A 72,089-nucleotide genomic window follows, 5' to 3' on the forward strand; every position below is an offset into this window, starting at 1 on the left:
AGTGAACTGGAATTACAGCCCTAGGACAAGTAAACTGGAATGCAGCCCTAGGACAAGTGAACTGGAATTACAGCCCTAGGACAAGTGAACTGGAATACAGCCCTAGGACAAGTGAACTGGAATTACAGCCCTAGGACAAGTGGAATGGAATACAGCCCTAGGACAAGTGAACTGGAATTACAGCCCTAGGACAAGTAAACTGGAATTACAGCCCTAGGACAAGTGAACTGGAATGCAGCCCTAGGACAAGTGAACTGGAATACAGCCCTAGGACAAGTGAACTGGAATTACAGCCCTAGGACAAGTGAACTGGAATTACAGCCCTAGGACAAGTAAACTGGAATACAGCCCTAGGACAAGTGAACTGGAATTACAGCCCTAGGACAAGTGGAATGGAATACAGCCCTAGGACAAGTGAACTGGAATGCAGCCCTAGGACAAGTGAACTGGAATGCAGCCCTAGGACAAGTGAACTGGAATGCAGCCCTAGGACAAGTGAACTGGAATACATCCCTAGGACAAGTGACCTGGAATTACAGCCCTAGGACAAGTGAACTGGAATTACAGCCCTAGGACAAGTGAACTGGAATTACAGCCCTAGGACAAGTGAACTGGAATTACAGCCCTAGGACAAGTGACCTGGAATGCAGCCCTAGGACAAGTGAACTGGAATGCAGCCCTAGGACAAGTGAACTGGAATTACAGCCCTAGGACAAGTGAACTGGAATTACAGCCCTAGGACAAGTGACCTGGAATAAAGCCCTAGGACAAGTGAACTGGAATGCAGCCCTAGAACAAGTGAACTGGAATTACAGCCCTAGGACAAGTGAACTGGAATTACAGCCCTAGGACAAGTGAAATGGAATGCAGCCCTAGGACAAGTGAACTGGAATTACAGCCCTAGGACAAGTGAACTGGAATTACAGCCCTAGGACAAGTGAACTGGAATACAGCCCTAGGACAAGTGAACTGGAATGCAGCCCTAGGACAAGTGAACTGGAATGCAGCCCTAGGACAAGTGAACTGGAATACATCCCTAGGACAAGTGACCTGGAATTACAGCCCTAGGACAAGTGAACTGGAATGCAGCCCTAGGACAAGTGAACTGGAATGCAGCCCTAGGACAAGTGAACTGGAATTACAGCCCTAGGACAAGTGAACTGGAATGCAGCCCTAGGACAAGTGAACTGGAATACATCCCTAGGACAAGTGACCTGGAATTACAGCCCTAGGACAAGTGAACTGGAATGCAGCCCTAGGACAAGTGAACTGGAATTACAGCCCTAGGACAAGTGAACTGGAATGCAGCCCTAGGACAAGTGAACTGGAATTACAGCCCTAGGACAAGTGAACTGGAATTACAGCCCTAGGACAAGTGAACTGGAATGCAGCCCTAGGACAAGTGAACTGGAATTACAGCCCTAGGACAAGTGAACTGGAATTACAGCCCTAGGACAAGTAAACTGGATTACAGCCCTAGGATAAGTGAACTGGAATACAGCCCTAGGACAAGTGAGCTGGAATACAGCCCTAGGACAAGTAAACTGGAATTACAGCCCTAGGACAAGTGAACTGGAATAACAGCCCTAGGACAAGTTAACTGGAATAAAGCCCTAGGACAAGTAAACTGGAATTACAGCCCTAGGACAAGTGAACTGGAATTACAGCCCTAGGACAAGTCAACTGGAATACAGCCCTAGGACAAGTGAGCTGGAATACAGCCCTAGGACAAGTGAACTGGAATACAGCCCTAGGACAAGTGAACTGGAATGCAGCCCTAGGACAAGTGAACTGGAATTACAGCCCTAGGACAAGTGAACTGGAATACAGCCCTAGGACAAGTGAACTGGAATTACAGCCCTAGGACAAGTGGAATGGAATACAGCCCTAGGACAAGTGAACTGGAATGCAGCCCTAGGACAAGTGAACTGGAATACAGCCCTAGGACAAGTGAACTGGAATTACAGCCCTAGGACAAGTAAACTGGAATGCAGCCCTAGGACAAGTGAACTGGAATTACAGCCCTAGGACAAGTGAACTGGAATACAGCCCTAGGACAAGTGAACTGGAATTACAGCCCTAGGACAAGTGGAATGGAATACAGCCCTAGGACAAGTGAACTGGAATTACAGCCCTAGGACAAGTAAACTGGAATTACAGCCCTAGGACAAGTGAACTGGAATGCAGCCCTAGGACAAGTGAACTGGAATACAGCCCTAGGACAAGTGAACTGGAATTACAGCCCTAGGACAAGTGAACTGGAATTACAGCCCTAGGACAAGTAAACTGGAATACAGCCCTAGGACAAGTGAACTGGAATTACAGCCCTAGGACAAGTGGAATGGAATACAGCCCTAGGACAAGTGAACTGGAATGCAGCCCTAGGACAAGTGAACTGGAATACAGCCCTAGGACAAGTGAACTGGAATTACAAGCCCTAGGACAAGTAAACTGGAATGCAGCCCTAGGACAAGTGAACTGGAATTACAGCCCTAAGACAAGTGAACTGGAATACAGCCCTAGGACAAGTGAACTGGAATTACAGCCCTAGGACAAGTGGAATGGAATACAGCCCTAGGACAAGTGAACTGGAATTACAGCCCTAGGACAAGTAAACTGGAATTACAGCCCTAGGACAAGTGAACTGGAATGCAGCCCTAGGACAAGTGAACTGGAATACAGCCCTAGGACAAGTGAACTGGAATGCAGCCCTAGGACAAGTGAACTGGAATTACAGCCCTAGGACAAGTGAACTGGAATACAGCCCTAGGACAAGTGAACTGGAATTACAGCCCTAGGACAAGTGGAATGGAATACAGCCCTAGGACAAGTGAACTGGAATGCAGCCCTAGGACAAGTGAACTGGAATACAGCCCTAGGACAAGTGAACTGGAATTACAGCCCTAGGACAAGTAAACTGGAATGCAGCCCTAGGACAAGTGAACTGGAATTACAGCCCTAGGACAAGTGAACTGGAATACAGCCCTAGGACAAGTGAACTGGAATTACAGCCCTAGGACAAGTGGAATGGAATACAGCCCTAGGACAAGTGAACTGGAATTACAGCCCTAGGACAAGTAAACTGGAATTACAGCCCTAGGACAAGTGAACTGGAATGCAGCCCTAGGACAAGTGAACTGGAATACAGCCCTAGGACAAGTGAACTGGAATTACAGCCCTAGGACAAGTGAACTGGAATTACAGCCCTAGGACAAGTAAACTGGAATACAGCCCTAGGACAAGTGAACTGGAATTACAGCCCTAGGACAAGTGGAATGGAATACAGCCCTAGGACAAGTGAACTGGAATTACAGCCCTAGGACAAGTAAACTGGAATTACAGCCCTAGGACAAGTGAACTGGAATGCAGCCCTAGGACAAGTGAACTGGAATACAGCCCTAGGACAAGTGAACTGGAATTACAGCCCTAGGACAAGTGAACTGGAATGCAGCCCTAGGACAAGTGACCTGGAACAAAGTCTCGTTGTTGTCCGGTAAATATTGTAAATCTAATAAGGTGAAAGAAGTGTCATACAAACTCATTCATAGAATCTACCCTGTAAAGACCTTTATTATCCACAGATTTAAAATATCTATTGAAAATAAATGTTTATTTTGTGGTTGTGACACAGAAACTCTTGATCATTTATTTTGGGACTGTTCTTATATCAGAAGATGTTGGAGTGAGTTAGAAGATGTTGGAGGGAGTCAGAAGATGTTGGAGTGAGTCAGAAGATGTTGGAGTGAGTTAGAAGATGTTGGAGTGAGTTAGAAGATGTTGGAGTGAGTCAGAAGATGTTGGAATGAGTTAGAAGATGTTGGAGTGAGTCAGAAGATGTTGGAGTGAGTCAGAAGATGTTGGAGTGAGTTAGAAGATGTTGGAGTGAGTCAGAAGTTGTTGGAGTGAGTTAGAAGATGTTGGAGTGAGTTAGAAGATGTTGGAGTGAGTTAGAAGATGTTGGAGTGAGATAGAAGATGTTGGAGTGAGTCAGAAGATGTTGGAGTGAGTTAGAAGATGTTGGAGTGAGTCAGAAGATGTTGGAGTGAGGAGTGAGTTAGAAGATGTTGGAGTGAGTTAGAAGATGTTGGAGTAAGTCAGAAGATATTGGAGTGAGTCAGAAGATGTTGGAGTGAGTCAGAAGATGTTGGAGTGAGTTAGAAGATTTTATTTTAAAAGAAAATACTATTAATGTTAATCTGAGAGACTGTTATTATGTGTTATTGTGATCCAAATGATATGGACCCTGATTTAACTTTCATTGTTAATGTGTTTATCTTTCATGGAAGATTCTTTATCCATAAAATGAAGTGGACAAACCCCTCTTCACATTATTTAAGATAGAATTTAAATATGATTTAGAAATGATCAGTTAATGTAAAAACATAAAAGCAATACGCACCATAAAACTTCTTGACCAATTGAAAATGTATCTCGATATGTAATACCCCTGTCTGTTAGGTTTATGTACTATTGTTTGTATATTTCTGTTTTTGTATTTGTTGTGTTCATATGTATTTTTTTATAAAATAAAAAGGCCTACAAGGCAGATTAAATGTCCACTTCACAGTCATTCCAGCAGAGGGCGCTCTATCATTGTCATTGTTAATCCTAATTACTTGGGAACGGATCTAACATTAACAGTTTTAATTGGCGGGTGTTAATTAACAAATGAGCAAAAATATTAGCATACCTAATTAGACTATCAATAATCGATTCCTCGGTTAATATTAGGCTTCGCACACCATTTTTTTCTTCTCCCAAGTGTTTAGTAAATTGATGTTTTCCGCCGAAATAGCAGTTTGAATCGTGTCAGTTTAACTACTGTGCCGGATGTAGCTCAGTCTATTTCCATCTCATGAGTCACTCATTTTCAACTTCCAGCAGCAATTCCAACACCGCTTCCTGATACCTGACGTCACACGGCCACCGCGAGGGGTTGTCCGCTGTTGTGTTTTGTACAGCAACAGTTTCCCTTTAACCCAGAGAGCGCGCGTCAAGCGGCGAAGAAGAAGTTGACACTTTTTTCTCCTTTATTTTAAATGGAAGTTTAGGACAAGGGGAATATATCCGCAGGGCCACAGCTCTACACCGCGACTGACAGTAGAGAAACGTTATCCCAGTCGGCAGAGGCAAAACCATGGCCATTATAACCTGCCGAGTGCAGTACTTGGAGGACTCGGACCCTTTCGTCTGCACCAACTTCCCGGAGCCACGGAGACCGCCGCCCTATGATCTGGACGAAAACACCGCTTTGATTGAGCAGATCGCCGGGGTTCACAAACTCCTGGAGGCGCCGCTGAAGGTACGTTTCTTTAAAAATTGGACAGCCTCGTCCTCTTTCTAAAATAACTTGGTGCGTTCGGGGAAAATATGCTGAAGCCACGAGCAGTCTACCTGCACAGGTGTGATCCCCCATGGTGATTGACAGGCTGACGTCCATGGTCATGTCATCCACAAGACGGGGGGGTATCCTTGTCAAAAGGAGCCTACCAGTACTTTATTGACAGTCCAGTTATTGCATATTTCAAAAAGAAGGTAGCCTTGATAAATGAATATAAAGTAATAAAGTTACCTTGGGAAAGTTATCTAAACTTGAACATGCAGGTGAATGATTATAGGTAGTTGATCAAGGACAGTTTCATCCTCTAGTTTGCTGAACGTTGTTGATTTAAACAGAAACACGTATTTGGCTCAAATGCAAATGTTGATTTAACCCCCTTCCAAACCCTCTGTGTTAACCTTAGGGTTAACACTATTAACCTTAGGGTCAACACAGAGGGGTTAGGGTTAACACAGAGGGGTTAGACAGGGTTAGGGTTAACACAGAGGGGTTAGACAGGGTTAGGGTTAACACAGAGGGGTTAGGGTTAACACAGAGGGGTTAGGGTTAACACAGAGGGGTTAACACAGAGGGGTTAACACAGAGGGGTTAGGGTTAACACAGAGGGGTTAGGGTTAACACAGAGGGGTTAACACAGAGGGGTTAACACAGAGGGGTTAACACAGAGGGGTTAACACAGAGGGGTTAACACAGAGGGGTTAACACAGAGGGGTTAACACAGAGGGGTTAACACAGAGGGGTTAACACAGAGGGGTTGGGGTTAACACAGAGGGGTTAGGGTTAACACAGAGGGGTTGGGGTTAACACAGAGGGGTTGGGGTTAACACAGAGGGGTTAGGGTTAACACAGAGGGGTTAGGGTTAACACAGAGGGGTTAGGGTTAACACAGAGGGGTTAGGGTTAACACAGAGGGGTTGGGGTTAACACAGAGGGGTTAACACAGAGGGGTTGGGGTTAACACAGAGGGGTTGGGGTTAACACAGAGGGGTTAACACAGAGGGGTTGGGGTTAACACAGAGGGGTTAGGGTTAACACAGAGGGGTTAACACAGAGGGGTTGGGGTTAACACAGAGGGGTTGGGGTTAACACAGAGGGGTTGGGGTTAACACAGAGGGGTTAGGGTTAACACAGAGGGGTTGGGGTTAACACAGAGGGGTTAACACAGAGGGGTTGGGGTTAACACAGAGGGGTTAACACAGAGGGGTTAACACAGAGGGGTTAACACAGAGGGGTTAACACAGAGGGGTTAACACAGAGGGGTTAGGGTTAACACAGAGGGGTTGGGGTTAACACAGAGGGGTTAGGGTTAACACAGAGGGGTTAGGGTTAACACAGAGGGGTTGGGGTTAACACAGAGGGGTTGGGGTTAACACAGAGGGGTTGGGGTTAACACAGAGGGGTTGGGGTTAACACAGAGGGGTTAACACAGAGGGGTTGGGGTTAACACAGAGGGGTTGGGGTTAACACAGAAGGGTTAGAAGGTGTTTCTCCTCCGTGATTAAGAACTAGAGACTGCTTGTCTCCTTCAAAAACATTCCTTAAACAAATCAACCTAATCACTCCCTTGCCCCGGGGTGAGAGCTAATCATCCCAAATGGCACCCTATTCCCTGTACAGTGCCCTACTCTAAGGGCTCTGGTCAACAGTAGTGCACTACGTAGGGAATAGGGTGCCATAGGGCTCTGGTCAACAGTAGTGCACTATGTAGGGAATAGGGTGCCATAGGGCTCTGGTCAACAGTAGTGCACTATGTGGGGAATAGGGAGCCATAGGGCTCTGGTCAACAGTAGTGCACTACATAGGGAATAGGGAGCCATAGGGCTCTGGTCAACAGTAGTGCACTATGTAGGGAATAGGGTGCCATAGGGCTCTGGTCAACAGTAGAGCACTATGTAGGGAATAGGGTCCCATCTGAGGATGTAAACAGATACTTCCCGGGCTGTTAGAGAGCGTGGAAATGTCCGTATTGTCAGAACTTGTCTTGTATCAGATAAATGAGTCTAACAGTTATTTCAACGTTGAAGGATGAAACAACGAGAAGGGTTTTTTATTCTCTGTTCATTATAGTTTCTTTTTTTGTGGGAATTTGTGTTTATTATTTCAACATAATAATAAACTTAATAACTTTTAAAGTTTTTTTTCTCTGTTCTTCGTTTTAGTTTGTTTAGTTTATTATGGGAAAGTGTTTCCTGTTACAGAAGGTGTTTTGATACCCTCTGACCCCCCACTTCCTCCCTGGATGTCAGTTTAGTCTAAGTGGAGTTAATACCCAAGGAAAGGAAAGGGTGGGATCTGTAAACACAAGATATGCTGCAGATCCCAGCCCTGTATGGACCAGTCTGGTACCAGCCCTGTATGTACCAGCCCTATATGTACCAGCCCTGTATGTACCAGTCTGGTACCAGCCCTATATGGACCAGTCTGGTACCAGCTCTATATGTACCAGTCTGGTACCAGCCCTATATGTACCAGCCCTGTATGTACCAGCCCTATATGTACCAGCCCTATATGGACCAGCCCTATATGTACCAGCCCTATATGTACCAGCCCTATATGTACCAGCCCTATATGTACCAGCCCTATATGTACCAGTCTGGTACCAGCCCTATATGTACCAGTCTGGTACCAGCCCTATATGTACCAGCCCTATATGCACCAGTCTGGTACCAGCCCTATATGTACCAGTCTGGTACCAGCCCTATATGTACCAGCCCTATATGTACCAGTCTGGTACCAGCCCTATATGTACCAGCCCTATATGTACCAGTCTGGTACCAGCCCTATATGTACCGGTCTGGTACCAGCTCTGTATGGACCAGTCTGGTACCAGCCCTATATGTACCAGTCTGGTACCAGCCCTATATGTACCAGTCTGGTAGCAGCCCTATATGTACCAGTCTGGTAGCAGCCCTGTATGGACCAGCCCTATATGTACCAGTCTGGTAGCAGCCCTATATGTACCAGCCCTATATGTATCAGTCTGGTCCCAGCCCTATATGTACCAGTCTGGTACCAGCCCTATATGTACCAGCCCTATATGCACCAGTCTGGTAGCAGCCCTATATGTACCAGCCCTATATGTACCGGTCTGATACCAGCCCTATATGTACCAGTCTGGTAGCAGCCCTGTATGGACCAGCCCTATATGTACCAGTCTGGTAGCAGCCCTATATGTACCAGCCCTATATGTACCAGTCTGGTCCCAGCCCTATATGTACCAGTCTGGTACCAGCCCTATATGTACCAGCCCTATATGCACCAGTCTGGTACCAGCCCTATATGTACCAGTCTGGTACCAGCCCTATATGTACCAGCCCTGTATGTACCAGTCTGGTCCCAGTCCTATATGTACCGGTCTGGTACCAGCCCTATATGTACCAGTCTGGTACCAGCCCTATATGTACCAGTCTGGTACCAGCCCTATATGTACCAGTCTGGTACCAGCCCTATATGTACCAGTCTGGTAGCAGCCCTATATGTACCAGCCCTATATGTACCAGTCTGGTACCAGCCCTATATGTACCAGTCTGGTACCAGCCCTATATGTACCAGTCTGGTACCAGCCCTATATGTACCAGTCTGGTACCAGCCCTATATGGACCAGTCTGGTACCAGCCCTATATGTACCAGTCTGGTACCAGCCCTATATGGACCAGTCTGGTACCAGCCCTATATGTACCAATCTGGTAGCAGCCCTATATGTACCAGTCTGGTACCAGCCCTATATGGACCAGTCTGGTACCAGCCCTATATGTACCAGTCTGGTAGCAGCCCTATATGTACCAGTCTGGTAGCAGCCCTATATGTACCAGTCTGGTACCAGCCCTATATGTACCAGCCCTATATGTACCAGTCTGGTAGCAGCCCTATATGTACCAGCCCTATATGTACCAGTCTGGTAGCAGCCCTATATGTACCAGTCTGGTACCAGCCCTGTATGTACCAGTCTGGTACCAGCCCTGTATGTACCAGTCTGGTACCAGCTCTATATGGACCAGTCTGGTACCAGCCCTATATGGACCAGTCTGGTACCAGCCCTATATGGACCAGTCTGGTACCAGCCCTATATGTACCGGTCTGGTACCAGCCCTATATGTACCAGTCTGGTACCAGCCCTATATGTACCAGTCTGGTAGCAGCCCTATATGTACCAGTCTGGTACCAGCCCTATATGTACCAGTCTGGTACCAGCCCTATATGTACCAGTCTGGTAGCAGCCCTATATGTACCAGTCTGGTACCAGCCCTATATGTACCAGTCTGGTACCAGCCCTATATGTACCAGTCTGGTACCAGCCCTATATGTACCAGTCTGGTAGCAGCCCTATATGTACCAGCCCTATATGTACCAGTCTGGTACCAGCCCTATATGTACCAGTCTGGTACCAGCCCTATATGTACCAGTCTGGTAGCAGCCCTATATGTACCAGCCCTATATGTACCAGTCTGGTACCAGCCCTATATGGACCAGTCTGGTACCAGCCCTATATGGACCAGTCTGGTACCAGCCCTATATGGACCAGTCTGGTACCAGCCCTATATGGACCAGTCTGGTACCAGCCCTATATGGACCAGTCTGGTACCAGCCCTATATGTACCAGTCTGGTAGCAGCCCTATATGTACCAGTCTGGTACCAGCCCTATATGTACCAGTCTGGTACCAGCCCTATATGTACCAGTCTGGTACCAGCCCTATATGTACCGGTCTGATACCAGCCCTATATGTACCAGCCCTATATGTACCAGTCTGGTAGCAGCCCTATATGTACCAGCCCTATATGTACCAGTCTGGTAGCAGCCCTATATGTACCAGTCTGGTACCAGCCCTGTATGTACCAGTCTGGTACCAGCCCTATATGGACCAGTCTGGTACCAGCCCTATATGGACCAGTCTGGTACCAGCCCTATATGGACCAGTCTGGTACCAGCCCTATATGGACCAGTCTGGTACCAGCCCTATATGTACCAGTCTGGTACCAGCCCTATATGTACCAGTCTGGTACCAGCCCTATATGTACCAGTCTGGTACCAGCCCTATATGTACCAGTCTGGTAGCAGCCCTATATGTACCAGTCTGGTAGCAGCCCTATATGTACCAGTCTGGTACCAGCCCTATATGTACCGGTCTGATACCAGCCCTATATGTACCAGCCCTATATGTACCAGTCTGGTAGCAGCCCTATATGTACCAGCCCTATATGTACCAGTCTGGTAGCAGCCCTATATGTACCAGTCTGGTACCAGCCCCGTATGTACCAGTCTGGTACCAGCCCTATATGGACCAGTCTGGTACCAGCCCTATATGGACCAGTCTGGTACCAGCCCTATATGTACCGGTCTGGTACCAGCCCTATATGTACCAGTCTGGTACCAGCCCTATATGTACCAGTCTGGTACCAGCCCTATATGTACCAGTCTGGTACCAGCCCTATATGTACCAGTCTGGTACCAGCCCTATATGCACCGGTCTGGTACCAGCCCTATATGTACCAGCCCTATATGTACCAGTCTGGTACCAGCCCTATATGTACCAGTCTGGTAGCAGCCCTATATGCACCAGTCTGGTAGCAGCCCTATATGTACCAGTCTGGTAGCAGCCCTATATGTACCAGTCTGGTAGCAGCCCTGTATGTACCAGCCCTATATGTACCAGTCTGGTAGCAGCCCTATATGCACCAGTCTGGTACCAGCCCTATATGTACCAGCCCTATATGTACCAGTCTGGTAGCAGCCCTGTATGTACCAGCCCTATATGTACCAGTCTGGTAGCAGCCCTATATGTACCAGTCTGGTACCAGCCCTATAGGTACCGGTCTGGTACCAGCCCTATATGTACCAGTCTGGTACCAGCCCTATATGTACCAGTCTGGTACCAGCCCTATATGGACCGGTCTGGTACCAGCCCTATATGCACCAGTCTGGTACCAGCCCTATATGCACCAGTCTGGTACCAGCCCTATATGTACCGGTCTGGTACCAGCCCTATATGTACCAGCCCTATATGTACCAGTCTGGTACCAGCACTATATGTACCGGTCTGGTAGCAGCCCTATATGTACCAGTCTGGTACCAGCCCTATATGTACCAGTCTGGTACCAGCCCTATATGCACCAGCCCTATATGTACCAGTCTGGTACCAGCCCTATATGTACCAGTCTGGTACCAGCCCTATATGTACCAGCCCTGTATGGACCGGTCTGGTAGCAGCCCTATATGTACCAGTCTGGTACCAGCCCTATATGTACCAGTCTGGTACCAGCCCTATATGTACCAGCCCTGTATGGACCGGTCTGGTAGCAGCCCTATATGTACCAGTCTGGTACCAGCCCTATATGCACCAGCCCTATATGTACCAGTCTGGTACCAGCCCTATATGTACCAGCCCTATATGTACCAGCCCTGTATGGACCGGTCTGGTAGCAGCCCTATATGTACCGGTCTGGTAGCAGCCCTATATGTACCAGTCTGGTAGCAGCCCTATATGCACCAGTCTGGTACCAGCCCTATATGTACCAGTCTGGTACCAGCCCTATATGTACCGGTCTGGTAGCAGCCCTATATGTACCAGTCTGGTAGCAGCCCTATATGTACCAGTCTGGTAGCAGCCCTATATGTACCAGTCTGGTACCAGCCCTATATGTACCAGTCTGGTACCAGCCCTATATGTACCAGTCTGGTACCAGCCCTATATGTACCGGTCTGGTAGCAGCCCTATATGTACCAGCCCTATATGTACCAGCCCTATATGTACCAGCCCTATATGCACCAGTCTGGTACCAGCCCTATATGTACCAGTCTGGTACCAGCCCTATATGTACCAGTCTGGTAGCAGCCCTATATGTACCAGTCTGGTAGCAGCCCTATATGTACCAGTCTGGTAGCAGCCCTATATGTACAGTTTTGATACCAGCCCTATATGCACCAGTCTGGTAGCAGCCCTATATGCACCAGTCTGGTAGCAGCCCTATATGTACCAGTCTGGTACCAGCCCTATATGTACCAGTCTGGTACCAGCCCTATATGTACCAGTCTGGTACCAGCCCTATATGCACCAGTCTGGTAGCAGCCCTATATGCACCAGTCTGGTAGCAGCCCTATATGTACCAGTCTGGTACCAGCCCTATATGTACCAGTCTGGTACCAGCCCTATATGTACCAGTCTGGTACCAGCCCTATATGCACCAGTCTGGTAGCAGCCCTATATGCACCAGTCTGGTACCAGCCCTATATGTACCAGTCTGGTACCAGCCCTATATGTACCAGTCTGGTACCAGCCCTATATGTACCAGTCTGGTACCAGCCCTATATGCACCAGTCTGGTACCAGCCCTATATGCACCAGTCTGGTAGCAGCCCTATATGCACCAGTCTGGTACCAGCCCTATATGCACCAGTCTGGTAGCAGCCCTATATGTACCAGTCTGGTACCAGCACTATATGCACCAGTCTGGTACCAGCCCTATATGTACCAGTCTGGTACCAGCCTTATATGCACCAGTCTGGTACCAGCCCTATATGTACCGGTCTGGTAGCAGCCCTATATGCACCAGTCTGGTACCAGCCCTATATGTACCAGTCTGGTACCAGCACTATATGCACCAGTCTGGTACCAGCCCTATATGTACCAGTCTGGTACCAGCCTTATATGCACCAGTCTGGTACCAGCCCTATATGCACCAGTCTGGTACCAGCCCTATATGTACCGGTCTGGTACCAGCCCTATATGCACCAGCCCTATATGTACCAGTCTGGTACCAGCCCTATATGTACCAGTTTGGTACCAGCCCTATATGTACCAGCCCTGTATGGACCGGTCTGGTAGCAGCCCTATATGTACCAGTCTGGTACCAGCCCTATATGCACCAGCCCTATATGTACCAGTCTGGTACCAGCCCTATATGTACCAGCCCTATATGTACCAGCCCTGTATGGACCGGTCTGGTAGCAGCCCTATATGTACCGGTCTGGTAGCAGCCCTATATGTACCAGTCTGGTACCAGCCCTATATGTACCAGTCTGGTACCAGCCCTATATGTACCAGTCTGGTACCAGCCCTATATGTACCAGTCTGGTAGCAGCCATATATGTACCAGTCTGGTACCAGCCCTATATGTACCAGTCTGGTAGCAGCCCTGTATGTACCAGTCTGGTAGCAGCCCTATATGTACCAGTCTGGTACCAGCCCTATATGTACCAGTCTGGTAGCAGCCCTGTATGTACCAGTCTGGTAGCAGCCCTATATGTACCAGTCTGGTACCAGCCCTATATGTACCAGTCTGGTACCAGCCCTATATGTACCAGTCTGGTAGCAGCCCTGTATGTACCAGTCTGGTACCAGCCCTATATGTACCAGTCTGGTACCAGCCCTATATGTACCAGTCTGGTAGCAGCCCTGTATGTACCAGTCTGGTAGCAGCCCTATATGTACCAGTCTGGTACCAGCCCTATATGTACCAGTCTGGTACCAGCCCTATATGTACCAGTCTGGTAGCAGCCCTATATGTACCAGTCTGGTACCAGCCCTATATGCACCAGTCTGGTACCAGCCCTATATGTACCAGTCTGGTACCAGCCCTATATGTACCGGTCTGGTAGCAGCCCTATATGTACCAGTCTGGTACCAGCCCTATATGCACCAGTCTGGTACCAGCCCTATATGTACCAGTCTGGTACCAGCCCTATATGTACCGGTCTGGTAGCAGCCCTATATGTACCAGTCTGGTACCAGCCCTATATGTACCAGTCTGGTACCAGCCCTATATGTACCAGTCTGGTACCAGCCCTATATGTACCAGTCTGGTACCAGCCCTATATGTACCAGTCTGGTACCAGCCTTATATGCACCAGTCTGGTACCAGCCCTATATGTACCGGTCTGGTAGCAGCCCTATATGCACCAGTCTGGTACCAGCCCTATATGTACCAGTCTGGTACCAGCACTATATGCACCAGTCTGGTACCAGCCCTATATGTACCAGTCTGGTACCAGCCTTATATGCACCAGTCTGGTACCAGCCCTATATGCACCAGTCTGGTACCAGCCCTATATGTACCGGTCTGGTACCAGCCCTATATGCACCAGCCCTATATGTACCAGTCTGGTACCAGCCCTATATGTACCAGTTTGGTACCAGCCCTATATGTACCAGCCCTGTATGGACCGGTCTGGTAGCAGCCCTATATGTACCAGTCTGGTACCAGCCCTATATGCACCAGCCCTATATGTACCAGTCTGGTACCAGCCCTATATGCACCAGTCTGGTACCAGCCCTATATGTACCAGTCTGGTACCAGCCCTATATGCACCAGTCTGGTACCAGCCCTATATGTACCGGTCTGGTAGCAGCCCTATATGTACCAGTCTGGTACCAGCCCTATATGTACCAGTCTGGTACCAGCCCTATATGTACCAGTCTGGTACCAGCCCTATATGCACCAGTCTGGTACCAGCCCTATATGTACCGGTCTGGTACCAGCCCTATATGTACCAGCCCTATATGCACCAGTCTGGTACCAGCCCTATATGTACCAGTCTGGTACCAGCCCTATATGTACCAGTCTGGTAGCAGCCCTATATGTACCAGTCTGGTACCAGCCCTATATGCACCGGTCTGGTAGCAGCCCTATATGCACCAGTCTGGTAGCAGCCCTATATGTACCAGTCTGGTACCAGCCCTATATGTACCAGTCTGGTACCAGCCCTATATGCACCAGTCTGGTACCAGCCCTATATGTACCAGTCTGGTAGCAGCCCTATATGCACCAGTCTGGTAGCAGCCCTATATGCACCAGTCTGGTAGCAGCCCTATATGCACCAGTCTGGTAGCAGCCCTATATGCACCAGTCTGGTACCAGCCCTATATGTACCAGTCTGGTAGCAGCCCTATATGCACCAGTCTGGTAGCAGCCCTATATGCACCAGTCTGGTAGCAGCCCTATATGCACCAGTCTGGTAGCAGCCCTATATGCACCAGTCTGGTACCAGCCCTATATGCACCAGTCTGGTACCAGCCCTATATGTACCAGTCTGGTAGCAGCCCTATATGGACCAGTCTGGTACCAGCCCTATATGCACCAGTCTGGTACCAGCCCTATATGCACCAGTCTGGTACCAGCCCTATATGCACCAGTCTGGTACCAGCCCTATATGTACCAGTCTGGTAGCAGCCCTATATGCACCGGTCTGGTAGCAGCCCTATATGTACCAGTCTGGTAGCAGCCCTATATGCACCAGTCTGGTAGCAGCCCTATATGCACCAGTCTGGTAGCAGCCCTATATGCACCAGTCTGGTAGCAGCCCTATATGCACCAGTCTGGTACCAGCCCTATATGTACCAGTCTGGTAGCAGCCCTATATGCACCAGTCTGGTAGCAGCCCTATATGCACCAGTCTGGTAGCAGCCCTATATGCACCAGTCTGGTAGCAGCCCTATATGCACCAGTCTGGTACCAGCCCTATATGTACCAGTCTGGTAGCAGCCCTATATGCACCGGTCTGGTAGCAGCCCTATATGTACCAGTCTGGTACCAGCCCTATATGTACCAGTCTGGTACCAGCCCTATATGTACCGGTCTGGTACCAGCCCAATATGTACCAGTCTGGTACCAGCCCTATATGTACCAGTCTGGTACCAGCCCTATATGTACCAGTCTGGTACCAGCCCTATATGTACCAGTCTGGTACCAGCCCTATATGTACCAGTCTGGTAGCAGCCCTATATGCACCAGTCTGGTAGCAGCCCTATATGTACCAGTCTGGTAGCAGCCCTATATGTACCAGCCCTATATGTACCAGTCTGGTACCAGCCCTATATGTACCAGCCCTGTATGGACCAGCCCTATATGTACCAGTCTGGTAGCAGCCCTATATGTACCAGCCCTATATGTACCAGTCTGGTAGCAGCCCTATATGTACCAGCCCTATATGTACCAGTCTGGTAGCAGCCCTATATGTACCGGTCTGGTAGCAGCCCTATATGTACCGGTCTGGTAGCAGCCCTGTATGTACCAGCCCTATATGCACCAGTCTGGTACCAGCCCTATATGCACCAGTCTGGTAGCAGCCCTATATGTACCAGCCCTATATGCACCAGTCTGGTACCAGCCCTATATGCACCAGTCTGGTACCAGCCCTATATGCACCAGTCTGGTACCAGCCCTATATGCACCAGTCTGGTACCAGCCCTATATGCACCAGTCTGGTACCAGCCCTATATGCACCAGTCTGGTACCAGCCCTATATGCACCAGTCTGGTACCAGCCCTATATGCACCAGTCTGGTAGCAGCCCTATATGTACCAGTCTGGTACCAGCCCTATATGCACCGGTCCGGTAGCAGCCCTATATGTACCAGTCTGGTAGCAGCCCTATATGCACCAGTCTGGTAGCAGCCCTATATGCACCGGTCTGGTACCAGCCCTATATGTACCAGCCCTATATGCACCGGTCTGGTACCAGCCCTATATGCACCAGTCTGGTAGCAGCCCTATATGCACCAGTCTGGTAGCAGCCCTATATGTACCAGCCCTATATGTACCAGCCCTATATGTACCAGTCTGGTACCAGCCCTATATGCACCAGTCTGGTAGCAGCCCTATATGCACCAGTCTGGTAGCAGCCCTATATGTACCAGCCCTATATGTACCAGCCCTATATGTACCAGTCTGGTAGCAGCCCTATATGTACCAGCCCTATATGTACCAGCCCTATATGTACCAGTCTGGTACCAGCCCTATATGTACCAGCCCTATATGTACCAGTCTGGTAGCAGCCCTATATGTACCAGCCCTATATGTACCAGCCCTATATGTACCAGTCTGGTAGCAGCCCTATATGTACCAGTCTGGTACCAGTCTGGTAGCAGCCCTATATGTACCAGCCCTATATGTACCAGTCTGGTAGCAGCCCTATATGTACCAGTCTGGTACCAGCCCTATATGTACCGGTCTGGTAGCAGCCCTATATGCACCAGTCTGGTACCAGCCCTATATGTACCAGTCTGGTACCAGCCCTATATGCACCGGTCTGGTACCAGCCCTATATGCACCAGTCTGGTACCAGCCCTGTATGTACCAGTCTGGTACCAGCCCTGTATGTACCAGTCTGGTAGCAGCCCTATATGTACCAGTCTGGTACCAGCCCTGTATGTACCGGTATTCAGACTCCTTCCCTTCTTCCACATTTTGTTACATTACAGCCTTATTCTAACATGGATTAAATACACATTTTAGCTCATCAATCTACACACAATACCCCATAATGACATCACAATACCCCATAATGACATCACAATACCCCATAATGACATCACAATACCCCATAATGACAAAGCAAAAACGTTTTGTATACATTTTTGCAAATGTTTTTAAAAAACAACAGATGCCTTATTTCAACAAGGAACACAGACTGAGACCAAGGTCTCTTTAACAGCTGGGCCCTGCGTATACATGTTTACACATACAGTTTAGGTACAATGAGTCCGGGATCTGGATGGGCCACTCAAGCACATTCAGAGATTTGTCCCGAAGCCACTCCTGCGTTGTCTTGGCTTTGCGTTTAGGGTCGTTGTCCTGTTGGAAAGTGAACCTTTGACCCCCGTCTGAGGTCCTGAACGTTCTGGAGCAGGTTTTCATCAAGGATCTCTCTGTACTTTGCTCCGTTCATCTTTCCCTCGATCCTGACTAGTCTCCCAGTTCCTGCCGCTGAAAAACATCCCCACAGCATGATGCTGCCACCACCATGCTTCACTGTAGGGATGGTGCCAGGCTTCCCCCAGACTTGACACTTGGCATTCAGGCCAAAGAGTTCAATCTTGGTTTCATCAGACCAGAGAATCTTGTTTCTCATGGTCTGAGAGTCCTTTAGGTGCATTTTGGCAAATTCCAAGTGGGCTGTCATGGGCATTTTACTGAGGAGTGGCTTCCTGCAGAAATGTGTTGGTACCCTTCCCCAGATCTGTGCCTCGACACATTCCTGTCTCGGAGCTCTACGGACAATTCCTTCGACCTCATGGCTTGGTTTTATCTCTGACCTGCACTGTCAACTGTGTCAACCTTATATAGACAGGTGTGTGCCTTTCCAAATCATGTCCAATCAATTGAATTTAGCACAGGTGGACTCCAATCAAGTTGTAGAAACATCTCAAGGATGATCAATGGAAACAGGATGCACCTGACCTCAATTTAGAGTCTCATAACAAAGGTTCTGGAATACTTATGTAAATAAAGGTATAATAATAAGACTTGAACCCAATCGAACATCTCTGGAGAGACCTGAAAATAGCTGTGCAGCGATGCTCCTCATCCAACCTGACAGAGCTTGAGAGGATCAGCTGAGAAGAATGGGAGAAACTCCCCCATTCGCAGGTGTGCCAAGCTTGTAGTGTCATACCCAAGAAGACTCGAGGCTGTAATCGCTGCCAAAGCTGCTTCAACAAAGTACTGACTAAAGGGGGGTATTGTGATGTCATTAGGGGGTGTTGTGATGTCATTAGGGGGTATTGTGATGTCATTAGGGGGTATTGTGATGTCATTAGGGGGTGTTGTGATGTCATTAGGGGGTGTTATGATGTCATTAGAGGGTATTGTGATGTCATTAGGGGGGTGTTGTGATGTCATTAGGGGGTGTTGTGATGTCATTAGGGGGTGTTGTGATGTCATTAGGGGGTATTGTGATGTCATTAGGGGGTATTGTGTATAGATTGAGGGGGGGAAACGATTTAATCATTTTTAGAATAAGGCTGTAACGTAACAATGTGGAAAAAGTGAAGGGGTCTGAATAGTTAACAAACCCAGGCTAGCTTCCTCCCTCCTCAAGCTGAAGGAGTTGAGAGAGCAGAAACAGACCCAGGCTAGCTTCCTCCCTCCTCAAGCTGAAGGAGTTGAGAGAGCAGAAACAGACCCAGGCTAGCTTCCTCCCTCCTCAAGCTGAAGGAGTTGAGAGAGCAGAAACAGACCCAGCCTAGCTTCCTCCCTCCTCAAGCTGAAGGAGTTGAGAGAGCAGAAACAGACCCAGCTTAGCTTCCTCCCTCCTCAAGCTGAAGGAGTTGAGAGAGCAGAAACAGACCCAGGCTAGCTTCCTCCCTCCTCAAGCTGAAGGAGTTGAGAGAGCAGAAACAGACCCAGGCTAGCTTCCTCCCTCCTCAAGCTGAAGGAGTTGAGAGAGCAAAAACAGACCCAGCCTAGCTTCCTCCCTCCTCAAGCTGAAGGAGTTGAGAGAGCAGAAACAGACCCAGCTTCCTCCCCCCTCATACATGGTGCTTACTGGAGCTCAGTTCCTTCTGCAGTGTTTGGATACCTGGTTAATTGTGGTATTCTTTTTTTTTTTTTTCCCTTGGTTGGCATTGTTGTCATTCTGTCAAGACGATCTGGATTGGTTGGTATTTAAAGGTTGTGGAGGCTGTTAGGCTGCATACTTTAATGTGATCATGTCTGTGGAAAGTATGTAACCTACTGTACCTGTCAAAAGTTTAGACACACCTACTCATTCCAGGGGTTTTCTTTGTTTTCACTATTTTCTACATTGTAGAATAATAGTGAAGACATCAAAACTATGACATAACACATATGGAATCATGTAGTAACCAACAAAGTGTTAAACAAATCAAAATATATTTTATATTTGAGATTCTTCAAAGTATCTACCGTTTGCCTTTGCACACTCTTGGCATTCTCTTAACCAGCTTCACGTGGAATGTTTTTCCAACAGTCTTGATGGAGTTCCCACATATGCTGAGCACTTGTTGGTGTCAATATAAATTGTCCGGTGGAGTTTTTTATGAATTGTTCAGCAGTCTAATGGCTTGGGGGTAGAAGCTGTTGAGGAGCCTTTTGGTCCTAGACTTGGCGCTCCGGTACCGCTTGCCGTGAGATAGCAGAGAAAACAGTTTATAACTTGGGTGACTGGAGTCTCTGACACATTTTTATGGGCTTTCCTCTGACACCACCTGGTATAGAGGTCCTGGATGGCAGGAAGCTTGGCCCCAGTGATGTACTGGGCCGTACACACTACCCTCTGTAGTGCCTTGCGATCGGAGGCCGAGCTGTTGCCATACCAGGCGGTGATGCAACCGGTCAGGATGCTCTCGATGGTGCAACTGTAGAACCTTTTTGAGGATCTGGGGACCCATGCCAAATCTTTTCAGTCTCCTGAGGGGTCCAATGTCCATTGCTCCTGTTTCTTGACCCAAGCAAGTCTCTTCTTCTTATTGGTGTCCTTTTAGTAGTGGTTTCTATGCAGAAATTTGACCACGAAGGCCTGATTTTTCCCACAGTCTGTAGAAAGCAGGTAGCCTGTATATTCCATAGAAAGTGAAGGGGTGTTGTATCCTGACTCGTTAGAACAACGAGAGGGCTCAGCAACAACGCCGGTGTAATCAAGCTGATGACATCATCCAATGCTAGAAATAGGGAGTATTTATTCTAACCTCTGAATTAGATGGAAGACGGACTCTTTTCTATATTAGAACAATGATACCAATGTTAAGATATTTAAAAAAAAGCCTTCCCGAGTGGCGCAGTGGTCTAAGGTACTGCATCGCAGCGCTAGCTGCGCCACTAGAGATTCTGGGTTCGAGTCCAGGCTCTGTCGCAGCCGGCCGCGACCGGGATACCTACCGGGCGGTGCACAATTGGCCCAGCGTTGTCCGGGTTAGGGGAGGCTGTGACTGACAGGGATGTCTCCCGTTGCTCACTAGCGACTCCTGCGGCGGGTCGGGCGCAGTGCACGCTGACACGGTCGCCAGGTGTACGGTGTTTCCTCCGACACGTTGGTGCTGCTGGCTTCCGGGTTAAAGCAGGCATTGTGTCAAGAAGCAGTGCGGCTTGACTGGGTCGTGTTTCAGAGGACACACGGCTCTCGATCTTCGCCTCTCCCGAGTCCGTAGGGGAGTTGCAGCGATGGGACAAGACTGTAACTACCAATCAGAAGTTAAAAAACAAGTAATAAAAGATGAAAATGAAGTCTCCTTTTTTTATGTTGATGTTGACTGATGTTTACTGTTGTTTACTGTGACTGTTGTTTACTGATGTTTACTGTGTTGACTGTTGTTTACTGATGTTGACTGTTGTATACTGTGTTTATGCCTGTTTGTAAGTATTTCACTACACCCCCCTGACATGGCTGTCCCTGTATTTGTTCCGTCCCAGTTGGAGGAGTGTGCTCTGCAGATGGCCCCCAATGGGAACTACCTGGACCTGGACCTATCTCTGGGGGAACAGAAAGATGATGTGGAACAGCTCTATGACGACGTGGGGTAAGGACACCTCTCCTCCTCTCCCTTCCTCCTTCTGGTTTACCTCTCCTTCACTCCCTTCCTCCTTCTGGTTTACCTCTCCTTCACTCCCTTCCTCCTTCTGGTTTACCTCTCCTCCTCTCCCTTCCTCCTTCTGGTTTACCTTCTCTCCTCTCCTTCACTGAGCTCCTTCTCACCTCTCCTCCTCTCCCTTCCTCCTTCTGGTTTACCTTCTCTCCTCTCCTTCTCTCCTCTCCTCCTCTCCCTTCCTACTTCTGGTTTACCTTTCCTTCACTGAGCTCCTTCACTCCTCTCCTTTTCGTACATAAACACGCCCACACACACTCACACGTAAACGCACACTCACACGTAAACGCCAGCTCAGACAATCATGTAGGGGAACCTGTGTCACTTCTTTCATTCAGGGTGAACCATGAGTTCTACACCAACATGAAGACACAGTCAGGGTGTTTCAGGGTGGACCATAAGTTCTACAGCAACATGAAGACACAGTCAGGGTGTTTCAGGGTGGACCATGAGTTCTATACCAACATGACAGGGTGTTTCAGGGTGAACCATGAGTTCTTCACCAACATGAAGACACAGTCAGGGTGTTTCAGGGTGAACCATGAGTTCTACAGCAACATGAAGACACAGTCAGGGTGTTTCAGGGTGGACCATAAGTTCTACAGCAACATGAAGACACAGTCAGGGTGTTTCAGGGTGAACCATGAGTTCTACACCAACATGAAGACACAGTCAGGGTGTTTCAGGGTGAACCATGAGTTCTACAGCAACATGAAGACACAGTCAGGGTGTTTCAGGGTGAACCATGAGTTCTACATCAACATGAAGACACAGTCAGGGTGTTTCAGGGTGGACCATGAGTTCTACAGCAACACAACATGAAGACACAGTCAGGGTGTTTCAGGGTGGACCATGAGTTCTACAGCAACACAACATGAAGACACAGTCAGGGTGTTTCAGGGTGAACCATGAGTTCTACACCAACATGAAGACACAGTCAGGGTGTTTCAGGGTGAACCATGAGTTCTACAGCAACACAACATGAAGACACAGTCAGGGTGTTTCAGGGTGGACCATGAGTTATACATCAACATGAAGACACAGTCAGGGTGTTTCAGGGTGAACCATGAGTTCTACATCAACATGACAGGGTGTTTCAGGGTGAACCATGAGTTCTACATCAACATGAAGACACAGTCAGGGTGTTTCAGGGTGAACCGTGAGTTCTACAGTAACACAACATGGAGACACAGTCAGGGTGTTTCAGGGTGAACCATGAGTTCTACACCAACATGAAGACACAGTCAGGGTGTTTCAGGGTGGACCATGAGTTCTACATCAACATGAAGACACAGTCAGGGTGTTTCAGGGTGGACCATGAGTTCTACATCAACATGGAGACACAGTCAGGGTGTTTCAGGGTGAACCATGAGTTCTACATCAACATGAAGACACAGTCAGGGTGTTTCAGGGTGGACCATGAGTTCTACATCAACATGGAGACACAGTCAGGGTGTTTCAGGGTGAACCATGAGTTCTACACCAACATGAAGACACAGTCAGGGTGTTTCAGGGTGAACCATGAGTTCTACATCAACATGAAGACACAGTCAGGGTGTTTCAGGGTGGACCATGAGTTCTACATCAACATGAAGACACAGTCAGGGTGTTTCAGGGTGAACCATGAGTTCTACAGCAACACAACATGAAGACACAGTCAGGGTGTTTCAGGGTGAACCATGAGTTCTACACCAACATGGAGACACAGTCAGGGTGTTTCAGGGTGAACCATGAGTTCTACACCAACATGAAGACACAGTCAGGGTGTTTCAGGGTGGACCATGAGTTCTACAGCAACATGAAGACACAGTCAGGGTGTTTCAGGGTGGACCATGAGTTCTACACCAACATGAAGACATAGTCAGGGTGTTTCAGGGTGAACCATGAGTTCTACAGCAACATGACAGGGTCATGGTTCCTAGTTGTTAATGCTACAGTATCTCTGTCTGTCTTCTGTCCAAGCTGAGTTTCCCGCTGAGTTCAACAGGGCTTGTCCATGTGGCAGGATGAAGTGAGTCATTTTACTGAGATAGGAAATGTCACTGACTGGAGGGATGCCATGTATGAGTTGGGTAAAGAGAGGAACTTTACTGATGAAGACATCGTGTTAGTTTTAGGTGTGAAATGCAGAATGATGGGACCAGTTCCAAATTAAGGTGTCTTTCTACTGTGCTTCAGGTGTAATCCAGCTTTCTATCCACCAGTCTCCTTCTCTGTGTAGAACATTCTAGAGCAGTGTAGGACATTCTAGAGCAGTGTAGGACATTCTAGAGCAGTGTAGGACATTCTAGAGCAGTGTAGGACATTCTAGAGCCGTGTAGGACATTCTAGAGCCGTGTAGGACATTCTAGAGCCGTGTAGGACATTCTAGAGCCGTGTAGGACATTCTAGAGCCGTGTAGGACATTCTAGAGCCGTGTAGGACATTCTAGAGCCGTGTAGGACATTCTAGAGCAGGGTAGAACATTTTAGAGCCGTGTAGGACATTCTAGAGCAGGGTAGGACATTCTAGAGCAGGGTAGGACATTCTAAAGCAGGGTAGGACATTCTAGAGCAGTGTAGGACATTCTTGAGCATTCTTCAGAAGTGTAGAATATTCTTGAGAAATGTAGAGCAGTGGTTCCCAACCTTTTTTGGTTACTGTACCACCAACTGCGTTTCGCTCTGCCCTGAAGTACCCCTCGTGTATTTTACCTGTAGGCCTATGGTCTCATGAGTCTTCTCTGTGGATAGGCCAAGTACCCCCAGGGGTCCTAGTATCCCTAGTTGGGAATCATTGGTGTAGAGCATGGAGCTGTGAGGAGAGATGCTGGGTAACACGGGGCTCTGTGTCTCATGGTGCTGTGAGGAGAGATGCTGGGTAACACGGTGCTCTGTGTCTCATGGTGCTGTGAGGAGAGATGCTGGGTAACACGGTGCTCTGTGTCTCATGGTGCTGTGAGGAGAGATGCTGGGTAACACGGTGTTCTGTGTCTCATGGTGCTGTGAGGAGAGATGCTGGGTAACACGGTGTTCTGTGTCTCATGGTGCTGTGAGGAGAGATGCTGGGTAACACGGTGCTCTGTGTCTCATGGTGCTGTGAGGAGAGATGCTGGGGAACACGGTGTTCTGTGCTTCAGTCTCTCTCTCTGTTGCTCATGTCCAGACGGGTGTGTCAGTCATCATGTCCCTGTGAAGTGGCCCTCTAAATCTCTTCCCACTCTCCTCACATCTCAATCAACTAGAGGAGACGCAGAGGGAGAACGAAGGGCAGAAACACACACACACACACGCGGGCAGACAGACGTATGGCCACGTGCAAACACACACACACACACTCTCCACCAGCTAGTTGCTCAAGTGGAAAGGTGTCAAGTTCCAACAGACAGCAGCATTAGTGTTAATGACAACCTAGTCCTCTTTAAACTCACAGGATGAAAATAGAGTCTGGGGGGGAAGTGTGAAAAATACCTTTCTAGAACACAGATGTGATTACCACACAGAACCAGTCTGGAGGACTAAATACCTTTCTAGAAGACAGGAAGGTGTGATTACCACACAGAACCAGTCTGGAGGACTAAAGACCTTTCTAGAACACAGATGTGATTACTACACAGAACCAGTCTGGAGGACTAAAGACCTTTCTAGAACACAGATGTGATTACCACACAGAACCAGTCTGGAGGACTAAAGACCTTTCTAGAACACAGATGTGATTACTACACAGAACCAGTCTGGAGGACTAAAGACCTTTCTAGAACACAGATGTGATTACCACACAGAACCAGTCTGGAGGACTAAAGACCTTTCTAGAACACAGATGTGATTACTACACAGAACCAGTCTGGAGGACTAAAGACCTTTCTAGAACACAGATGTGATTACCACACAGAACCAGTCTGGAGGACTAAAGACCTTTCTAGAACACAGATGTGATTACCACACAGAACCAGTCTGGAGGACTAAAGACCTTTCTAGAACACAGATGTGATTACTACACAGAACCAGTCTGGAGGACTAAAGACCTTTCTAGAACACAGATGTGATTACCACACAGAACCAGTCTGGAGGACTAAAGACCTTTCTAGAACACAGATGTGATTACTACACAGAACCAGTCTGGAGGACTAAAGACCTTTCTAGAACACAATGTGATTACTAAACAGAACCAGTCTGGAGGACTAAAGACCTTTCTAGAACACAGGAAGGTGTGATTACCACACAGAACCAGTCTGGAGGACTAAAGACCTTTCTAGAACACAGGAAGGTGTGATTACCACACAGAACCAGTCTGGAGGACTAAAGACCTTTCTAGAACACAATGTGATTACTAAACAGAACCAGTCTGGAGGACTAAAGACCTTTCTAGAACACAGGAAGGTGTGATTACCACACAGAACCAGTCTGGAGGACTAAATACTATAAACCTAAGGACTCGTTCAATAGGCCAGGCATTATCTCCCTTATAATGCTTTGTTACAGGTCAGATGTTGGTACATGACTCCTTGTCGAACTAGATTTTAGGACGGTTGTATTAGGAGCAGGTCAGATGTTGGTACATGACTCCTTGTAGAACTAGATTTTGGGACGGTTGTAGTAGGAGCAGGTCAGATGTTGGTACATGACTCCTTGTAGAACTAGATTTTAGGACGGTTGTATTAGGAGCAGGTCAGATGTTGGTACATGACTCCTTGTAGATCTAGATTTTGGGATGGTTGGGCCGTACGACTCAGTCAGTGGGTTGAGACTGCGGGACAGAGGAGTCTGTCAGTGGGTTGAGACTGCGGGACAGAGGAGTCTGTCAGTGGGTTGAGACTGCGGGACAGAGGAGTCTGTCAGTGGGTTGAGACTGGGTGACATACGAGTCTGTCAGTGGGTTGAGACTGCGGGACAGAGGAGTCTGTCAGTGGGTTGAGACTGGGTGACATACGAGTCTGTCAGTGGGTTGAGACTGGGTGACATACGAGTCTGTCAGTGGGTTGAGACTGCGGGACATACGAGTCTTTCAGTGGGTTGAGACTGCGGGACATACGAGTCTGTCAGTGGGTTGAGACTGCGGGACAGAGGAGTCTGTCAGTGGGTTGGTACTGGGGACATACGAGTCTGTCAGTGGGTTGACACTGCGGGACATACGAGTCTGTCAGTGGGTTGAGACTGGGGACATACGAGTCTGTCAGTGGGTTGAGACTGCGGGACATACGAGTCTGTCAGTGGGTTGAGACTGCGGGACATACGAGTCTGTCAGTGGGTTGGTACTGGGGACATACGAGTCTGTCAGTGGGTTGACACTGCGGGACATACGAGTCTGTCAGTGGGTTGAGACTGGGGACATACGAGTCTGTCAGTGGGTTGAGACTGCGGGACATACGAGTCTGTCAGTGGGTTGAGACTGCGGGACATACAAGTCTGTCAGTGGGTTGGTACTGGGGACATACGAGTCTGTCAGTGGGTTGAGACTGGGGACATACGAGTCTGTCAGTGGGTTGGTACTGGGACCATACGAGTCTCAGTGGGTTGGTACTGGGACCATACGAGTCTCAGTGGGTTGGTACTGTGGGACATACGAGTCTGTCAGTGGGTTGAGACTGCGGGACATACGAGTCTTTCAGTGGGTTGAGACTGCGGGACATACGAGTCTGTCAGTGGGTTGAGACTGCGGGACAGAGGAGTCTGTCAGTGGGTTGGTACTGGGGACATACGAGTCTGTCAGTGGGTTGAGACTGGGGCCTTATGAGTCTGTCAGTGGGTTGAGACTGGGGCCATACGAGTCTGTCAGTGGGTTGAGACTGGGGACATACGAGTCTGTCAGTGGGTTGAGACTGCGGGACATACGAGTCTGTCAGTGGGTTGAGACTGGGGACATACGAGTCTGTCAGTGGGTTGAGACTGGGGGACATACGAGTCTGTCAGTGGGTTGGTACTGGGGCCATACAAGTCTGTCAGTGGGTTGAGACTGGGGGACATACGAGTCTCTCAGTGGGTTGAGACTGGGAGACATACGAGTCTGTCAGTGGGTTGAGACTGGGGGACATACGAGTCTGTCAGTGGGTTGAGACTGGGGGACATAGGAGTCTGTCAGTGGGCTGGTACTGGGGACATACGAGTTTGTCAGTGAGTTGGTAATGGGGGCATAGGAGTCTGTCAGTGGCTTGAGACTGGGGGACATACGAGTCTGTCAGTGGGCTGGTACTGGGGACATAGGAGTCTGTCAGTGGGTTGAGACTGGGGGACATAGGAGTTTGTCAGTGGGCTGGTACTGGGGACATACGAGTCTGTCAGTGGGCTGGTACTGGGGACATACGAGTCTGTCAGTGGGCTGGTACTGGGGACATACGAGTCTGTCAGTGGGCTGGTACTGGGGACATACGAGTCTGTCAGTGGGCTGGTACTGGGGACATACGAGTCTGTCAGTGGGCTGGTACTGGGGACATACGAGTCTGTCAGTGGGCTGGTACTGGGGACATACGAGTCTGTCAGTGGGCTGGTACTGGGGACATACGAGTCTGTCAGTGGGCTGGTACTGGGGACATACGAGTCTGTCAGTGGGCTGGTACTGGGGACATACGAGTCTGTCAGTGGGCTGGTACTGGGGACATACGAGTCTGTCAGTGGGCTGGTACTGGGGACATACGAGTCTGTCAGTGGGTTGAGACTGGGGGACATACGAGTCTGTCAGTGGGTTGGTACTGGGGCCATACAAGTCTGTCAGTGGGTTGAGACTGGGGGACATACGAGTCTCTCAGTGGGTTGAGACTGGGAGACATACGAGTCTGTCAGTGGGTTGAGACTGGGGACATACGAGTCTGTCAGTGGGTTGAGACTGGGGGACATACGAGTCTGTCAGTGGGTTGGTACTGGGGCCATACAAGTCTGTCAGTGGGTTGAGACTGGGGGACATACGAGTCTCTCAGTGGGTTGAGACTGGGAGACATACGAGTCTGTCAGTGGGTTGAGACTGGGGGACATACGAGTCTGTCAGTGGGTTGAGACTGGGGGACATAGGAGTCTGTCAGTGGGCTGGTACTGGGGACATACGAGTTTGTCAGTGAGTTGGTAATGGGGGCATAGGAGTCTGTCAGTGGCTTGAGACTGGGGGACATACGAGTCTGTCAGTGGGCTGGTACTGGGGACATAGGAGTCTGTCAGTGGGTTGAGACTGGGGGACATAGGAGTTTGTCAGTGGGCTGGTACTGGGGACATACGAGTCTGTCAGTGGGCTGGTACTGGGGACATACGAGTCTGTCAGTGGGCTGGTACTGGGGACATACGAGTCTGTCAGTGGGCTGGTACTGGGGACATACGAGTCTGTCAGTGGGCTGGTACTGGGGACATACGAGTCTGTCAGTGGGCTGGTACTGGGGACATACGAGTCTGTCAGTGGGCTGGTACTGGGGACATACGAGTCTGTCAGTGGGCTGGTACTGGGGACATACGAGTCTGTCAGTGGGCTGGTACTGGGGACATACGAGTCTGTCAGTGGGCTGGTACTGGGGACATACGAGTCTGTCAGTGGGCTGGTACTGGGGACATACGAGTCTGTCAGTGGGCTGGTACTGGGGACATACGAGTCTGTCAGTGGGCTGGTACTGGGGACATACGAGTCTGTCAGTGGGTTGAGACTGGGGACATACGAGTCTGTCAGTGGGCTGGTACTGGGGACATACGAGTCTGTCAGTGGGCTGGTACTGGGGACATACGAGTCTGTCAGTGGGCTGGTACTGGGGACATACGAGTCTGTCAGTGGGCTGGTACTGGGGACATACGAGTCTGTCAGTGGGCTGGTACTGGGGACATAGGAGTCTGTCAGTGGGCTGGTACTGGGGACATACGAGTCTGTCAGTGGGCTGGTACTGGGGACATACGAGTCTGTCAGTGGGCTGGTACTGGGGACATACGAGTCTGTCAGTGGGCTGGTACTGGGGACATACGAGTCTGTCAGTGGGTTGAGACTGGGGACATACGAGTCTGTCAGTGGGTTGAGACTGGGGACATACGAGTCTGTCAGTGGGCTGGTACTGGGGACATACGAGTCTGTCAGTGGGCTGGTACTGGGGACATACGAGTCTGTCAGTGGGCTGGTACTGGGGACATACGAGTCTGTCAGTGGGCTGGTACTGGGGACATAGGAGTCTGTCAGTGGGCTGGTACTGGGGACATACGAGTCTGTCAGTGGGCTGGTACTGGGGACATACGAGTCTGTCAGTGGGCTGGTACTGGGGACATACGAGTCTGTCAGTGGGCTGGTACTGGGGACATACGAGTCTGTCAGTGGGCTGGTACTGGGGACATACGAGTCTGTCAGTGGGCTGGTACTGGGGACATACGAGTCTGTCAGTGGGCTGGTACTGGGGACATACGAGTCTGTCAGTGGGCTGGTACTGGGGACATACGAGTCTGTCAGTGGGCTGGTACTGGGGACATACGAGTCTGTCAGTGGGCTGGTACTGGGGACATACGAGTCTGTCAGTGGGCTGGTACTGGGGACATACGAGTCTGTCAGTGGGCTGGTACTGGGGACATACGAGTCTGTCAGTGGGTTGAGACTGGGGACATACGAGTCTGTCAGTGGGCTGGTACTGGGGACATACGAGTCTGTCAGTGGGCTGGTACTGGGGACATACGAGTCTGTCAGTGGGCTGGTACTGGGGGACATACGAGTCTGTCAGTGGGCTGGTACTGGGGACATACGAGTCTGTCAGTGGGCTGGTACTGGGGGACATACGAGTCTGTCAGTGGGCTGGTACTGGGGACATACGAGTCTGTCAGTGGGCTGGTACTGGGGACATACGAGTCTGTCAGTGGGCTGGTACTGGGGACATACGAGTCTGTCAGTGGGCTGGTACTGGGGACATACGAGTCTGTCAGTGGGCTGGTACTGGGGACATACGAGTCTGTCAGTGGGCTGGTACTGGGGACATACGAGTCTGTCAGTGGGCTGGTACTGGGGACATACGAGTCTGTCAGTGGGCTGGTACTGGGGACATACGAGTCTGTCAGTGGGCTGGTACTCATGCAAAACGTTTCCTCCTCCTCCTCAGTATTCACATAGACATCCAGTACATTTCTCCCCAGAACAGACTGTGATTGTCTTACTGCAACTAGCACTGTTTATAGTCTATGGGCCCCATTCATTAACTTGTGCCTGAATCTGATTTGAATCTGATTTGACCTCACAAAGCATTCTCTTTCCTCTCTGGTTCACGTGACGTTGTCCGCATCCCAAATAGCACCCTCTTCTCTATACAACCTTTAGCTAGAGCCCTATGGGAATAGGGTGCTATTTGGGATGGAGACAAAGAGGTGTTTTGTCCCGCTGTTCCCTGTGACGGTGACATTCTCTCCCCCCTCCGCAAGAGGCGGGGCCCGGATCATTCATATCTACATGACCTCAGTCTAGAAGCAGCAGCTACATCCCCTCAGTCTAGAAGCAGCAGCAGCTGCTACATCCCCTCAGTCTAGAAGCAGCAGCAGCTACATCCCCTCAGTCTAGAAGCAGCAGCTACATCCTCTCAGTCTAGAAGCAGCAGCTACATCCTCTCAGTCTTGAAGCAGCAGCTACATCCCCTCAGTCTAGTAGCAGCAGCTACATCCCCTCAGTCTAGAAGCAGCAGCTACATCCCCTCAGTCTAGAAGCAGCAGCTACATCCCCTCAGTCTAGAAGCAGCAGCTACATCCCCTCAGTCTAGAAGCAGCAGCAGCTACATCCCCTCAGTCTAGAAGCAGCAGCAGCTACATCCCCTCAGTCTAGAAGCAGCAGCAGCTACATCCCCTCAGTCTAGAAGCAGCAGCTACATCCCCTCAGTCTAGAAGCAGCAGCTACATCCCCTCAGTCTAGAAGCAGCAGCAGCTACATCCCCTCAGTCTAGAAGAAGCAGCAGCTACATCCCCTCAGTCTAGAAGCAGCAGCTACATCCCCTCAGTCTAGAAGCAGCAGCTACATCCTCTCAGTCTAGAAGCAGCAGCTACATCCTCTCAGTCTAGAAGCAGCAGCAGCAGCTACATCCTCTCAGTCTAGAAGCAGCAGCAGCAGCTACATCCTCTCAGTCTAGAAGCATCAGCAGCAGCTACATCCCCTCAGTCTAGAAGCATCAGCAGCAGCTACATCCCCTCAGTCTAGAAGCAGCAGCAGCTACATCCCCTCAGTCTAGAAGCAGCAGCTACATCCCCTCAGTCTAGAAGCAGCAGCTACATCCTCTCAGTCTAGAAGCAGCAGCTACATCCCCTCAGTCTAGAAGCAGCAGCTACATCCCCTCAGTCTAGAAGCAGCAGCTACATCCCCTCAGTCTAGAAGCAGCAGCTACATCCCCTCAGTCTAGAAGCAGGGGGAGAGGGGTTGGGAGGGGTTGGCACAGAGGGAATACGTCATTTGAAGGACCTGGAAAACGGCAGGGTGCCAATTGTCATGTGAGTTGGTCAGCTTGTATATGTGATGACGATGTGAAGAGTACTTACAGTACACACACACATACACACACATACACACACACACACACACACACACACACTCCCTGACACAGCATAGTCTCCATATCTCTCTCCAGTCTCTCTTCTGCTCTCCTCCAGAACTTTCCATAGTATATAATCCCTGCTGGACCAGCCGTCAGCCCTGCCATGGTTGTGTTTATTGGGATGGCAGTCAGGGTAGCAGGAGATGTCTAGATATCTACAGTCTAGCCCCATTTTCAGGGTAGCAGGAGATATCTACAGTCTAGCCCCATTTTCAGGGTAGCAGGAGATATCTACAGTCTAGCCCCATCTTCAGGGTAGCAGGAGATATCTACAGTCTAGCCCCATCTTCAGGGTAGCAGGAGATATCTACAGTCTAGCCCCATCTGTCAGGGTAGCAGGAGATATCTACAGTCTGGCCCCATCAGGGTAGCAGGAGATGTCTACAGTCTGGCCCCATCAGGGTAGCATGAGATATCTACAGTCTAGCCCCATCATTCAGGGTAGCAGGAGATATCTACAGTCTAGCCCCATCTGTCAGAGTAGCAGGAGATATCTACAGTCTAGCCCCATCAGTCAGGGTAGCAGGAGATATCTACAGTCTAGCCCCATCAGTCAGGGTAGCAGGAGATATCTACAGTCTAGCCCCATCTGTCAGGGTAGCAGGAGATGTCTACAGTCTGGCCCCATCAGGGTAGCAGGAGATGTCTACAGTCTAGCCCCATCTGTCAGGGTAGCAGGAGATGTCTACAGTCTAGCCCCATCAGTCAGGGTAGCAGGAGATATCTACAGTCTGGCCCCATCAGTCAGGGTAGCAGGAGATGTCTACAGTCTAGCCCCATCTGTCAGGGTAGCAGGAGATATCTACAGTCTAGCCCCATCAGTCAGGGTAGCAGGAGATGTCTACAGTCTAGCCCCATCAGTCAGGGTAGCAGGAGATATCTACAGTCTAGCCCCATCTGTCAGGGTAGCAGGAGATGTCTACAGTCTGGCCCCATCAGGGTAGCAGGAGATGTCTACAGTCTAGCCCCATCAGTCAGGGTAGCAGGAGATATCTACAGTCTAGCCCCATCTGTCAGGGTAGCAGGAGATGTCTACAGTCTGGCCCCATCAGGGTAGCAGAAGATGTCTACAGTCTAGCCCCATCAGTCAGGGTAGCAGGAGATATCTACAGTCTAGCCCCATTAGTCAGGGTAGCAGGAGATATCTACAGTCTAGCCCCATCAGGGTAGCAGGAGATGTCTACAGTCTGGCCCCATCAGGGTAGGAGGAGATGTCTACAGTCTAGCCCCATCAGTCAGGGTAGCAGGAGATATCTACAGTCTAGCCCCATCTGTCAGGGTAGCAGGAGATGTCTACAGTCTGGCCCCATCAGGGTAGCAGAAGATGTCTACAGTCTAGCCCCATCAGTCAGGGTAGCAGGAGATATCTACAGTCTAGCCCCATTAGTCAGGGTAGCAGGAGATATCTACAGTCTAGCCCCATCAGGGTAGCAGGAGATATCTACAGTCTAGCCCCATCAGGGTAGGAGGAGATGTCTACAGTCTAGCCCCATCAGGGTAGCAGGAGATATCTACAGTCTAGCCCCATCAGGGTAGCAGGAGATGTCTACAGTCTAGCCCCATCAGTCAGGGTAGCAGGAGATATCTACAGTCTGGCCCCATCAGTCAGGGTAGCAGGAGATGTCTACAGTCTAGCCCCATCAGGGTAGCAGGAGATATCTACAGTCTAGCCCCATCAGTCAGGGTAGCAGGAGATATCTACAGTCTAGCCCCATCAGGGTAGCAGGAGATATCTACAGTCTAGCCCCATCAGTCAGGGTAGCAGGAGATATCTACAGTCTAGCCCCATCAGTCAGGGTAGCAGGAGATGTCTACAGTCTAGCCCCATCAGGGTAGCAGGAGATGTCTACAGTCTAGCCCCATCAGGGTAGCAGGAGATATCTACAGTCTAGCCCCATTAGTCAGGGTAGCAGGAGATATCTACAGTCTAGCCCCATCAGGGTAGCAGGAGATATCTACAGTCTAGCCCCATCAGGGTAGGAGGAGATGTCTACAGTCTAGCCCCATCAGGGTAGCAGGAGATATCTACAGTCTAGCCCCATCAGGGTAGCAGGAGATGTCTACAGTCTAGCCCCATCAGGGTAGAAGGAGATATCTACAGTCTAGCCCCATCAGTCAGGGTAGCAGGAGATATCTACAGTCTAGCCCCATCAGTCAGGGTAGCAGGAGATATCTACAGTCTAGCCCCATCAGTCAGGGTAGCAGGAGATATCTACAGTCTAGCCCCATCAGTCAGGGTAGCAGGAGATGTCTACAGTCTGGCCCCATCAGTCAGGGTAGCAGGAGATATCTACAGTCTAGCCCCATCTGTCAGGGTAGCAGGAGATATCTACAGTCTAGCCCCATCAGGGTAGCAGGAGATGTCTACAGTCTGGCCCCATCAGTCAGGGTAGCAGGAGATGTCTACAGTCTAGCCCCATCAGGGTAGCAGGAGATGTCTACAGTCTAGCCCCATCTGTCAGGGTAGCAGGAGATGTCTACAGTCTAGCCCCATCTGTCAGGGTAGCAGGAGATGTCTACAGTCTGGCCCCATCAGGGTAGAAGGAGATATCTACAGTCTAGCCCCATCTGTCAGGGTAGCAGGAGATGTCTACAGTCTAGCCCCATCTGTCAGGGTAGCAGGAGATGTCTACAGTCTGGCCCCATCAGGGTAGAAGGAGATATCTACAGTCTAGCCCCATCTGTCAGGGTAGCAGGAGATATCTACAGTCTGGCCCCATCTGTCAGGGTAGCAGGAGATATCTACAGTCTGGCCCCATCAGGGTAGCAGGAGATATCTACAGTCTGGCCCCATCAGGGTAGAAGGAGATATCTACAGTCTAGCCCCATCAGTCAGGGTAGCAGGAGATATCTACAGTCTAACCCCATCTGTCAGGGTAGCAGGAGATGTCTACAGTCTGGCCCCATCAGGGTAGAAGGAGATGTCTACAGTCTAGCCCCATCAGTCAGGGTAGCAGGAGATATCTACAGTCTAGCCCCATCTGTCAGGGTAGCAGGAGATGTCTACAGTCTGGCCCCATCAGGGTAGCAGGAGATGTCTACAGTCTAGCCCCATCTGTCAGAGTAGCAGGAGATATCTACAGTCTAGCCCCATCAGTCAGGGTAGCAGGAGATATCTACAGTCTAGCCCCATCAGTCAGGGTAGCAGGAGATATCTACAGTCTAGCCCCATCAGTCAGGGTAGCAGGAGATATCTACAGTCTAGCCCCATCTGTCAGGGTAGCAGGAGATGTCTACAGTCTGGCCCCATCAGGGTAGCAGGAGATGTCTACAGTCTAGCCCCATCAGGGTAGAAGGAGATATCTACAGTCTAGCCCCATCTGTCAGGGTAGCAGGAGATGTCTACAGTCTAGCCCCATCAGGGTAGAAGGAGATGTCTACAGTCTAGCCCCATCAGGGTAGCAGGAGATATCTACAGTCTAGCCCCATCAGTCAGGGTAGCAGGAGATGTCTACAGTCTAGCCCCATCAGTCAGGGTAGCAGGAGATGTCTACAGTCTAGCCCCATCAGGGTAGAAGGAGATATCTACAGTCTAGCCCCATCTGTCAGGGTAGCAGGAGATGTCTACAGTCTGGCCCCATCTGTCAGGGTAGCAGGAGATGTCTACAGTCTAGCCCCATCTGGGTAGAAGGAGATATCTACAGTCTAGCCCCATCTGTCAGGGTAGCAGGAGATGTCTACAGTCTGGCCCCATCAGGGTAGCAGGAGATATCTACAGTCTGGCCCCATCAGGGTAGCAGGAGATATCTACAGTCTAGCCCCATCAGTCAGGGTAGCAGGAGATGTCTACAGTCTAGCCCCATCAGGGTAGCAGGAGATGTCTACAGTCTAGCCCCATCTGTGTTCGCACTCAGACAGAGGAGAATCTCAACTCGGGGAATCTTTCCAGCCACGTTACTATGTGGAATGTTTTGCTCTTAGAATGGAAAATGAACTGCATAATGCAGTCTGACGTATTGAGCCACGTCCTCTGTGCTCCGGGCACCCACCCCTGGCAGTAGGACGTAATGAGCCACGTCCTCTGTGCTCCGGGCCCCGTTCCCCGGGCAGTAGGACGTAATGAGCCACGTCCTCTGTGCTCCGGGCACCGTTCCCCTGGCAGTAGGATGTATTGAGCCACGTCCTCCGGGCACCGTTCCCCTGGCAGTAGGACGTATTGAGCCACGTCCTCTGTGCTTCGGGCCCCGTTCCCCGGGCAGTAGGATGTATTGAGCCACGTCCTCTGTACTCCGGGCAGTAGGATGTATTGAGCCACGTCCTCTGTACTCCGGGCAGTAGGACGTATTGAGCCACGTCCTCTGTGCTCCGGGCAGTAGGACGTATTGAGCCACGTCCTCTGTGCTCCAGGCACCGTTCCCCTGGCAGTAGGATGTATTGAGCAACGTCCTCTGTGCTCCGGGCCCCGTTCCCATGGCAGTAGGATGTATTGAGCCACGTCCTCTGTGCTCCGGGCACCGTTCCCCTGGCAGTAGGACGTATTGAGCCACGTCCTCTGTGCTCCGGGCACCATTCCCCTGGCAGTAGGACGTATTGAGCCACGTCCTCTCCATGGATATTTCTCCCTGTGACCTGATGTTATTGACTAACTGATACTGTCACTTCTTTATGGTTCGACTAGTCTCCTCTCTCTTCTCTCTGTCTCTCTCCCCTCCTATCTCTCTCCTCTATTCACTAAAGTATTCTCTCTCCCCTCCTCTCTCTCTCCTGTATTCACTAAAGTATTATCTCTCTTCTCTCTATTTCCTAGAGTCTTCTCTCTCTCTCTCTCCCACTCCTATCTCTCTCCTCTATTCACTAAAGTATTCTCTCTCTCCCCTCCTATCTCTCTCCTCTATTCACTAAAGTATTCTCTCTCTCCCCTCCGCTCTCTCTCTCTCTCTCTCTCTCTCCTGTATTCACTAAAGTATTCTCTCTCTCCCCTCCTCTCTCTCTCTCTCTCTCTCTCTCCTGTATTCACTAAAGTATTCTCTCTCTCCCCTCCTCTCTCTCTCTCTCCTGTATTCACTAAAGTATTCTCTCTCTCCCCTCCTCTCTCTCTCTCTCTCTCTCTCTCTCTCCTGTATTCACTAAAGTATTCTCTCTCTCCTCCACAGTAGAGGGAAGAAACCCATCCTGATCCTGCGAACTCAGCTATCTGTCAGAGTCCACTCCATTCTAGGTAAGAAGCCGCTCCTCCTTTTCCATCCCTCCGTCCCACTTGAATCGAAGAACATATCATGAAGGCTTTATAGAGTGTTAATGAAGGCTTTATAGAGTGTTAATGAAGGCTTTATAGAGTGTTAATGAAGGCTTTATAGAGTGTTAATGAAGGCTTTATAGAGTGTTAATGAATGCTTTATAGAGTGTTAATGAAGGCTTTATAGAGTGTTAATGAAGGCTTTATAGAGTGTTAATGAAGGCTTTATAGAGTGGTCATGTAGGCTTTATAGAGTGTTAATGAAGGCTTTATAGAGTGGTCATGTAGGCTTTATAGAGTGGTCATGAAGGCTTTATAGAGTGTTAATGAAGGCTTTATAGAGTGTTCATGAAGGCTTTATAGAGTGTTCATGAAGGCTTTATAGAGTGTTCATGAAGGCTTTATAGAGTGTTAATGAAGGCTTTATAGAGTGTTCATGAAGGCTTTATAGAGTGTTCATGAAGGCTTTATAGAGGGTTCATGAAGGCTTTATAGAGTGTTCATGAAGGCTTTATAGAGGGTTCATGAAGGCTTTATAGAGGGTTCATGAAGGCTTTATAGAGTGTTCATGAAGGCTTTATAGAGGGTTCATGAAGGCTTTATAGAGTGTTAATGAAGGCTTTATAGAGGGTTAATGAAGGCTTTATAGAGTGTTAATGAGACGTTCCTAAATGCTTCGTAGATGTTTAACAGCAAGATGTTTACTTATGACTGATTTCTGAACCATCTATAGACACCTTATAAAGGGTTTATGAAGTCTTCAATACGTCTTTAGTTCTAGTAGCTTCCATTGACCTCAATGAGCTGTAACTCTCCATTTGTCACCGCAACGCTGACATCATCATAATCACACTCCTCTTTCCACTCCAGGCGTAAAACTGTTTTATTTTCCAAGTGCATTGTGGGGGTGAGGGGGAAATGCCTCGCTGTCCAAGGCAGTAGTGTGTTAAGTGGCTCTGCTGATTCTTCTGTCGTTTTCTTTCCTTCTAAAACCCCCAGACTCAGATCTTCCCTTTTTATGTTAATCCATCAGTTTCCAACCAGTGACGTCGGCAACAGCCGTCTAATGTTCTGCCGACTGCTGCAGTTTATTGTAATAGGTGCAGTCGATGGCCGTATAATTACATAGTCATTTTTTTTCTTCACTTTTGTCAGTTTTTTAAATGTTCCACCTCCGTACGAACTGGGATACTGAAGTTGTGCTCGACTATATTTCCTGTGATGCAGAAGAAAAAAAACACATTGCTTGTTTGATGAGAAACCTTTGGTCTGAGACCTAAAGACTTGTATTAGCTCTCTGAGAGAATGCCAAGGCTTTAGCTCAGCAGGCCTTGTATTAGCTCTCTGAGAGAATGCCAAGGCTTTAGCTCAGCAGGCCTTGTATTAGCTCTCTGAGAGAATGCCAAGGCTTCAGCTCAGCAGGCCTTGTATTAGCTCTCTGAGAGAATGCCAAGACTTCAGCTCAGCAGGCCTTGTATTAGCTCTCTGAGAGAATGCCAAGGCTTTCAGCTCAGCAGGCCAACAGTCTTGTGACGCACAGGCGACTCGTTTTCAAACACGTATACCAGTGGTTCTGGACTGATCAGGAACACGTATACCAGTGGTTCTGGACTGGTCCGGAACACGTATACCAGTGGTTCTGGACTGGTCCGGGAGCACGTGAGCACACTGTGACCTGACTCTGACCACCCATAGAGGGAGAAGCAGAGATGGGTAGTGCCAAGTGTAAACAAACATGATGCCAAGTCATTATACCTTGGAGCTGTGGCAGAGTGGGCTGCTGACATGTAATTATTCATTTCCTACTTTTTTAAAGTGGCTTTGTGTGTCCTGTAGTTTATTCTAACTCCTCCTGACTAGTCCAGGCCTGTACCTCCTGTTCCACAGGGTTATAGTATGGAGCTGGTCCCCCTGTTCCCTACTGTTCCACAGGGTTATAGTATGGAGCTGGTCCCCTGTTCCACAGGGTTATAGTATGGAGCTGGTCCCCTGTTCTACAGGGTTATAGTATGGAGCTGGTCCCCTGTTCCACAGGGTTATAGTATGGAGCTGGTCCCCTGTTCTACAGGGTTATAGTATGGAGCTGGTCCCCTGTTCTACAGGGTTATAGTATGGAGCTGGTCCCCTGTTCCCTACTGTTCCACAGGGTTATAGTATGGAGCTGGTCCCCTGTTCCACAGGGTTATAGTATGGAGCTGGTCCCCAGTTCTACAGGGTTATAGTATGGAGCTGGTCCCCTGTTCCCTACTGTTCCACAGGGTTATAGTATGGAGCTGGTCCCCTGTTCCAGAGGGTTATAGTATGGAGCTGGTCCCCTGTTCTACAGGGTTATAGTATGGAGCTGGTCCCCTGTTCTACAGGGTTATAGTATGGAGCTGGTCCCCCTGTTCCACAGGGTTATAGTATGGAGCTGGTCCCCTGTTCTACAGGGTTATAGTATGGAGCTGGTCCCCTGTTCCACAGGGTTATAGTATGGAGCTGGTCCCCTGTTCCACAGGGTTATAGTATGGAGCTGGTCCCCTGTTCCACAGGGTTATAGTATGGAGCTGGTCCCCTGTTCTACAGGGTTATAGTATGGAGCTGGTCCCCTGTTCTACAGGGTTATAGTATGGAGCTGGTCCCCTGTTCTACAGGGTTATAGTATGGAGCTGGTCCCCTGTTCCACAGGGTTATAGTATGGAGCTGGTCCCCTGTTCCACAGGGTTATAGTATGGAGCTGGTCCCCTGTTCCACAGGGTTATAGTATGGAGCTGGTCCCCTGTTCCAGAGGGTTATAGTATGGAGCTGGTCCCCTGTTCTACAGGGTTATAGTATGGAGCTGGTCCCCTGTTCTACAGGGTTATAGTATGGAGCTGGTCCCCTGTTCTACAGGGTTATAGTATGGAGCTGGTCCCCTGTTCTACAGGGTTATAGTATGGAGCTGGTCCCCTGTTCCACAGGGTTATAGTATGGAGCTGGTCCCCTGTTCCACAGGGTTATAGTATGGAGCTGGTCCCCTGTTCTACAGGGTTATAGTATGGAGCTGGTCTCCTGTTCTACAGGGTTATAGTATGGAGCTGGTCCCCTGTTCCACAGGGTTATAGTATAGAGCTGGTCCCCTGTTCTACAGGGTTATAGTATGGAGCTGGTCCCCTGTTCCACAGGGTTATAGTATGGAGCTGGTCCCCTGTTCTACAGGGTTATAGTATGGAGCTGGCCCCCTGTTCTACAGGGTTATAGTATGGAGCTGGTCCCCTGTTCTACAGGGTTATAGTATGGAGCTGGTCCCCTGTTCCCTACTGTTCTACAGGGTTATAGTATGGGGCTGGTCCCCTGTTCTACAGGGTTATAGTATGGAGCTGGTCCCCTGTTCCACAGGGTTATAGTATGGAGCTGGCCCCCTGTTCTACAGGGTTATAGTATGGAGCTGGTCCCCTGTTCTACAGGGTTATAGTATGGAGCTGGTCCCCTGTTCTACAGGGTTATAGTATGGAGCTGGTCCCCCTGTTCCACAGGGTTATAGTATGGAGCTGGCCCCCTGTTCCACAGGGTTATAGTATGGAGCTGGCCCCCTGTTCCACAGGGTTATAGTATGGAGCTGGTCCCCTGTTCCACAGGGTTATAGTATGGAGCTGGTCCCCTGTTCCACAGGGTTATAGTATGGAGCTGGCCCCCTGTTCCACAGGGTTATAGTATGGAGCTGGCCCCCTGTTCTACAGGGTTATAGTATGGAGCTGGCCCCCTGTTCCACAGGGTTATAGTATGGAGCTGGTCCCCTGTTCCCTACTGTTCCACAGGGTTATAGTATGGAGCTGGTCCCCTGTTCCACAGGGTTATAGTATGGAGCTGGTCCCCTGTTCCACAGGGTTATAGTATGGAGCTGGTTCCCTGTTCTACAGGGTTATAGTATGGAGCTGGTCCCCTGTTCCCTACTGTTCCACAGGGTTATAGTATGGAGCTGGTCCCCTGTTCCACAGGCTTATAGTATGGAGCTGGTCCCCTGTTCCACAGGGTTATAGTATGGAGCTGGCCCCCTGCTCCCTACTGTTCCACAGGGTTATAGTATGGAGCTGGTCCCCTGTTCCACAGGGTTATAGTATGGAGCTGGTCCCCTGTTCTACAGGGTTATAGTATGGAGCTGGTCCCCTGTTCCACAGGGTTATAGTATGGAGCTGGCCCCCTGTTCCACAGGGTTATAGTATGGAGCTGGTCCCCTGTTCCCTACTGTTCTACAGGGTTATAGTATGGAGCTGGTCCCCTGTTCCACAGGGTTATAGTATGGAGCTGGCCCCCTGTTCCACAGGGTTATAGTATGGAGCTGGTCCCCTGTTCTACAGGGTTATAGTATGGAGCTGGTCCCCTGTTCCCCCCTGTTCTACAGGGTTATAGTATGGAGCTGGTCCCCTGTTCCACAGGGTTATAGTATGGAGCTGGTCCCCTGTTCCACAGGGTTATAGTATGGAGCTGGTCCCCTGTTCCCCCTGTTCCACAGGGTTATAGTATGGAGCTGGTCCCCTGTTCCCTACTGTTCCACAGGGTTATAGTATGGAGCTTGTCCCCTGTTCCCTACTGTTCTACAGGGTTATAGTATGGAGCTGGTCCCCTGTTCCACAGGGTTATAGTATGGAGCTGGTCCCCTGTTCCACAGGGTTATAGTATGGAGCTGGTCCCCTGTTCCACAGGGTTATAGTATGGAGCTGGTCCCCTGTTCCACAGGGTTATAGTATGGAGCTGGTCCCCTGTTCCACAGGGTTATAGTATGGAGCTGGTCCCCTGTTCCACAGGGTTATAGTATGGAGCTGGTCCCCTGTTCCACATGGTTATAGTATGGAGCTGGTCCCCTGTTCCACAGGGTTATAGTATGGAGCTGGTCCCCTGTTCCACATGGTTATAGTATGGAGCTGGCCCCCTGTTCCACAGGGTTATAGTATGGAGCTGGTCCCCTGTTCCACAGGGTTATAGTATGGAGCTTGCCCCCTGTTCCACAGGGTTATAGTATGGAGCTGGTCCCCTGTTCCCTACTGTTCTACAGGGTTATAGTATGGAGCTGGTCCCCTGTTCCACAGGGTTATAGTATGGAGCTTGTCCCCTGTTCCACAGGGTTATAGTATGGAGCTGGTCCCCTGTTCCACAGGGTTATAGTATGGAGCTTGTCCCCTGTTCCACAGGTTTATAGTATGGAGCTGGTCCCCTGTTCCCCCTGTTCCACAGGGTTATAGTATGGAGCTTGTCCCCTGTTCCCTACTGTTCTACAGGGTTATAGTATGGAGCTGGTCCCCTGTTCCACAGGGTTATAGTATGGAGCTGGTCCCCTGTTCCACAGGGTTATAGTATGGAGCTGGTCCCCTGTTCCACAGGGTTATAGTATGGAGCTGGTCCCCTGTTCCACAGGGTTATAGTATAGAGCTGGCCCCCTGTTCCACAGGGTTATAGTATGGAGCTGGTCCCCTGTTCCCTACTGTTCTACAGGGTTATAGTATGGAGCTGGTCCCCTGTTCCACAGGGTTATAGTATGGAGCTGGTCCCCTGTTCCACAGGGTTATAGTATGGAGCTGGTCCCCTGTTCCACAGGGTTATAGTATGGAGCTGGCCCCCTGTTCCACAGGGTTATAGTATGGAGCTGGTTCCCTGTTCTACAGGGTTATAGTATGGAGCTGGTCCTCTGTTCCCTACTGTTCCACAGGGTTATAGTATGGAGCTGGTCCCCTGTTCCACAGGGTTATAGTATGGAGCTGGTCCCCTGTTCCACAGGGTTATAGTATGGAGCTGGTCCCCTGTTCCACAGGGTTATAGTATGGAGCTGGCCCCCTGTTCCACAGGGTTATAGTATGGAGCTGGTCCCCTGTTCTACAGGGTTATAGTATAGAGCTGGTCCCCTGTTCTACAGGGTTATAGTATGGAGCTGGTCCCCTGTTCTACAGGGTTATAGTATGGAGCTGGTCCCCTGTTCCACAGGGTTATAGTATGGAGCTGGTCCCCTGTTCCACAGGGTTATAGTATGGAGCTGGTCCCCTGTTCTACAGGGTTATAGTATGGAGCTGGTCCCCTGTTCCCTACTGTTCCACAGGGTTATAGTATGGAGCTGGTCCCCTGTTCCACAGGGTTATAGTATGGAGCTGGTCCCCTGTTCCACAGGGTTATAGTATGGAGTTGGTCCCCTGTTCCACAGGGTTATAGTATGGAGCTAGTCCCCTGTTCTACAGGGTTATAGTATGGAGCTGGTCCCCTGTTCCACAGGGTTATAGTATGGAGCTGGTCCCCTGTTCCACAGGGTTATAGTATGGAGTTGGTCCCCTGTTCCACAGGGTTATAGTATGGAGCTGGTCCCCTGTTCTACAGGGTTATAGTATGGAGCTGGTCCCCTGTTCTACAGGGTTATAGTATGGAGCTGGTCCCCTGTTCCACAGGGTTATAGTATGGAGCTGGTCCCCTGTTCCCTACTGTTCCACAGGGTTATAGTATGGAGCTGGCCCCCTGTTCCAGAGGGTTACAGTATGGAGCTGGTCCCCTGTTCCACAGGGTTATAGTATGGAGCTGGTCTCCTGTTCTACAGGGTTATAGTATGGAGCTGGTCCCCTGTTTCACAGGGTTATAGTATGGAGCTGGTCCCCTGTTCTACAGGGTTATAGTATGGAGCTGGTCCCCTGTTCTACAGGGTTATAGTATGGAGCTGGTCCCCTGTTCTACAGGGTTATAGTATGGAGCTGGTCCCCTGTTCTACAGGGTTATAGTATGGAGCTGGTCCCCTGTTCTACAGGGTTATAGTATGGAGCTGGTCCCCTGTTCCAGAGGGTTATAGTATGGAGCTGGTCCCCTGTTCTACAGGGTTATAGTATGGAGCTGGTCCCCTGTTCTACAGGGTTATAGTATGGAGCTGGTCCCCTGTTCTACAGGGTTATAGTATGGAGCTGGTCCCCTGTTCTACAGGGTTATAGTATGGAGCTGGTCCCCTGTTCTACAGGGTTATAGTATGGAGCTGGTCCTCTGTTCCCTACTGTTCCACAGGGTTATAGTATGGAGCTGGTCCCCTGTTCCACAGGGTTATAGTATGGAGCTGGTCCCCTGTTCCACAGGGTTATAGTATGGAGCTGGTCCCCTGTTCTACAGGGTTATAGTATGGAGCTGGTCCCCTGTTCCCTACTGTTCTACAGGGTTATAGTATGGGGCTGGTCCCCTGTTCTACAGGGTTATAGTATGGAGCTGGTCCCCTGTTCCACAGGGTTATAGTTTGGAGCTGGCCCCCTGTTCTACAGGGTTATAGTATGGAGCTGGTCCCCTGTTCTACAGGGTTATAGTATGGAGCTGGTCCCCTGTTCTACAGGGTTATAGTATGGAGCTGGTCCCCCTGTTCCACAGGGTTATAGTATGGAGCTGGCCCCCTGTTCCACAGGGTTATAGTATGGAGCTGGCCCCCTGTTCCACAGGGTTATAGTATGGAGCTGGTCCCCTGTTCCACAGGGTTATAGTATGGAGCTGGTCCCCTGTTCCACAGGGTTATAGTATGGAGCTGGCCCCCTGTTCCACAGGGTTATAGTATGGAGCTGGCCCCCTGTTCTACAGGGTTATAGTATGGAGCTGGCCCCCTGTTCTACAGGGTTATAGTATGGAGCTGGCCCCCTGTTCCACAGGGTTATAGTATGGAGCTGGTCCCCTGTTCCCTACTGTTCCACAGGGTTATAGTATGGAGCTGGTCCCCTGTTCCACAGGGTTATAGTATGGAGCTGGTCCCCTGTTCCACAGGGTTATAGTATGGAGCTGGTCCCCTGTTCCACAGGGTTATAGTATGGAGCTGGTTCCCTGTTCTACAGGGTTATAGTATGGAGCTGGTCCCCTGTTCCCTACTGTTCCACAGGGTTATAGTATGGAGCTGGTCCCCTGTTCCACAGGCTTATAGTATGGAGCTGGTCCCCTGTTCCACAGGGTTATAGTATGGAGCTGGCCCCCTGCTCCCTACTGTTCCACAGGGTTATAGTATGGAGCTGGTCCCCTGTTCCACAGGGTTATAGTATGGAGCTGGTCCCCTGTTCCCTACTGTTCCACAGGGTTATAGTATGGAGCTGGCCCCCTGTTCCAGAGGGTTACAGTATGGAGCTGGTCCCCTGTTCCACAGGGTTATACTATGGAGCTGGTCTCCTGTTCTACAGGGTTATAGTATGGAGCTGGTCCCCTGTTTCACAGGGTTATAGTATGGAGCTGGTCCCCTGTTCTACAGGGTTATAGTATGGAGCTGGTCCCCTGTTCTACAGGGTTATAGTATGGAGCTGGTCCCCTGTTCTACAGGGTTATAGTATGGAGCTGGTCCCCTGTTCTACAGGGTTATAGTATGGAGCTGGTCCCCTGTTCTACAGGGTTATAGTATGGAGCTGGTCCCCTGTTCTACAGGGTTATAGTATGGAGCTGGTCCCCTGTTCCCTACTGTTCTACAGGGTTATAGTATGGGGCTGGTCCCCTGTTCTACAGGGTTATAGTATGGAGCTGGTCCCCTGTTCCACAGGGTTATAGTATGGAGCTGGCCCCCTGTTCTACAGGGTTATAGTATGGAGCTGGTCCCCTGTTCTACAGGGTTATAGTATGGAGCTGGTCCCCTGTTCTACAGGGTTATAGTATGGAGCTGGTCCCCCTGTTCCACAGGGTTATAGTATGGAGCTGGCCCCCTGTTCCACAGGGTTATAGTATGGAGCTGGCCCCCTGTTCCACAGGGTTATAGTATGGAGCTGGTCCCCTGTTCCACAGGGTTATAGTATGGAGCTGGTCCCCTGTTCCACAGGGTTATAGTATGGAGCTGGCCCCCTGTTCCACAGGGTTATAGTATGGAGCTGGCCCCCTGTTCCACAGGGTTATAGTATGGAGCTGGCCCCCTGTTCTACAGGGTTATAGTATGGAGCTGGCCCCCTGTTCCACAGGGTTATAGTATGGAGCTGGTCCCCTGTTCCCTACTGTTCCACAGGGTTATAGTATGGAGCTGGTCCCCTGTTCCACAGGGTTATAGTATGGAGCTGGTCCCCTGTTCCACAGGGTTATAGTATGGAGCTGGTCCCCTGTTCCACAGGGTTATAGTATGGAGCTGGTTCCCTGTTCTACAGGGTTATAGTATGGAGCTGGTCCCCTGTTCCCTACTGTTCCACAGGGTTATAGTATGGAGCTGGTCCCCTGTTCCACAGGCTTATAGTATGGAGCTGGTCCCCTGTTCCACAGGGTTATAGTATGGAGCTGGCCCCCTGCTCCCTACTGTTCCACAGGGTTATAGTATGGAGCTGGTCCCCTGTTCCACAGGGTTATAGTATGGAGCTGGTCCCCTGTTCTACAGGGTTATAGTATGGAGCTGGTCCCCTGTTCCACAGGGTTATAGTATGGAGCTGGCCCCCTGTTCCACAGGGTTATAGTATGGAGCTGGTCCCCTGTTCCCTACTGTTCTACAGGGTTATAGTATGGAGCTGGTCCCCTGTTCCACAGGGTTATAGTATGGAGCTGGCCCCCTGTTCCACAGGGTTATAGTATGGAGCTGGTCCCCTGTTCTACAGGGTTATAGTATGGAGCTGGTCCCCTGTTCCCCCCTGTTCTACAGGGTTATAGTATGGAGCTGGTCCCCTGTTCCACAGGGTTATAGTATGGAGCTGGTCCCCTGTTCCACAGGGTTATAGTATGGAGCTGGTCCCCTGTTCCCCCTGTTCCACAGGGTTATAGTATGGAGCTGGTCCCCTGTTCCCTACTGTTCCACAGGGTTATAGTATGGAGCTTGTCCCCTGTTCCCTACTGTTCTACAGGGTTATAGTATGGAGCTGGTCCCCTGTTCCACAGGGTTATAGTATGGAGCTGGTCCCCTGTTCCACAGGGTTATAGTATGGAGCTGGTCCCCTGTTCCACAGGGTTATAGTATGGAGCTGGTCCCCTGTTCCACAGTGTTATAGTATGGAGCTGGTCCCCTGTTCCACAGGGTTATAGTATGGAGCTGGTCCCCTGTTCCACAGGGTTATAGTATGGAGCTGGTCCCCTGTTCCACATGGTTATAGTATGGAGCTGGCCCCCTGTTCCACAGGGTTATAGTATGGAGCTGGTCCCCTGTTCCACAGGGTTATAGTATGGAGCTGGTCCCCTGTTCCACAGGGTTATAGTATGGAGCTGGTCCCCTGTTCCACATGGTTATAGTATGGAGCTGGCCCCCTGTTCCACAGGGTTATAGTATGGAGCTGGTCCCCTGTTCCACAGGGTTATAGTATGGAGCTTGCCCCCTGTTCCACAGGGTTATAGTATGGAGCTGGTCCCCTGTTCCCTACTGTTCTACAGGGTTATAGTATGGAGCTGGTCCCCTGTTCCACAGGGTTATAGTATGGAGCTTGTCCCCTGTTCCACAGGGTTATAGTATGGAGCTGGTCCCCTGTTCCACAGGGTTATAGTATGGAGCTTGTCCCCTGTTCCACAGGTTTATAGTATGGAGCTGGTCCCCTGTTCCCCCTGTTCCACAGGGTTATAGTATGGAGCTTGTCCCCTGTTCCCTACTGTTCTACAGGGTTATAGTATGGAGCTGGTTCCCTGTTCCACAGGGTTATAGTATGGAGCTGGTCCCCTGTTCCACAGGGTTATAGTATGGAGCTGGTCCCCTGTTCCACAGGGTTATAGTATGGAGCTGGTCCCCTGTTCCACAGGGTTATAGTATAGAGCTGGCCCCCTGTTCCACAGGGTTATAGTATGGAGCTGGTCCCCTGTTCCCTACTGTTCTACAGGGTTATAGTATGGAGCTGGTCCCCTGTTCCACAGGGTTATAGTATGGAGCTGGTCCCCTGTTCCACAGGGTTATAGTATGGAGCTGGTCCCCTGTTCCACAGGGTTATAGTATGGAGCTGGTCCCCCTGTTCCACAGGGTTATAGTATGGAGCTGGTCCCCCTGTTCCACAGGGTTATAGTATGGAGCTGGTCCCCTGTTCCACAGGGTTATAGTATAGAGCTGGCCCCCTGTTCCACAGGGTTATAGTATGGAGCTGGTCCCCTGTTCTACAGGGTTATAGTATGGAGCTGGTCCCCTGTTCCACAGGGTTATAGTATGGAGCTGGTCCCCTGTTCCCTACTGTTCCACAGGGTTATAGTATGGAGCTGGCCCCCTGTTCCAGAGGGTTACAGTATGGAGCTGGTCCCCTGTTCCACAGGGTTATAGTATGGAGCTGGTCTCCTGTTCTACAGGGTTATAGTATGGAGCTGGTCCCCTGTTTCACAGGGTTATAGTATGGAGCTGGTCCCCTGTTTCACAGGGTTATAGTATGGAGCTGGTCCCCTGTTCCACAGGGTTATAGTATGGAGCTGGTCCCCTGTTCCAGAGGGTTATAGTATGGAGCTGGTCCCCTGTTCTACAGGGTTATAGTATGGAGCTGGTCCCCTGTTCTACAGGGTTATAGTATGGAGCTGGTCCCCTGTTCTACAGGGTTATAGTATGGAGCTGGTCCCCTGTTCTACAGGGTTATAGTATGGAGCTGGTCCCCTGTTCCAGAGGGTTATAGTATGGAGCTGGTCCCCTGTTCTACAGGGTTATAGTATGGAGCTGGTCCCCTGTTCTACAGGGTTATAGTATGGAGCTGGTCCCCTGTTCTACAGGGTTATAGTATGGAGCTGGTCCCCTGTTCTACAGGGTTATAGTATGGAGCTGGTCCCCTGTTCCACAGGGTTATAGTATGGAGCTGGTCCCCTGTTCTACAGGGTTATAGTATGGAGCTGGTCCCCTGTTCTACAGGGTTATAGTATGGAGCTGGTCCCCTGTTCTACAGGGTTATAGTATGGAGCTGGTCCCCTGTTCTACAGGGTTATAGTATGGAGCTGGTCCCCTGTTCTACAGGGTTATAGTATGGAGCTGGTCCCCTGTTCTACAGGGTTATAGTATGGAGCTGGTCCCCTGTTCTACAGGGTTATAGTATGGAGCTGGTCCCCTGTTCCACAGGGTTATAGTATGGAGCTTGTCCCCTGTTCCACAGGGTTATAGTATGGAGCTGGTCCCCTGTTCCACAGGGTTATAGTATGGAGCTTGTCCCCTGTTCCACAGGTTTATAGTATGGAGCTGGTCCCCTGTTCCCCCTGTTCCACAGGGTTATAGTATGGAGCTTGTCCCCTGTTCCCTACTGTTCTACAGGGTTATAGTATGGAGCTGGTTCCCTGTTCCACAGGGTTATAGTATGGAGCTGGTCCCCTGTTCCACAGGGTTATAGTATGGAGCTGGTCCCCTGTTCCACAGGGTTATAGTATGGAGCTGGTCCCCTGTTCCACAGGGTTATAGTATAGAGCTGGCCCCCTGTTCCACAGGGTTATAGTATGGAGCTGGTCCCCTGTTCCCTACTGTTCTACAGGGTTATAGTATGGAGCTGGTCCCCTGTTCCACAGGGTTATAGTATGGAGCTGGTCCCCTGTTCCACAGGGTTATAGTATGGAGCTGGTCCCCTGTTCCACAGGGTTATAGTATGGAGCTGGTCCCCCTGTTCCACAGGGTTATAGTATGGAGCTGGTCCCCCTGTTCCACAGGGTTATAGTATGGAGCTGGTCCCCTGTTCCACAGGGTTATAGTATAGAGCTGGCCCCCTGTTCCACAGGGTTATAGTATGGAGCTGGTCCCCTGTTCTACAGGGTTATAGTATGGAGCTGGTCCCCTGTTCCACAGGGTTATAGTATGGAGCTGGTCCCCTGTTCCCTACTGTTCCACAGGGTTATAGTATGGAGCTGGCCCCCTGTTCCAGAGGGTTACAGTATGGAGCTGGTCCCCTGTTCCACAGGGTTATAGTATGGAGCTGGTCTCCTGTTCTACAGGGTTATAGTATGGAGCTGGTCCCCTGTTTCACAGGGTTATAGTATGGAGCTGGTCCCCTGTTTCACAGGGTTATAGTATGGAGCTGGTCCCCTGTTCCACAGGGTTATAGTATGGAGCTGGTCCCCTGTTCCAGAGGGTTATAGTATGGAGCTGGTCCCCTGTTCTACAGGGTTATAGTATGGAGCTGGTCCCCTGTTCTACAGGGTTATAGTATGGAGCTGGTCCCCTGTTCTACAGGGTTATAGTATGGAGCTGGTCCCCTGTTCTACAGGGTTATAGTATGGAGCTGGTCCCCTGTTCCAGAGGGTTATAGTATGGAGCTGGATGTATCCTACTGCATTGTCATTCTGTAGCAGTTGTAGTCTAGCTGACTAAGAATATACCCTTATTATTCACCACAAACCCTATCACCCTTATATATACATACACATACAGTACCTATATAGATATATATACACATACCTATACAGACATAAATACTTATTTAAGAATATACCTTTATTATTCCCCAAACCCTACCACCCTTCCCCCAATAGGAGTAAACTAATAAACAATAACACTTAGGCTTCTACCTTCAGTTTATACATTTTATACACATTTTACAGACACAATCTATTTTACAATAGTTATATTTAGTTTGTTTTTAGTCCTTCCTCTATTTCTGACGTCCATCCAGTTGGATTTCTATTTGTAACTGTGCTATTTCACAACATTTCTGAACCTATATACATTTTAACATTTTTTGTTCTATGGAGAGTTTGTCCAGGTGGTTATTGTAGACTGAGTGAACAGGTGGTTATTGTAGACTGAGTGAACAGGTGAGTATGTTTTGGTAAAGACGTTTGTCCAGGTAGTTATTGTAGACTGAGTGAACAGGTGAGTATGTTTTGGTAAAGACGTTTGTCCAGGTGGTTATTGTAGACTGAGTGAACAGGTGAGTATGTTTTGGTAAAGACGTTTGTCCAGGTGGTTATTGTAGACTGAGTGAACAGGTGAGTATGTTTTGGTAAAGACGTTTGTCCAGGTGGTTATTGTAGACTGAGTGAACAGGTGAGTATGTTTTGGTAAAGACGTTTGTCCAGGTGGTTATTGTAGACTGAGTGAACAGGTGAGTATGTTTTGGTAAAGACGTTTGTCCAGGTGGTTATTGTAGACTGAGTGAACAGGTGAGTATGTTTTGGTAAAGACGTTTGTCCAGGTGGTTATTGTAGACTGAGTGAACAGGTGAGTATGTTTTGGTAAAGACGTTTGTCCAGGTGGTTATTGTAGACTGAGTGAACAGGTGAGTATGTTTTGGTAAAGACGTTTGTCCAGGTGGTTATTGTAGACTGAGTGAACAGGTGAGTATGTTTTGGTAAAGACGTTTGTCCAGGTAGTTATTGTAGACTGAGTGAACAGGTGAGTATGTTTTGGTAAAGACGTTTGTCCAGGTGTTTATTGTAGACTGAGTGAACAGGTGAGTATGTTTTGGTAAAGACGTTTGTCCAGGTAGTTATTGTAGACTGAGTGAACAGGTGAGTATGTTTTGGTAAAGACGTTTGTCCAGGTGGTTATTGTAGACTGAGTGAACAGGTGAGTATGTTTTGGTAAAGACGTTTGTCCAGGTAGTTATTGTAGACTGAGTGAACAGGTGAGTATGTTTTGGTAAAGACGTTTGTCCAGGTGTTTATTGTAGACTGAGTGAACAGGTGAGTATGTTTTGGTAAAGACGTTTGTCCAGGTAGTTATTGTAGACTGAGTGAACAGGTGAGTATGTTTTGGTAAAGACGTTTGTCCAGGTGGTTATTGTAGACTGAGTGAACAGGTGAGTATGTTTTGGTAAAGACGTTTGTCCAGGTGGTTATTGTAGACTGAGTGAACAGGTGAGTATGTTTTGGTAAAGACGTTTGTCCAGGTGGTTATTGTAGACTGAGTGAACAGGGAAGTATGTTTTGGTAAAGACGTTTGTCCAGGTGGTTATTGTAGACTGAGTGAACAGGTGAGTATGTTTTGGTAAAGACGTTTGTCCAGGTAGTTATTGTAGACTGAGTGAACAGGGAAGTATGTTTTAGTAAAGAGAGAAAGTGGTTCACCCTGAATGACTACTTCTTTATGTAGGTCAGCACCACCTGCCCGTACTGGCTCAACAATACAATAGTATTCTGTAGCTCTGACAGCTCTGTCTGACTCGACACACTAGAGGGAAGAATATGGGGAGCTTGAAGACCTGTTACTGCTGCCCCTGTACTGATGCCCAGACAATGGTTGCTTCTCATATGGAGCCATATTCCCTATATAGTGGTACTACTATAGACCAGAACCCTATTCCCTTTATAGTGGTACTACTATAGACCAGGGCCCTATTCCCTATATAGTGTACTACTTTAGACCAGAGCCCTATTCCCTATATAGTGGTACTACTATAGACCAGATCCCTATTCCCTATATAGTGGTACTACTATAGACCAGAGCCCTATTCCCTATATAGTGGTACTACTATAGACCAGAGCCCTATTCCCTATATAGTGCACTACTTAAGACCAGAGCCCTATTCCCTATATAGTGGTACTACTATAGACCAGAGCCCTATTCCCTATATAGTGCACTACTTTAGACCAGAGCCCTATTCCCTATTATACAGGGCTTTGGTCTAAAGTAGTGCACCATATATAGGGTATAATATGGAACTATATACTCCCTGGGAAGTAGAGGGGTTTCCCAAACTCATTTTGTTAGCAGCTGACTGGCTATTCTGAAATGACTTGGTCACGTTTGATACTGTTTAAGGAGGTTTTATCATTATGTTGCCACTTTGTAAAGACACCTTTCTCTTTCTTAGAGGAAGGAGTGTTTAAATGTTTACTGCTTTCACTGTTTCTCCATGTTGTTTTTATTGTTTTATTTTGAGTTCTCTAGGAGTGAGTCACATCCTGGTTTGGTTTCCCTTTCTGTTTTCCCTCTTCGAGTAGACGAGGCTTTCCCCTCCTTTTCCTGTGGATAGAGCTGGCTTCCCTCTTCAAGTAGCAGAGGGTTTTCCTGTGAGTAGAGCTGGCTTCCCTCTCCAAGTAGGAGAGGGTTTTCCTGTGAGTAGAGCTGGCTTCCCTCTCCAAGTAGGAGAGGGTTTTTCTGTGAGTAGAGCTGGCTTCCCTCTTCAAGTAGGAGAGGGGTTTCCTGTGAGTAGAGCTGGCTTCCCTCTTCAAGTAGGAGAGGGTTTTCCTGTGAGTAGAGCTGGCTTCCCTCTTCAAGTAGGAGAGGGTTTCCTGTGGATAGAGCTGGCTTCCCTCCAAGTAGGAGAGGGTTTTCCTGTGAGTAGAGCTGGCTTCCCTCTTCAAGTAGGAGAGGGGTTTCCTGTGAGTAGAGCTGGCTTCCCTCTTCAAGTAGGAGAGTGTTTTCCTGTGAGTAGAGCTGGCTTCCCTCTCCAAGTAGTAGAGGGTTTTCCTGTGAGTTCACCCTTTTCCTGAAGTGTACACTGTACACACACTGTGTGAATGAATGAATGAATTCCATGTTCGTCTCAGATCTTCAGTTGGCAACACATCCCTTATGGGATTTAAAAGGATTGGTGTACGCATTGGGAGGAGGGTGGAGAATCAGGACACGGCCTTTTTAAGGTGTTCTGAAGAAGGGTGGGGCGTTTGGATGTCATCTCTGAGGAGATCTGAAGAAGGGTGGGGAGGGAATCTCTGAGGTGATTTAAGAAAGGCTGGCAGTGGCACTACTGTTGTTAAAGGACAGGTTGACTCGCTGCCTCTCTGTTGTTAAAGGACAGGTTGACTCGCTGCCACTCTGTTGTTAAAGGACAGGTTGACTCGCTGCCACTCTGTTGTTAAAGGACAGGTTGACTCGCTGCCACTCTGTTGTTAAAGGACAGGTTGACTCGCTGCCACTCTGTTGTTAAAGGACAGGTTGACTCGCTGCCACTCTGTTGTTAAAGGACAGGTTGACTCGCTGCCACTCTGTTGTTAAAGGACAGGTTGACTCGCTGCCACTCTGTTGATAAAGGACAGGTTGACTCTCTGTTGATAAAGGACAGGTTGACTCGCTGCCACTCTGTTGATAAAGGACAGGTTGACTCTCTGTTGTTAAAGGACAGGTTGACTCGCTGCCACTCTGTTGTTAAAGGACAGGTTGACTCGCTGCCACTCTGTTGTTAAAGGACAGGTTGACTCGCTGCCACTCTGTTGATAAAGGACAGGTTGACTCTCTGTTGATAAAGGACAGGTTGACTCGCTGCCACTCTGTTGATAAAGGACAGGTTGACTCTCTGTTGATAAAGGACAGGTTGACTCGCTGCCACTCTGTTGTTAAAGGACAGGTTGACTCTCTGTTGTTAAAGGACAGGTTGACTCTCTGTTGTTAAAGGACAGGTTGACTCTCTGTTGATAAAGGACAGGTTGACTCGCTGCCACTCTGTTGTTAAAGGACAGGTTGACTCTCTGTTGATAAAGGACAGGTTGACTCTCTGTTGTTAAAGGACAGGTTGACTCTCTGTTGATAAAGGACAGGTTGACTCTCTGTTGTTAAAGGACAGGTTGACTCTCTGTTGTTAAAGGACAGGTTGACTCTCTGTTGATAAAGGACAGGTTGACTCTCTGTTGTTAAAGGACAGGTTGACTCTCTGTTGTTAAAGGACAGGTTGACTCTCTGTTGTTAAAGGACAGGTTGACTCTCTGTTGTTAAAGGACAGGTTGACTCTCTGTTGTTAAAGGACAGGTTGACTCTCTGTTGTTAAAGGACAGGTTGACTCTCTGTTGTTAAAGGACAGGTTGACTCTCTGTTGTTAAAGGACAGGTTGACTCTCTGTTGTTAAAGGACAGGTTGACTCTCTGTTGTTAAAGGACAGGTTGACTCTCTGTTGTTAAAGGACAGGTTGACTCTCTGTTGTTAAAGGACAGGTTGACTCTCTGTTGTTAAAGGACAGGTTGACTCTCTGTTGTTAAAGGACAGGTTGACTCTCTGTTGTTAAAGGACAGGTTGACTCTCTGTTGTTAAAGGACAGGTTGACTCTCTGTTGTTAAAGGACAGGTTGACTCTCTGTTGTTAAAGGACAGGTTGACTCTCTGTTGTTAAAGGACAGGTTGACTCTCTGTTGTTAAAGGACAGGTTGACTCTCTGTTGTTAAAGGACAGGTGAAACATGTAGGGCCCTATTTCATGATGTTTCTGTTAGTAACTGTGGGCTGGAACAGTTCCCTGTTATAACACCTAATGTGGGCTGGAACAGTTCCCTGTTATAACAAGCATGTGAGAACATATATATAGTTACTGCAGTACTTTTTAGCCAGAGACTCATAAGGGTTCTCCATTCGGAATAGGCACTAGTCTGCTTCCTGCAGTGGCAAGAAAAAGTATGTGAACCCTTTTGGAATTACCTGGATTTCTGCATAAATTTGACATTATCTTCATCTAAGTCACAACAATAGACAAACATGGTGTGTTTAAACTAATAACAACACACAAATTATTGTATTTTTATGTGTCTTTATTGAATAAATAATTTAAACATTCAACAGTGTGGGTTGGAAAAAGGTATGTGAACCCCCGAGGCTAATGACTTCTCCAAAAGCTACTTGGAGTCAGGAGTCAGTTAACCTGGAGTCCAATCAATGAGACGAGACTGGAGATGTTGGTTAGAGCTGCCCAGCCCTATAAAAAACACTCACAAAATGTGACTTTGCTATTCACAAGAACCATTGCCTGATGTGAACCATGCCTCAAACAAAAGAGATATCAGAAAACCTAAGATTAAGAATTGTTGACTTGCATAAAGCTGGAAAGGGTTACAAAAGTATCTCTAAAGGCCTTGATGTTCATCAGTCCACGGTCAGACAAATTGTCTATAAATGGAGAAAGTTCAGCACTGTTGCTACTCTCCCTGGGAGTGGCCGTCCTGCAAAGATGACTGCAAGAGCACAGCGCAGAACGCTCAATGAGGTTGAGAAGAATCCTAGAGTGTCAGCTAAAGACTTACAGAAATCTCTGGAACATGCTAACTTCTCTGTTGACGAGTCTACGATATGTAAAACACTAAACAAGAATGGTGTTCATGGGAGGACGCCACGGAAGAAGCCACTGCTGTCCAAATAAAAACATTGCTGCACGTCTGAAGTTGGCAAAAGTGCACCTGGATGTTACACAGCGCTACTGGCCAACTATTCTGTGGACAGATGAAACTAGAGTTGAGTTGTTTGGAAGGAACACAACACTGTGTGGAGGAAAAAAAGGCACAGCACACCAACATCAAAACCTCATTCCAACTGTAAAGTCTGGTGGAGGGAGCATCATGGTTTGGGGCTGCTTTGCTGCCTCAGGGCCTGGACAGCTTGCTATCATCGACGGAAAAATGAATTCCCAAGTTTATCAAAACATTTTGCAGGAGAATGTTAGTCTATCTGTCCGCCAATTTGAAGCTCAACAGAAGTTGGGTGACGCAACAGGGCAACGACCCAAAACAACAACAGAATGGCTTCAACAGAAGAAAATACTCCTTCTGGAGTGGCCCAGTCAGAGTCCTGACCTCAACCTGATTGAGATGCTGTGGCCTGACCTCAACCCGATTTGACATGCTGTGGCATGACCTCAAGAGAGCGGTTCACACCAGACATCCCAAGAATATTGCTGAACTGAAACAGTTTTGTAAAGAGGAACAGTCCAAAATTCCTCCTGACCGTTGTGCAAATCTGATGTGCAACTACAGAAAACATTTGGTTGAGGTTATTGCTGCCAAAGGAGGGTCAACCAGTTATTAAATCCAAGGGTTCACATACTTTTTACCACCCTGCACTGTGAATGTTTACACAGTGTTTTAAATAAAGACATGAAAACGTATCCTTGTGGGTTATTAGTTTAAGCAGACTGTGTTTGTCTATTGTTGTGACCAAGATGAAGATCAGATCACATTTTATTACCGATTTATGCAGAAATCCAGGTATTTTCAAAGGGTTCACATACTTTTTCTTGCCGCTGTATCTCACACCCTGTTCCCTGTTTAGGGGACTACTTTTAACCAGAGACTCATAGGGGTTCTCCATTAGGAACAGGCATTAGTCTGCTTCTCATAGGGGTTCTCCATTAGGAACATGCATTAGTCTGCTTCTCATAGGGGTTCTCCATTAGGAACAGGCAGTAGTCTGCTTCTCATAGGGGTTCTCCATTAGGAACAGGCATTAGTCTGCTTCCTATCTCACACCCTGTTCCCTGTTTAGGGGACTACTTTTAACCAGAGACTCATAGGGGTTCTCCATTAGGAACAGGCATTAGTCTGCTTCCTATCTCACACCCTGTTCCCTGTTTAGGGGACCTTTTTGGGCTCTCACTTTGATGCCCTGCCCTGGTCTTAAGTACTGCACTATGTAGAGAATAGGGTCCCATTTTCAGAGCGGCCCTAAACAGAAGCTATACGTGTGTTTGAGTTGTTGTTACTGCAGGAAGCTCCTCCCCGACGCGGTACGTTACTGTGCCTGGAACTGACTCTGAGTCAGTCTTATCTTCTGCGTTGCTGTTTTCTTTGTTGTGCTGTGATTGGCTGACGACACACTGCTTCCTGTTGTTGCCTGGCTGTGTGTCATATATGCTGAGTTGGAATTACGGACGATTAAACCCTTTTTCCCCCCCATACTTTTGGGAGGGATGTTCGACCGTTCCTCCGTACAGAATCTTTCCAGGTCCTTGATATCCTCTACCTGCCCTTTTGGACTGCCCTCTTAACATCAAATATCCCTCACCATATTTTACAGGAGGTATGCCCCATAACATCAAGGATCCCTCACCATATTTTACAGGAGGTATGCCCCATAACATCAAATATACCTCACCATGTTATACAGGAGATATGCCCCATAACATCAAATATCCCTCACCATATTTTACAGGAGGTATGCCCCATAACATCAAGGATCCCTCACCATATTTTACAGGAGGTATGCCCCATAACATCAAATATCCCTCACCATATTTTACAGGAGGTATGCCCCAAACCATCAAATATCCCTCACCATATTTTACAGGAGGTATACCCCATAACATCAAATATCCCTCACCATATTTTACAGGAGGTATGCCCCATAACATCAAGGATCCCTCACCATATTTTACAGGAGGTATGCCCCATAACATCAAATATCCCTCACCATATTTTACAGGAGGTATGCCCCAAACCATCAAATATCCCTCACCATATTTTACAGGAGGTATACCCCATAACATCAAATATCCCTCACCATATTTTACAGGAGGTATACCCCATAACATCAAATATCCCTCACCATATTTTACAGGAAGTATACCGCATAAGATCAAATATCCCTCACCATATTTTACAGGAGGTATGCCCCAAACCATCAAATATCCCTCACCATATTTTACAGTAGGTACGCCTCATAACATCAAATATCCCTCACCATATTTTACAGGAGGTATGCCCCATAACATCAAATATCCCTCACCATATTTTACAGGAGGTATACCCCATAACATCAAATATCCCTCACCATATTTTACAGTAGGTACGCCTCATAACATCAAATATCCCTCACCATATTTTACAGGAGGTTTACCCCATAACATCAAATATCCCTCACCATATTTTACAGGAAGTATACCGCATAAGATCAAATATCCCTCACCATATTTTACAGGAGGTATGCCCCAAACCATCAAATATCCCTCACCATATTTTACAGGAGGTTTACCCCATAACATCAAATATCCCTCACCATATTTTACAGGAGGTATACCCCATAACATCAAGGATCCCTCACCATATTTTACAGGAGGTATGCCCCATAACATCAAGGATCCCTCACCATATTTTACAGGAGGTATACCCCATAACATCAAATATCCCTCACCATATTTTACAGGAGGTATACCCCATAACATCAAATATCCCTCACCATATTTTACAGGAGGTTTACCCCATAACATCAAATATCCCTCACCATATTTTACAGGAGGTATGCCCCATAACATCAAATATCCCTCACCATATTTTACAGGAGGTATGCCCCATAACATCAAGGATCCCTCACCATATTTTACAGGAGGTATACCCCATAACATCAAGGATCCCTCACCATATTTTACAGGAGGTATGCCCCATAACATCAAGGATCCCTCACCATATTTTACAGGAGGTATACCCCATAACATCAAATATCCCTCACCATATTTTACAGGAGGTATACCCCATAACATCAAGGATCCCTCACCATATTTTACAGGAGGTATGCCCCATAACATCAAGGATCCCTCACCATATTTTACAGGAGGTATGAGGTTCTTTTCTGCGGAGGATTCCTCTTTTCGACCCGCCACTGGTCTGCCTGGCCAAAGAGCCTTATTTTCATGTCATTTTTACCAAAACACCGGTTCCAATCCAAGTGACAAACGCCGTTTAGCAAACGCCACGCCATTTACATTAGTTGAATAAACATGATAATAGAGCCAAGGGTTCCCAATAATTATGGACCTGATTTTTGTATAGTTACTTAACTGGGTTTGTTTGTACGTGGGGAGTTTTTAGTCTTTTGGAGCACAAGCCCAGACAACAGCCATGTGCAATCATTTCCTTAGATGAGTCACCTTCAAAGAATACACACTGTGATGGGGCAATGAAAGTGTTTGTGTGTGTGTGTGTGTGTGTGTGTGTGAGTGAACACACTTGGCTAGAAAGCTGATGACGATCACATTTACCACTGTGACCATGGGTGTGTCTCAAATGGCACCCTATTCCCTATATAGTGCCCTACTTTCGACCAGGGCCGTAGGGCATGGCACCCTATTCCCTATATAGTGCCCTACTTTAGACCAGGGCCATAGGGCATGGCACCCTATTCCCTGGAGGGGTGTGGAGCCACATTGAGTTAGGGTTAGGGAAGGTTCTAGAGGGAACCACATAGGGTTAGGGAAGGTTCTAGAGGGAACCACGTTGAGTTAGGGTTAGGGAGGGTTCTAGAAGGAACCACATTGGGTTAGGGAAGGTTCTAGAGGGAACCACATTGAGTTAGGGTTAGGGAAGGTTCTAGAAGGAACCACATTGAGTTATGGTTAGGGAAGGTTCTAAAGGGAACCACATTGAGTTAGGGTTAGGGAAGGTTCTAGAGGGAACCACATTGAGTTAGGATTAGGGAAGGTTCTAAAGGGAACCACATTGAGTTAGGGATAGGGAAGGTTATAGAAGGAACCACATTGACTTAGGGTTAGGGAAGGTTCTAGAAGGAGCCACATTGAGGTAGGGTTAGGGAAGGTTCTAGAACGAACCACATTGAGGTTAGGAAAGGTTCTAGAAGGAACCACATTGAGGTAGGGTTAGGGAAGGTTCTAGAAGTAGCCACATTGAGTTGGGGTTAGGGAAGGTTCTAGAAGGAGCCACATTGAGTTAGGGTTAGGGAAGGTTCTAGAAGGAGCCACATTGAGTTAGGGTTAGGGAAGGTTCTAGAAGTAGCCACATTGAGTTGGGGTTAGGGAAGGTTCTAGAAGGAGCCACATTGAGGTAGGGTTAGGGAAGGTTCTAGAAGGAACCACATTGAGGTAGGGTTAGGGAAGGTTCTAGAAGGAACCACATTGAGTTAGGGTTAGGCTACAGTGGGCTCATGGTCTGTAGCTCTGATCTCTGACATGGAGGCATAGATCAGACTCATTCAAATACAGAGACAGGAAATGCCAAACTATCTAATCACATCTGGGTCAACTCCATAGGGCAAAGGCCTCCTGTCTGTCTCTCTCTCTCTCTCTCTCTCTCTCTCTCTCTCTCTCTCTCTCTCTGGCTCTCTCTCTATCTCTCTCTCTCTCTCTCTCTCTCTCTCTCTCTCTCTCTCTCTCTCTCTCTCTCTCTGTCTCTCTGTCTCTCTGTCTCTCTGTCTCTCTGTCTGTCTCTCTCTCTCTGTCTGTCTCTCTCTCTCTGTCTCCATCTCTCTGTCTCCATCTCTCATTCTAGGTTGCGTAATCTTTCTTACCTTAACTCATTTAATTGACTTGTTAGCATACTTGGTTAATGTACATGGCAATTGGGATAGATTCTGGAACGCTTGCTTCATAAACTCTTATCAAAGGACTTTAATCTCCCTCCCACTCAGCCTGCAAGGGCTCCGTTCCACAATGCTGCAACTTCAGAGATCATCAATCACCTGGCCCTCGCTGTCTGTCCTGTCGCCTGTCCTGTCTGTCCTGTCGTCTGTCTGTCTGTCTGTCCTGTCTGTCTGTCCTGTCGTCTGCCTGTCGTCTGTCTGTCCTGTCGCCTGTCGTCTGTCTGTCCTGTCGTCTGTCTGTCCTGTCGTCAGTCTGTCCTGTCGTATGTCTATCCTGTCGTCTGTCTGTCGTATGTCTGTCCTGTCTGTCTGTCTGTCTGTCCTGTCGTCTGTCTGTCCTGTCGTCAGTCTGTCCTGTCGTATGTCTATCCTGTCGTCTGTCTGTCGTCTGTCTGTCCTGTCTGTATGTCCTGTCGTCTGTCTGTCCTGTCGTCTGTCTGTCCTGTCGTCTGTCTGTCCTGTCGTCTGTCTGTCCTGTCGTCTGTCTGTCTTTTGTCTGTCTGTCTTTTGTCTGTCACCTGTCTGTCTATCTAGCTCCTACAGTGCAGTAGTATCTAACAATTCACAACAACACACACAAGAAATATATAAATATTAGGACGCGCAATGTCTGAGTCGTGTGTGTGTGTGTGTGTACAGCTTCTAAGGTGCAGGGTTGAGTAACCAGGTGGCAGCCGGCTAGTGACTAAGTTCAGGGCAAGGTGCTGGGTGGAGGCCGGCTAGTGGTGGCTGTTTAACAGTCTGATGGCCTTGAGATAGAAGCTGTTTTTCAGTCTCTCAGTCCCTGCTTTGATGCACCTGTACTGACCTCGCCTTCTAGATGGTAGCGGGGTGAACAGGCCGTGACTCGGGTGGTTGAGGTCCTTGATGATCTTCTGGATGATAGCGGGGTGAACAGGCCGTGGCTCGGCTGGTTGAGGTCCTTGATGATCTTCTAGATGGTAGCAGGGTGAACAGCCCGTGGCTCGGCTGGTTGAGGTCCTTGATGATCTTCTAGATGGTAGCAGGGTGAACAGGCCGTGGCTCGGGTGGCTGTGGTCCTTGATGATCTTCTGGATGGTAGCAGGGTGAACAGGCCGTGGCTCGGGTGGCTGAGGTCCTTGTTAATCTTCTGGATGGTAGCAGGGTGAACAGGCCGTGGCTCGGGTGGCTGAGGTCCTTGATGATCTTCTCGGCCTCCTGTGACATCGGGTGCTGTAGATGTCCTGGTGATGTGTTGTCTGTCTGTCTGTCTGTCTGTCTGTCTGTCTGTCTGTCTGTCCTGTGTGTGATCATGGCCTTGATGGTCAGAGCGGAGTGAACACCACAGTGATGAATTCTAAACCAGACAGATAGTCATTACCTAACAGAGACAGTATTGAAACTCACGCCTCCACAACACACCTAACACGTTGCAGCTCACAGCACACTGTACCAGGCGGTGCCGGTACCGGTACCGGTACCTGGTGGGTGGTGAGAGAATTCAGTAAGGCGTCTGAGAGGTCTGTTTAGTTGTCCCTCGCTGTATGGATGAGCCCAGCGTCTGCCCTAGCCAACCTTTCAAATCACAGCCAACACCTCCAGCCCTCATCCTGAACACCAGTCTGCCCTAGCCAACCTTTCAAATCACAGCCAACACCTCCAGCCCTCATCCTGAACACCAGTCTGCCCTAGCCAACCTTTCAAATCACAGCCAACACCTCCAGCCCTCATCCTGAACACCAGTCTGCCCTAGCCAACCTTTCAAATCACAGCCAACACCTCCAGCCCTCATCCTGAACACCAGTCTGCCCTAGCCAACCTTTCAAATCACAGCAAACACCTCCAGCCCTCATCCTGAACACCAGTCTGCCCTAGCCAACCTTTCAAATCACAGCCAACACCTCCAGCCCTCATCCTGAACACCAGGCTCTAGCCAACCTTTCAAATCACAGCCAACACCTCCAGCCCTCATACTGAACACCAGGCTCTAGCCAACCTTTCAAATCACAGCCAACACCTCCAGCCCTCATCCTGAACACCAGTCTGCCCTAGCCAACCTTTCAAATCACAACCAACACCTCCAGCCCTCATCCTGAACACCAGTCTGCCCTAGCCAACCTTTCAAATCACAGCCAACACCTCCAGCCCTCATCCTGAACACCAGTCTGCCCTAGCCAACCTTTCAAATCACAGCCAACACCTCCAGCCCTCATCCTGAACACCAGTCTGCCCTAGCCAACCTTTCAAATCACAGCCAACACCTCCAGCCCTCATCCTGAACACCAGTCTGCCCTAGCCAACCTTTCAAATCACAGCAAACACCTCCAGCCCTCATCCTGAACACCAGTCTGCCCTAGCCAACCTTTCAAATCACAGCCAACACCTCCAGCCCTCATCCTGAACACCAGGCTCTAGCCAACCTTTCAAATCACAGCCAACACCTCCAGCCCTCATACTGAACACCAGGCTCTAGCCAACCTTTCAAATCACAGCCAACACCTCCAGCCCTCATCCTGAACACCAGTCTGCCCTAGCCAACCTTTCAAATCACAACCAACACCTCCAGCCCTCATCCTGAACACCAGTCTGCCCTAGCCAACCTTTCAAATCACAGCCAACACCTCCAGCCCTCATCCTGAACACCAGTCTGCCCTAGCCAACCTTTCAAATCACAGCCAACACCTCCAGCCCTCATCCTGAACACCAGTCTGCCCTAGCCAACCTTTCAAATCACAGCCAACACCTCCAGCCCTCATCCTGAACACCAGTCTGCCCTAGCCAACCTTTCAAATCACAGCCAACACCTCCAGCCCTCATCCTGAACACCAGTCTGCCCTAGCCAACCTTTCAAATCACAGCCAACACCTCCAGCCCTCATCCTGAACACCAGTCTGCCCTAGCCAACCTTTCAAATCACAGCCAACACCTCCAGCCCTCATCCTGAACACCAGTCTGCCCTAGCCAACCTTTCAAATCACAGCCAACACCTCCAGCCCTCATCCTGAACACCAGTCTGCCCTAGCCAACCTTTCAAATCACAGCCAACACCTCCAGCCCTCATCCTGAACACCAGTCTGCCCTAGCCAACCTTTCAAATCACAGCCAACACCTCCAGCCCTCATCCTGAACACCAGTCTGCCCTAGCCAACCTTTCAAATCACAGCCAACACCTCCAGCCCTCATCCTGAACACCAGTCTGCCCTAGCCAACCTTTCAAATCACAGCCAACACCTCCAGCCCTCATCCTGAACACCAGTCTGCCCTAGCCAACCTTTCAAATCACAGCCAACACCTCCAGCCCTCATCCTGAACACCAGTCTGCCCTAGCCAACCTTTCAAATCACAGCCAACACCTCCAGCCCTCATCCTGAACACCAGTCTGCCCTAGCCAACCTTTCAAATCACAGCCAACACCTCCAGCCCTCATCCTGAACACCAGTCTGCCCTAGCCAACCTTTCAAATCACAGCCAACACCTCCAGCCCTCATCCTGAACACCAGTCTGCCCTAGCCAACCTTTCAAATCACAGCCAACACCTCCAGCCCTCATCCTGAACACCAGTCTGCCCTAGCCAACCTTTCAAATCACAGCCAACACCTCCAGCCCTCATCCTGAACACCAGTCTGCCCTAGCCAACCTTTCAAATCACAGCCAACACCTCCAGCCCTCATCCTGAACACCAGTCTGCCCTAGCCAACCTTTCAAATCACAGCCAACACCTCCAGCCCTCATCCTGAACACCAGTCTGCCCTAGCCAACCTTTCAAATCACAGCCAACACCTCCAGCCCTCATCCTGAACACCAGTCTGCCCTAGCCAACCTTTCAAATCACAGCCAACACCTCCAGCCCTCATCCTGAACACCAGTCTGCCCTAGCCAACCTTTCAAATCACAGCCAACACCTCCAGCCCTCATCCTGAACACCAGTCTGCCCTAGCCAACCTTTCAAATCACAGCCAACACCTCCAGCCCTCATCCTGAACACCAGTCTGCCCTAGCCAACCTTTCAAATCACAGCCAACACCTCCAGCCCTCATCCTGAACACCAGTCTGCCCTAGCCAACCTTTCAAATCACAGCCAACACCTCCAGCCCTCATCCTGAACACCAGTCTGCCCTAGCCAACCTTTCAAATCACAGCCAACACCTCCAGCCCTCATCCTGAACACCAGTCTGCCCTAGCCAACCTTTCAAATCACAGCCAACACCTCCAGCCCTCATCCTGAACACCAGTCTGCCCTAGCCAACCTTTCAAATCACAGCCAACACCTCCAGCCCTCATCCTGAACACCAGTCTGCCCTAGCCAACCTTTCAAATCACAGCCAACACCTCCAGCCCTCATCCTGAACACCAGTCTGCCCTAGCCAACCTTTCAAATCACAGCCAACACCTCCAGCCCTCATCCTGAACACCAGTCTGCCCTAGCCAACCTTTCAAATCACAGCCAACACCTCCAGCCCTCATCCTGAACACCAGTCTGCCCTAGCCAACCTTTCAAATCACAGCCAACACCTCCAGCCCTCATCCTGAACACCAGTCTGCCCTAGCCAACCTTTCAAATCACAGCCAACACCTCCAGCCCTCATCCTGAACACCAGTCTGCCCTAGCCAACCTTTCAAATCACAGCCAACACCTCCAGCCCTCATCCTGAACACCAGTCTGCCCTAGCCAACCTTTCAAATCACAGCCAACACCTCCAGCCCTCATCCTGAACACCAGTCTGCCCTAGCCAACCTTTCAAATCACAGCCAACACCTCCAGCCCTCATCCTGAACACCAGTCTGCCCTAGCCAACCTTTCAAATCACAGCCAACACCTCCAGCCCTCATCCTGAACACCAGTCTGCTCTAGCCAACCTTTCAAATCACAGCCAACACCTCCAGCCCTCATCCTGAACACCAGTCTGCTCTAGCCAACCTTTCAAATCACAGCCAACACCTCCAGCCCTCATCCTGAACACCAGTCTGCTCTAGCCAACCTTTCAAATCACAGCCAACACCTCCAGCCCTCATCCTGAACACCAGTCTGCCCTAGCCAACCTTTCAAATCACAGCCAACACCTCCAGCCCTCATCCTGAACACCAGTCTGCCCTAGCCAACCTTTCAAATCACAGCCAACACCTCCAGCCCTCATCCTGAACACCAGTCTGCCCTAGCCAACCTTTCAAATCACAGCCAACACCTCCAGCCCTCATCCTGAACACCAGGCTCTAGCCAACCTTTCAAATCACAGCCAACACCTCCAGCCCTCATCCTGAACACCAGGCTCTAGCCAACCTTTCAAATCACAGCCAACACCTCCAGCCCTCATCCTGAACACCAGTCTGCCCTAGCCAACCTTTCAAATCACAGCCAACACCTCCAGCCCTCATCCTGAACACCAGTCTGCCCTAGCCAACCTTTCAAATCACAGCCAACACCTCCAGCCCTCATCCTGAACACCAGTCTGCCCTAGCCAACCTTTCAAATCACAGCCAACACCTCCAGCCCTCATCCTGAACACCAGTCTGCCCTAGCCAACCTTTCAAATCACAGCCAACACCTCCAGCCCTCATCCTGAACACCAGTCTGCTCTAGCCAACCTTTCAAATCACAGCCAACACCTCCAGCCCTCATCCTGAACACCAGTCTGCTCTAGCCAACCTTTCTAATCACAGCCAACACCTCCAGCCCTCATCCTGAACACCAGTCTGCTCTAGCCAACCTTTCAAATCACAGCCAACACCTCCAGCCCTCATCCTGAACACCAGTCTGCTCTAGCCAACCTTTCTAATCACAGCCAACACCTCCAGCCCTCATCCTGAACACCAGTCTCTAGCCACAGCCCTTCACCTCACTCCCTTAGCCCCAGACCAAACCCCTGTCCTAGGCCAGGTCTAGCCTCACTCCACTCCCTTAGCCCCAGACCAAACCCCTGTCCTAGGCCAGGTCTAGCCTCACTCCACTCCCTTAGCCCCAGACCAAACCCCTGTCCTAGGCCAGGTCTAGCCTCACTCCACTCCCTTAGCCCCAGACCAAACCCCTGTCCTAGGCCAGGTCTAGCCTCACTCCACTCCCTTAGCCCCAGACCAAACCCCTGTCCTAGGCCAGGTCTAGCCTCACTCCACTCCCTTAGCCCCAGACCAAACCCCTGTCCTAGGCCAGGTCTAGCCTCACTCCACTCCCTTAGCCCCAGACCAAGCCCTGTCCTAGGCCAGGTCTAGCCTCACTCCACTCCCTTAGCCCCAGACCAAACCCTGTCCTAGGCCAGGTCTAGCCTCACTCCACTCCCTTAGCCCCAGGCCAAAGCCCTGTCCTAGGCCAGGTCTAGCCTCACTCCACTACCTTAGCCCCATGCCAAACCCCTGTCCTAGGCCAGGTCTAGCCTCACTCCACTCCCTTAGCCCCAGACCAAACCCTGTCCTAGGCCAGGTCTAGCCTCACTCCACTCCCTTAGCCCCAGACCAAATCCCTGTCTTAGGCCCAGCCCAAATCCCTGTCTTAGGCCAGGGCCAGCCTCACTCCATGCCCTTAGCCCCAGGCCAAAGCCCTGTCCTAGGCCAGGTCTAGCCTCACTCCACTACCTTAGCCCCATGCCAAACCCCTGTCCTAGGCCAGGTCTAGCCTCACTCCACTCCCTTAGCCCCAGACCAAACCCCTGTCCTAGGCCCAGCCTCACTCCACTCCCTTAGCCCCAGACCAAACCCCTGTCCTAGGCCAGGTCTAGCCTCACTCCACTCCCTTAGCCCCAGACCAAACCCCTGTCCTAGGCCCAGCCTCACTCCATGCCCTTAGCCCCAGACCAAACCCTGTCCTAGGCCCAGCCTCACTCCACACCCCTACCTCCAGTCCTTTAGCTCCAACCCTTAACACCTGCTCTAGTCCTCCTCTTCTCTACCTCAGTCCTCAGTACAAGGCCCCAGACTAAACCCCTACCCTTACTCCCTCAGTCCTCAGTACAAGGCCCCAGACTAAACCCCTACCCTTACTCCCTCAGTACAAGGCCCCAGACTAAACCCCTACCCTTACTCCCTCAGTCCTTAGTGCAAGGCCCCAGACTAAACCCCTACCCTTACTCCCTCAGTACAAGACCCCAGACTAAACCCCTACCCTTACTCCCTCAGTACAAGGCCCCAGACTCAGTCCTTAGGGACTAGGGAGGTTTACACTAGGCTACCTCATTATTTACAAGTTAATGGTGAGCCATACTGTCCCCCCCCAGGCTCCTCCCAGACTGCCCCCAGGTTCCACACCTAGCAGGTAAAGGCTGTCAAAAGGCTATCTATCGAGATCAGGGCCTCCACACCCAGCTGACAGAGGCTATATCTATCCCTGTTGTCCTGGCTGAGGTGTGTTAGTTTGATCTCCAGGGCTGTGGTCAGAGGTGAGGTATTTCTCTGTTCCCTGTGACACACGGCTCCTGGCTCCTGTGGTGGAGTGGCATGGCTTCATGCTACTGGTGCTCGTCGTTGCCGTCTCATCGTCCGTCAGTCGGTCAGTCACCTCTTCCTTAGATCACTTGCCCCCCTATCAGCTGTAGTTGTTCCTTGGGCAGAGTTCCAAATCAATCCCTAGCCAGTAGCCACTCCTGTAAACCTGAAGAGATTAGACATATTAGATTAGAGATTGCTTACTTTACCCAATGCTTTCAGATCTGATAGACTGGTCAGCAAGCAGGGTCTAGGGATATTCAGTGATGAGCTCTTCTTGGATAGCTCTTCCTTTCAGCCCTCTCCCTCTCAGCTGTTGTTGTGGACCCTAGCGTCCCTCTGTAATGATGTGGTTTGGGAGGAGGCCAGGGCCATGCTGTGCTGTGTTTGGGTCAGGGTCACGTGTTGTTGCTGTGTGACTCATCTGCCCTGTATACACACACCGTATCAGTATCAGAGGCATTAGCTAGTTTTACACCCGAGCCCAGTGGCCTTGAGACTCCATCCATAGATCAGCCACTCCTCTGTCTCTACGTATCCTGTCTCTTTCCACGGCCTAACTCTCTGTATCCTGTCTCTTTCCACGGCCTAACTCTCTGTATCCTGTCTCTTTCAAAGGCTTAACTATCTACGTATCCTGTCTCTTTCTGTGGCCTAACTCTCTAGGTATCCTGTCTCTTTCTGTGGCCTAACTCTCTGTATTCTGTCTCTTTCTACGGCCTAACTCTCTAGGTATCCTGTCTCTTTCCACGGCCTAACTCTCTAGGTATCCTGTCTCTTTCTACGGCCTAACTCTCTAGGTATCCTGTCTCTTTCCACGGCCTAACTCTCTAGGTATCCTGTCTCTTTCCACGGCCTAACTCTCTACGTATCCTGTCTCTTTCTACGGCCTAACTCTCTAGGTATCCTGTCTCTTTCTACGGCCTAACTCTCTACGTATCCTGTCTCTTTCTACGGCCTAACTCTCTAGGTATCCTGTCTCTTTCTACGGCCTAACTCTCTAGGTATCCTGTCTCTTTCTACGGCCTAACTCTCTACGTATCCTGTCTCTTTCTACGGCCTAACTCTCTAGGTATCCTGTCTCTTTCCATGGCCTAACTCTCTACGTATCCTGTCTCTTTCTACGGCCTAACTCTCTAGGTATCCTGTCTCTTTCTACGGCCTAACTCTCTATGTATCCTGTCTCTTTCTGCGGCCTAACTCTCTACGTATCCTGTCTCTTTCTACGGCCTAACTCTCTAGGTATCCTGTCTCTTTCTACGGCCTAACTCTCTACGTATCCTGTCTCTTTCTGTGGCCTAACTCTCTACGTATCCTGTCTCTTTCTGTGGCCTAACTCTCTAGGTATCCTTTCTCTTTCTGTGGCCTAACTCTCTAGGTATCCTGTCTCTTTCCACGGCCTAACTCTCTAGGTATCCTGTCTCTTTCTACGGCCTAGCTCTCTAGGTATCCTGTCTCTTTCCACGGCCTAACTCTCTAGGTATCCTGTCTCTTTCCACGGCCTAACTCTCTACGTATCCTGTCTCTTTCTACGGCCTAACTCTCTACGTATCCTGTCTCTTTCTACGGCCTAACTCTCTACGTATCCTGTCTCTTTCTACGGCCTAACTCTCTAGGTATCCTGTCTCTTTCTACGGCCTAACTCTCTAGGTATCCTGTCTCTTTCCGCGGCCTAACTCTCTAGGTATCCTGTCTCTTTCCGCGGCCTAACTCTCTGCGTATCCTGTCTCTTTCCGCGGCCTAACTCTCTGCGTATCCTGTCTCTTTCCGCGGCCTAACTCTCTGCGTATCCTGTCTCTTTCCGCGGCCTAACTCTCTAGGTATCCTGTCTCTTTCTACGGCCTAACTCTCTAGGTATCCTGTCTCTTTCTACGGCCTAACTCTCTACGTATCCTGTCTCTTTCCGCGGCCTAACTCTCTACGTATCCTGTCTCTTTCCACGGCCTAACTCTCTAGGTATCCTGTCTCTTTCCACGGCCTAACTCTCTAGGTATCCTGTCTCTTTCTACGGCCTAACTCTCTAGGTATCCTGTCTCTTTCCACGGCCTAACTCTCTAGGTATCCTGTCTCTTTCCGCGGCCTAACTCTCTAGGTATCCTGTCTCTTTCCGCGGCCTAACTCTCTAGGTATCCTGTCTCTTTACACGGCCTAACTCTCTAGGTATCCTGTCTCTTTCCGCGGCCTAACTCTCTACGTATCCTGTCTCTTTCCGCGGCCTAACTCTCTACGTGTTCTGTCTCTTTCCACGGCCTAACTCTCTAGGTATCCTGTCTCTTTCCACGGCCTAACTCTCTAGGTATCCTGTCTCTTTCTACGGCCTAACTCTCTAGGTATCCTGTCTCTTTCTGCGGCCTAACTCTCTAGGTATCCTGTCTCTTTCCGCGGCCTAACTCTCTAGGTATCCTGTCTCTTTCTGCGGCCTAACTCTCTAGGTATCCTGTCTCTTTCTACGGCCTAACTCTCTAGGTATCCTGTCTCTTTCCGCGGCCTAACTCTCTAGGTATCCTGTCTCTTTCCGCGGCCTAACTCTCTAGGTATCCTGTCTCTTTCTACGGCCTAACTCTCTAGGTATCCTGTCTCTTTCTACGGCCTAACTCTCTAGGTATCCTGTCTCTTTACACGGCCTAACTCTCTACGTATCCTGTCTCTTTCTACAGCCTAACTCTCTAGGTATCCTGTCTCTTTCTACAGCCTAACTCTCTAGGTATCCTGTCTCTTTCCACGGCCTAACTCTCTAGGTATCCTGTCTCTTTCTACGGCCTAACTCTCTAGGTATCCTGTCTCTTTCTACGGCCTAACTCTCTAGGTATCCTGTCTTTTTCTACAGCCTAACTCTCTAGGTATCCTGTCTCTTTCCACGGCCTAACTCTCTAGGTATCCTGTCTCTTTCCACGGCCTAACTCTCTAGGTATCCTGTCTCTTTCTACGGCCTAACTCTCTACGTATCCTGTCTCTTTCCTCTGCCTAACGCTAGTCTCTACACAGTTTCAGACCCCTTCCTTTTTTCCACGTTTTGTTAAATGACAGCCTTATTCTAAAATGGATGAAATAAAAACATTTCCTCATCAATCTACAAACAATACCCCATAATGACAAAAATAAAACAGGTTTTTAGAAATGTTTGCAAAGGAATTAGAAATAAAAAACGCATTTAAAACACCTTATTTACATAAGTATTCAGACGCTTTGCTATGAGACTCGAAATTGAGCTCAGGTGCATCCTGTTTCCATTGATCATCCTTGAGCTGTTTCTACAACTTGATTGGAGTCCACCTGTGGTAAATCAAATTGATTGGACATGATTTGGAAAGGCACACACCTGTCTATATAAGGTCCCACAGTTGACAGTGCATGTCAGAGCAAAAACCAAGCCATGAGGCCGAAGGAATTGTCCGTAGAGCTCTGAGACAGGATTGTGTCGAGGCACAGATCAGGGAAGGGTACCAAACACATTTATGCAGCATTTAAGGTCCCCAAGGACACAGTGGCCTCCATCATTCTTAAATGGAAGAAGTTTGGAACCACCAAGACTCTTCCTAGAGCTGGTCGCCCGGCCAAACTGAGCAATCGGGGGAGAAGGGCCTTGGTCAGGGAGGTGACCAAGAACCCGATGGTCACTCTGACAGAGCTCCAGA

General features: G+C 49.3%; 1 protein-coding gene across 1 annotated transcript; it reads left to right on the plus strand.

Moving 5' to 3' along the window:
- The first annotated feature begins 4,912 nt into the window (after positions 1–4,912).
- Positions 4,913–37,430, plus strand: LOC129834096 (FH1/FH2 domain-containing protein 1-like). Its single transcript, XM_055898855.1, has 3 exons — positions 4,913–5,302; positions 21,484–21,590; positions 37,236–37,430. The coding sequence occupies exons 1-3, from the start codon at positions 5,138–5,140 to the stop codon at positions 37,360–37,362; spliced, it is 399 nt and encodes a 132-aa protein (XP_055754830.1). The 5' UTR covers positions 4,913–5,137; the 3' UTR covers positions 37,363–37,430.
- The last annotated feature ends 34,659 nt before the right edge of the window (positions 37,431–72,089 follow it).

The sequence above is a fragment of the Salvelinus fontinalis genome, chromosome 35 (genome assembly GCF_029448725.1).
Source record: "Salvelinus fontinalis isolate EN_2023a chromosome 35, ASM2944872v1, whole genome shotgun sequence".
Lineage (NCBI taxonomy): Eukaryota > Metazoa > Chordata > Actinopteri > Salmoniformes > Salmonidae > Salvelinus > Salvelinus fontinalis.

Bases quoted from the DNA above. Each gene is read 5' to 3' on its own strand.
- LOC129834096 (XM_055898855.1), top strand. From the start codon at position 5,138: ATGGCCATTATAACCTGCCGAGTGCAGTACTTGGAGGACTCGGACCCT. The intron at 5,303-21,483 runs GTACGTTTCTTT...GTTCCGTCCCAG, and splicing joins TCCTGGAGGCGCCGCTGAAG to TTGGAGGAGTGTGCTCTGCA. The intron at 21,591-37,235 runs GTAAGGACACCT...TCTCCTCCACAG, and splicing joins CAGCTCTATGACGACGTGGG to TAGAGGGAAGAAACCCATCC.